Raw genomic sequence first — 66003 nt, 5'->3', positions numbered from 1 at the left:
TAAGGAAAAAAAAGTTTTTGTTTTGTTTGCCACTCCTTCTGACAGTAAATGAGAGGCAACCACAATTCATTGATGTCTTAAACTGGATGCAGGCATTACCAGTTCTTATGCTTACAGCATCTGAAGGCGCAGAAAGAAGGGGAAGAAATGGGCTTTTAAAATTTTTAATTTAACATCCTTGCACATTTCTTAACTGAGTGGATTCAGCACACTGAGAACATACACAGAAACTCTTCATAATAATGAGTTTCTTTTAATGATGAACTTGAAATTTAGTATTCCTACAGTTACTAAAGCAGTCATTCATTTACAAAAAATTTAATGTTGTTCTCTTTGTGCGATTCCTGCAGTAAAGGATTGCTGTAATTTAATGGGAATATAGATTATTAGAACAAGGCAGATCACATAATTTGCTGCACTTGAGAAGTGTTTGAAGTCCAGCACTACTTGCTAATTGGTAACTGCAACCAGAGTAACAAACAGTAAGTTTCGGATTTTTTAAATCTTTCTGTAATGAATATGAAATGAAATGAAACATCCAGAGAGGAGAGGGGAAGGAAAAAAAAAGAAAAGAAAACCCAGGCACGAGTGATATAAATTAAAGGAGTTTTTTAGAGCTGGACTGGAACACTGCATTACAAAAGTTTTTTCTAGGAGAATTCTTTAGTTGCTTATGAACAGTGGTATTTCACTCTAACATCAAACACAGACTTTTGTCATTGAAATATGCAGTTAAAGTTAGGTCTGAATAAAAGGCAATTGCATACTTTTTTCACTATGGTCTTGTATTTTTTAATGTATTCTTACCCAGTAGGCATACGAGACCAACTGGATACTTCTTGTAGTAGAACCCTAATTTTTGCTTTTGAGAATGAATCCTACTTTGTTTAGAGAAGATGCTGTACAGGCAATTTCTAGTGAGGGAAGGATTTGTTTGAAAAATAGATCTATTTTCCTTTCTGACTTCCTGGTATATTCACAAAGAACTCATTCACTCCATCTAATAATACCATATCAAAATTTAGCTGTCTGTGAGTTAAGGATGCTGCCTTCCCATGCACCAGGGCAATACCCCCAACTGTGGAAAATCATTCACCAGACACAGTTTACAATAGACCTGAAGAGGCCATGGCCTCATTTCATGAGCTAATTGTGCAGCTGAATGGCCACAATAACAGAATGCTGGATAAACTGAGTGACAATGATAATAGAGGAGACACTGTTAAGTGGTCAGGGAGTCAATCTGCGAAAGGATGACCATCATTAAGTGCACGGCATAATGTTTAGGTTTCTGTCATTCAAAAATTTCCTCCTCATGCTTATGCTTTGCTCACTGAAGCCAAAGTAGACACTTCTATTCAATGATTGTGTAAATGAACAATTATTCACAAAGTGAAGAACATCCCTCTGAATCAGAAATGAGTCTATGAATGCACATTGGATCATTTTTAGAAGGAGGCCACTGTGGAAAGTTCAGTGCAGCTTTCAGTGCCAGGTCCCTGGGGATGTGAGGATGAGGAAGGACAGGATGTGTGCCCTTTATGACCATGTTACAGAGTTTAAGTGTCATAATTTTGATAAAAGATTCTAATGAATCATCATCTTGTTCTGTTCCTGCTCTTTGTCCCTTTGACCCGGTAGACTGGTTTTAGACTCAGAGTGAATTTTTAATCTGTTGTCCTGCAGTTTTTCTTTCCTCTGGCTCTTATACTACTGGAAGCAGTAATTTAATTGGATCATGTGTCTTTTGCTATCTTAGGATTTAGTAATTTCCTACAATGTGATTTTATTGTGATTCATTAACTGCATGGTAATTCATAAATTATTCCCTCTGTTTTATAAAGTTGGGATGTATGTGTTCATAAGGAACTACAACAAACAAGGAGTAGTTAAATCTAAAATAAGAAATCACCAAAATCTTCCGAAATAAGTAATTCATGCAAACCTGCAGTAGCCCTGCATCTGTAATTCATTATGTTTCTAAATTATCACAAGCCAAGTTCTTAAAAAGTTGGCTGACAAAATATATTATTCTACATCAATAGCTATGACCTGAATATCAAGGAGCAATAGGGAATGCACTTCTGTCCCTGCTCACCCCCACCAAAATACAGAATAAAATTTGCAGGAAAGATAATTGCAGATTTAAACACACTTTTTTTTTCCTCTAAGAATAATTTGAGATGGTCTATGGTTGCCCTATTTTAAATACTAATGTAAAGCCATCTCTGAGTTCATGAAGCATTTGCTGAAGGCAGCTGATGATTTATGCATGTCTAGTTTGCTTCATTAAGCATTTTTTATGCATGTTTCTGAAGACAAAATGCTGAACTAGATGCACCACTGATGTGCTATATTAAGGCAGTCGCAGTCTCCATTTTCCTTCCTATATATTGCAGTTTTTGACACAATTTCCACTTATACCAAAAATACCTACCCATTTGATAAAAGCTGTTAAGTTTTATTCTTTTACTTTACTAGTGTACTAATTTGTACTCTTTCTTACAGCAGACAAAATTTTTCCTGGAGAGTAGGATTAAATTCTGAAAAGAAAACCTCTCACATTCTTTGCTTATTACCTATAGATGATTTTCTGTATTAAATTTAGCCAGCTTGGTAACAAGCTTGACAGACAAACAAACAAATCTGTTATTGTTTGCTGGGTCATGGTTATTTGTGCAAATACCAGCTCCTAATTGCTACTAGTTCTTAGTTTCATGGGGTCGAATAACTTTTTTGAATGTCTAATTAATTTCCTTTAATGATTGTTATTTCCTCTAGTTAATTATTATAATAGAACAAATAGTAATATTTTTAATTTTTTTAATCTCTTGGACATTTTTATATTTTTACTTGCTTGAGGTTTGTGCAGTTGTTACATTAAACATTTGTAATGGTAGCCAGCTCATTATAAAAATATATAGTTCATTAGAGTAGATAATATGGGTAGATTTGGCAGTTTTCCTTTGCTGTATTTTTTGTTTATAAAATTTTTATCATCAGTTTCAGGAGAATGATGTGTGTTTTAAATTCAAGCAAATACTTAAAGTACTCAAGCAAATTCTTAGGGAAGGATAGTAATCAAATTCAAGTTTGTCTCTGTCAGAGTTTTGTGTGTTTTTTTAAACTTTCCTTCAACTTCCACAGGTAGATTTGGTGTCTAATTACCATGATTGTTTGGTTTTATCATCTTTAGGTGTTATGATACTTCTGCTCATTGCTCAGAGGAATCCTTTGTAGAATTATTATGTTCATGGGGCAGCTTGACGCACAGGTCACAATTTTACCTGAAGAATACAAATTGGTGAAGAGGATGGTGTTTTATGATAGCCTCCCCTTGGCTGTGCTTGGCTAGTATTTAATCCAGCTGAGAAAATGCACTTTACTATTCACCAAATATTTGCCAAATTACTAAACTTTTTGAGCAATGGCATCATTTAAAGTTCTTAAAAATTAGCACAACCTTTGAAGAGAGTATGAATCTATATTTCAGTCCTTTCACTGGTCCTCCCAAAATATTTCTCTGACATAGAAAACTTATTGTGACTTGGCATATTGGAATACATAAATTACATAGTGGCATTTATGATGTACTGATGAAGGTGAGGCTGATGACTTAGGCACTGCACTATGCTTTCCATGGGATTTTGGCAAAACAATTAGACTTCTTAACAACCTATAATTCTTTTACCTCTGTAAGTAGGCACTGGCTTCTATGGAGATTTATGATGTCATAAATATTAATGGGTTTTTTCAGGATTATAAATAACAGTTTTCTTCTTAAAAGCTAGTCATATAGATTTTAGTGGAATTGTAGCTCCTATAAAATAATGCTGTCATGCCTTCAATTTACCATATGCCTAATGATTTCTCCAATATCAGAATTGGTAATTAGCTTCATGTAAATGGCAAATAGGGAGTGACATGTGAATCTCCCAGAGGTTCTGAGCATCCCCGTGCCATTGTGCACATCCACGTGCAGAGAAGTGTGTGTTCTTCATCTGTTCTTGGCTGCCAGCAGACTTAGATGCAGCACAAAACTGTCTTGATAATGTGACAGAAACTTTTTATTTTAATGCCTCCTAATTGGTAACAGACATTCTTTTTCAGACTATTTTGGTATTTTATAGAGACTCCTGAAATTTGTTATACAACAGAGAAATGTAGTGAACACGCAAGTTACATTCATTGTGTGCTGGCCCACACATTTATATAAGTATAAGCCTGTACATTATGTATGGGCCTAAACATTTCTGAAGATGTTTTGTACTGCACTCTGTTCCACAGCTGTAGGTATTGGTAATTCTCAGCTAAGTTTTGGGTATTATAGGGAAAAGGAAAATATTTCAGGGACGAAATTAAAGTAGCTATCTATGTTATTTAATTTAAAAAACATATAGGCCAGTGGGAGCATTTTCTATTCTGAATAGAGTATTGTGTATTTGTAGTCTAAAGGTGTTTAAATATTTTCCTGTATATTCTTGTGTTCTTGAATCAAAAGCTGGGGGATTTTTTTGCAAAGTAAAGAATCTAATGTTTTTATCTGAATCTTTGGCGTTTCTCCAAATAATTTTTTTAAAATAAATTCAAACACAAGTCTTTTATGAACAAGTCTTTTATGGGAAATCCTTTCTCGTAGGTTTGGCAACACTTTGATACCAGAAGATACATTTTATTTTACATCTATTCAGGGGATTAAGTTACAACTTTCGTCTTATATAACCATTAATATTTTGTTAGGAAAAACTCCATAAGACTACCTAGACCTCTTGAAATGCTATGGAATAAAACCTGTTCTGATTTAAAATAAAGTGTAAACAATTGCTAGTAGAAATGGTGTTTTAAAGTGACATTTCTGAGAAGCATACTTACATAAGAATTTAAAATGAATGAACTTTACTATTATGAAAGGAACCAAATGAAGTGTTTCAAGTCACTAAAAGCTTAATTAAACTCTGTTATGAAAGTCTACATGGAAGTATGTGAATTTTATTCATTACTATTTTACACTGCTTGATTAACTATTGAAATAGTCTCTCTAATTGGCATGTCCAGTACTGAGAAAATGTGTTAATGATCTTAGAAAAGATTCCCCCAAAAAACTCCTTCAAAAATAATTAGGACTTGAGTAACTTCATCTCTTTCTTTTAATCAACGGTAGGATAATCATAGCAGACCTCACATACATCTCAGAGCCGCTGAATGACTGAGGTATCTAAAGACAGCCTGTCTGAAAAGAAAACAGCTAATATCATAATTGCAGTCCTGCATAATCTTTGCTCAGGGTCACTGCTCAACTTGGAATATTTCTAAATTCACGCTGAGCTTCTTCCCCCTGTGGGTGGCAATTTTATAAGTACTGTGCCTTTTCCATGTGCCCTGAGCTGCTCGTGCTGTGAAGCCCAGCGCTCAGCACAGCCTGTCTGCTGTCACGGGTTTGTCACTTGTCCATCCTGACCTCCAGAAAGTGACCCAGTTATAGGCACGCAGGGCTTAGGGATTACCCTCTGCTATGCAGGAGTTGTAATTCTTGTGTATGAGCACATGACACCTGTGATCAAAGGCATCTTCAGCATAACAAGGAGGCCTAGAAAACATTAACTATGTGGGGTCTTCTGGAAGAGCTTGACTATGTGGTGTTGCATCGCACGTCTTGGACAAACCCTCGTTGCCAGTGGTGAGTGCAACCCTGGGACCAGATTGGCTGGGAGTGTGGTAGCAAATGAAATAGAGATGGGTATGACAAGAGTGCTCAAAAATCAGAGTTTAATAAACCAAAATAAAAGGCACACTAACAGTAAATGTGCAACAAAAACATAAGCTGTACACTGTAGGGAGCTGCTCCAGAAAACCAAGGAGTAAGGGAAGCACAAACTTATACAGAGGGCAGGGAACCAATGAACAAAGAGAAACAGAAATCATATCTTACATGGAAAACAAGACTAACCAATCAGAAAGCAGGGTTCATAACATAACCTTATATAGAATAACTTAATCTGCATAACTGCTCCCATCATTCCTTTCTTCTCACCATAACTTTGGAATGCCCAGAGCCTATGGTGTACCCTTCCTCAGCATGGCCCTGGTAGACTTACAGGCTTCCACAATGTGGTAATTAACAGCTACATTTGGCATGTAAAGTGGCAGGTAACTTTCATTTCATTTACAATTTTTAGAGGTTGCTTTCCTCTAAAAGAAAAAAAACATTCCTCTCCTTGACAAATATTAAATAGGAAAAATTGTTCAGGATGATCATCTATGTGTTTGTTTTCATCTGGTTTTCAGAATCTCTTGGAATGCAATTACATTAAATATTTAAAATTTCCCATATTTCAAATGCATACTCAAGTTGTGTTTTCCATGCTTGGTCACAAACCACCATTTTTTGTGACTTAGAGAAGTAATGTTCATGGGTATTTTCCTGAACAGGAAGGGTGATATTTTGGTCCCAAAGATGTAATTTGCATCTCTGTTGAATTTTAATTAGTTTCATGGTTTCTATTAGCAGTAAACACACATCAATTAATGCCTGTCACTGTACATGTATTCAGGTGCATGACAAAAAAAAAAGTGGGTGTATATGTCCTCAGGTTCTTGCAAGTGACTTCAATATTTGGTGTTTCATTTGTATATACAGATACTTGTTTTGTGTTTTGCATAGTAATCACATATCTGTAACTTATTCAGTCATGTGATGGTATTTCATATCTGAAATCATAAATAGGTTGATTGGAACACAGGTTTTTTTGTTACTTCTTAAGCATACAGGTGAACTATAACCTACAGCTAGGAAGCTATTTTGCAGTTCTCTACGTGCCTGTTTATGCATCTTTGAATTTATCTTCATTTTGAATGTATTTTCTACTCTAAAGAAACTCTAGCTTTTATATAAACTGATACTTCACACAGAGCTGGAAAAGGCGCCTTTATAATCAAGAATATGCAAAGATAAAAGTAAGAAAAGCTGAACTTAAATGTAGAAGTATACTCTGAGTATTCTGGAACCTTTGTTTAGCAATTTTTGTTTCAATTTATTCCATCTATTGGGCTATAATGATAAAGGTTGTTATCAGAGATCAGTAAAGCCCAAAGTAGCTGTGCAAGCTGCTCTGCAAAATCAAATGAATTTTGAGTGTCTAAAATTACTCATTTTATTTGCTTTAAAGTATAAGCTACTGGACCTAGTGCAGAAGGTAAACTACTGATGCCTTGGGAAATTTTAGTACCATACAAAAAATGCCACTAATTATACTTTTAAGACTCAGGATTCTGAAGTTTGGGCCAGATTGCTGTGGGCACCCTGTGCTTAGGAATGGGTACAGGTAGAAGTGGATGGTCACAAACACACAGGCAGATTGCCAAATCTGAGCTCTTTCAGTGGTTGCCTCAATTGCAGTTATACCACAGTCAGACCTAAATATTTGGTTCCTGTGGTGGCACATCAGCTAGAGGGAGGTATGTGCTGAGATTATGAGTCTTGCAATTGCTTCATATATCCATAAAAATAAGAAGCCAGTACTATGATTTATTATTTTAAATATTATATAAACCTCAATGTATTTGAAATAAATAGTGCATCACGCTTGTCCCTTAGTCCAAATGATGTCCTTTGTTTCTCTGGCCACTTTCAGATTTGTTTCAAGTTAAATCAAGGCTTTGGAATGTGAAACCTGAAAGATGTATTTAAAAAAAACCAAATTACATAGAGTTGCTTTTTCTAAAGATATAGTTAATTTGTTCAACTGCTTTTAGACATAAGGCAAAACTTTTTTATCTACCTGAAGTTTTCTTCCTCATTTTCTAATGTGAAAAATTATCTGTTGCTGTAGCTACTGTTCTGAACATGAAACTTGCATGGGATCAACAATGAATCAAATATGAGGACTGAGATAACATTTTCTTCCTTGTAGGTATGGGGTAAAATTTGGATAGGGGAGGACTGTGGCAGAAAATCTGTCTATACAACTTGGATTTCCACAGTGATAAAATGATTTGCTCTTGCCAGAAACCTGAAGCAAATACTCCCCTATTCTCAAATCCTGCTGAGGTGTATTTTAGTACAATGATCATATGGAAAGGTGGAGATATGTGAATTTTATTAACTAAAACCTGAGACTGTATCCAGCACAGCCATTTTCAAAGTTATTTTTGTTATTTTATTAGCTTTTGGTGCCAGAAACTGTTTTTGTGTATGTGTTAGCTGAGAAAGGGGAGAGTCTTGGGGACCATTCCAGTTATTCTGTATCACAGCAACGCCCATCTGCAGCAAGAAAATACTGTGGGGAAGACCAGGTTGCTGTGGCACTTGCTTTGCACTCTTCCAGAGTAAAATAAAAATCTAGGGGAGTGGCAGAAAACGTTGCAGTCCCTGGTGTGGATTGCTCACCTGAAACACACAGTGTTATTTAAGTTTCTGTTATGAACCATCTGTTGTTTGTTATTAGAACTGCAGCAACTGATCTTTCCTCATTATTGTTTTTGCATATGAAATGAGCTCTATTTGCTTGTTTCTCCAAGGCCATTGCTTCAGTCATTCCATTTATTTTTCTCTGGACTTATGAAATCTTTATGAAAGAGGAATGCATTAGGCATTGTAAAAATGTCTTCCTCCTGCAAAGAAGATTTCCAGACAGACAAAGTATTGCTCAAGGTTCTTGTGTTTACTTTATACAAAGAAACCTCTGAAGTACATCCTTTTCTTGTTTTTTTTACTGGGGATTCTTTACTAGTGGCTTTAGATTTTCCTAGTAGTTTGTATTGATTTAGATTTATTCTTGTGAAATAAAGGATTACTAGAAATGGAGAGAACCATTCCTTATACTGTCTTATGTCTAATTTTAGATTAGATCCTGATAGATAGATTTTTATGTCAAAGGTTTATGTTCTGTGATGTCAGAATTCATAATTTGAAAATTAAAAAACATGTTTATCTGTTTATAGTTCATAAATCTTAGCCTTCACTAGTCTGGAGCCCAGTACACATCTTGGCTGCTATGAAGATTAATGATGTGCTATAGAAAAAAGCCCATTACAATACCGCTCCTAAATTGCATTAAAAAGAAATTGCTATTTTTGAAAGAGAGAACACTCTACAAAAGAATTTATAGTAACTCCAGAAGTGATACATCTGAATCTTTCTTAAATATGTAGGGTTGAAAGTCTTTTTTATTCATGTGGAAGAAGTTGCACCATGTAGTAACACTTTTTACATTAGATTTTCTAAAGGAGTTTTCCACATTATCCACCGCTATGCATTGTCATTTATTACATCTAAACATGTTTGAAAAAGCTCACTATAGAAGTAAGGTATTTGAGGTTATCTGTTCCCTAACATTGCACTCTTAGGTCATAATCTACAGCATAAAATGCATATGTAAATCTTTAATAGCTGTTTGTATATTTGTTTATTCACATCTGACATGCTGGAATTACTTTCTGTGTTTAACTGAACACAATGTGTGTAGTTTCTAGCGATGCTTCTGTTCATTTTGATGTATTGCAGTGGTGTATAATCCAAAGATTTTTGTTTAATTTTGGATTGTCTAACTTGAAGTCATTCACTTGAACTTGGATATAACATCTGTATTTCTGATGGATTTCCTTGTCTTCTTCCTGATCTAAAAAAAAACCAAAAAACAAAACATATTAGCATGACAGTTTATAGCTACCTTTCCCCCACAAATTGGATATGTTTTAACTTAAATCATCATATTAAAGGGATCCATGTTAAGAAAGTAGTTAATTCTTTTCTTCTGTGTGTTGTACAGAGCTATACATAATTTTACTTTTATATCCTTTTCTTATACAGAAGGAAGTTGTTCCAATTTCTAAATAAACTGGTGCAATTAAGTAACTTTAAGATCTCCTTCAATTGTGACTCTTGAGAAAGCAATTTAATTTGGGGTAACCGAGTGTTGTCTTGTTTTGGGTACTTGTTTTTCACTTGTCGTGAAAATACACTTTCTTTCCGAAGGAGCTTTGATTTTTTTTTTTTGGTGGAGCAACTATTGAGTTGCTATTGATGTACATAAACATAATTAATAACTCTGTATTATATGAGTCTTTGTCATCACAGCGTGATGTCATCTGAAGAATTTTATTTTAAATACTTTCAATGATGTTGGAAAGAGTACTTCGCAGGCTTTTACTTCTGCTGGCTTAGTTCTGGGAACAGTAGGGCTGTGAAAAGAGTATGTTTATGATATTCAGTTGTTAAATGTCTTGAAAGAAGCTTTGTTTATAGGCCTACTGACAGGATTATAAGTTGGTTATTGCACAGAAGTTAAGAAAGCATGTTCAGTGAGTGAAGAGCCAGAATCAAATTGTTCTCTATGAAGTTAGTTTACATTTAAACCTAAAATTTCGTTACGCTGTAGAAAGAGCAGAGGAAATATTTTCCCACCAAAAAACCCTCCTGGGATTTTTTTTTCAAGAAATTTCTTATTTATTGAGTATTATATATTTATTATTTATTTTCAAATGTTCTTGCCTGGGAAGAAAAAAATTATTAATGATGTCAAATCAGCTTTGTATTTATGATAACAGTGAAAAACTTGAGACATATGAAGAACCATATATCATACTGGCAAGCTGGAAACTGGAATTTCTGAATAAGAGCAACAGAAATACAGGTCTAGCTTGCTTTTGAAATATATTAGTACTTTTTGGGAAATTAATCATGCTAAGGAACTTCCTACTTTTAAAGATTTTCTGTTATTTTAATTTTTTTTCCCTAGTAGAATGAGAATTGTGCTATTTTGCTGAAAATAACCTGTCACTAAATTGAGTATTTATGAAAAACAGATTGCAGAAAGATATGATTGAAAATCAGCAGACTTTTAAATATTTATGAATCAGTTAAAATATCACCCATATTCTTGTTGCTCATTTCAGATTTTAAAATAAACTGCAATGATTTAAAATGTATCTTTGGTTAAATATAGAAATAGTTTATGATTGTAGACAATTAACATCCAAATGTTGATATCCTTAATCAGCTCTTGTTCTTGCAAAACACTGATTTAGCTTTAGGCACAGTGATTTTAAAATTTATTTTCCTAAAAGATTTAACTCCTTAGGTGCTATCGTGGTCATAATACAAGTATCAAATATGAGTTTAAGGAAGGGTATTTCTTGACCTGACATTTGCAGATGGAGATGTGAAGGAAATAACAGTCTGTTTAAGCTGATTTTGGCAGGAAAGGAGGAGTTTCAACAACATAAAATAAACCTTGTGAAAAGGTAATTCTACCTTTCACAAAACTCCCAGTACCCTTGAGTAGCTTCAAATGTATTGAATGGCCTTTAGAAGGTTTTTTTTTGAGTTTGTTTCACATGGTTGTACATTTCTTTTCACACGTCTACGAAAAGATCTACCAAAATTTTATGAGGCCATGTCTCTCTAAGAATAGCGATTTCATCATCTTAGGTGTGATATTTAAGTGTTCAGTAAAGCCTTGAGGATCCCAAGGATACCAGTGCAGCCTCGAGCCAGAGGCTCGTGTTTGCTCAGAGCAATCCCATCTGTTGCACAACATCACAAAGAGGCTTCCGAGGAATTACTCTATAGAGCACTTCAGTCCACAGACCATGAGGCAATGAATTGCCAAATAATGATGGTCCCTGGTTGCAAGTGAAAGAAGGACAGCTGAGAACTTTTGATATTAAAGTACTTGATCTACTGAACCAGTTTGTGAAACGATACACGTGGGAGATGAAAGAGTGGTTTTTAGATGGAAGGAGGAGGTAATGTTCAGCGTTCTTAATTTGTGTTTCAGAGTAATGCTTATCTTAGGAAAAATAAACCTGATTGAGAAAGAATACAGTAAAATGATTTGTAATGGTAAAGACCTCTTTCCCAAATAATGTTCCATGATCTCACTAATTTACTTTAGGCCACATCTGTGGTAATTGAAGAAATCTAGAAATGCATTTTGTTCCAAGTTTCAAAGGTTCTAAACACAGACTCAGGTTTCATTGCCACCATCTGCTGCCTCCTGCTTTGCAAATTTGCATCATGTTACAAAGCACTAATGAGATTTTAACATTTTCTCTATGAAAGAACAGAAGTGAGCCAACTGAGTACTTTTTACCCTGATTATCTTAACCTCTTTTTGCTGAAATGGAATTGTTTGATAGCACCAGCCATCATTTTCACATAATTGCCTTTTTCATTCACGCTTGTTTTCTCTAACACTGTACATAGCAGACAGTCCTTGCCTCAATGTTTTTGTAGTTCCTTAATTACGAGCTGTCAGTGTTGAATGAATGCTTTAAGAGTGTATGAGTATCTACATACAGTTTTGTCACCTTTCTTAACTTTGCGTGTCACATCGAAGACTCCTGGTAATTACTGTAATAGTACTTCAGAGAAGTTATGTCAGCCTGCACTTACCATTAATGCATTAACGTGTCAAAGCAGCAGTGAATGGCAGCTCCAGGCAGTCTTAAAAGCTGCTAATGGTGGCCCAACTCAGAGGAATTGATTTGTAAGCAACGCTAAAGCCATAAAAACGTTCATCCTGAAATATGGCTTCACAAAGTCTTTTCCTCTCATCCACCTTCTATTTAGTGCAGGAGGAACAGCTGTTTGAATAAAGCAGCAATCTGTAAGGACAAGTGTTTCGTGCCATCCGTGCTGGGGTGTTACTGCCAGAAGAAAGGCGGCAAAATGACAGAGTAGTTAAAAGGGTTCTGTTGGTAACATTGTAAAAGAAAATTCCAAAGACTGCGCTGTTTCACTAGCAGGTACCTAGAGTAGCTCAAATGATGAGAGAAGTATGTCTTTACTTAAATTTTAATGAGTGAGATTGGACTCTAATGTGAAATGTATTTATACACTTGTAAAGAAAAGCATTTAGAAACTAAAATGATAAATATCTGGTAGCTAACTATAAAAAGGCTAAGAAAATACCGACAAAAATACCTGGGGCTGTGGGATGCTGGTACAGGTCTAGAGAAAACAGTTTTCTAATGGCTCTTGGGTTATAACCTCTCTGTATAACATCAACTTCACCAGCCTGGAATTAGAGCTCAAGTTTGTTGTTTCCAAACTGGATGCAGGGGAAGGAAGAGAGCCCATGAGAGAGGAGGTCCCTTTCAGAGAAGGCCAAAAGCAGTTACAGCTCTAAAACTTGGAAGAATGTAATTTCTAAAGCATAGTGTGTTCAGAGATGTGTCATGTGTGGATATCAGATAATTTTTACCATTGTGAATAGGACATGTAGTTTAACTTTTCTGAAGTAATTTATTTATCAAAAATCCATGTGAAAAACAAGGGGGAAAACTATTTGGAAGAGTCATATCAAATATCAGTATACAACTAAAATCCTGTCTTTGCTGATGTCAGTGAGAGCTGTGCTATCAACTTCAATAAAACCAAAATTTTTCTCTATATATTCATATATATCTTATCTCCCTGCAGAACTGAGGGCTGGAAGGAAGGAAGATGAATTACTAGAGACAAAAAATAATCAAAAAGCAGAAAATGGCAGACGGTGAGAGACCAGGTTATTATAAATGAAAAGGCAGAGAAATAAGAAAAAGGTGGAAATAAGATTAGGCAGAGGAAGGCTGTGGGGAGAAGAAGGATTGAAAAAGAAAACTATGAAAGGGTTCTATAAAATTCCTAATAGTTAAAAAGTTTAGGATTTTTGACAAAATGGGCAAATATTCTTTTTCTTCAGTTGACAGCTGTGAAATCACACTGGGGAACCAGGAGTATTTTCTAGTACTTCACTCAAGTACCAGCTGCCAAGTGAAAAACCTGTAATTTTTAATTAGTGAAAAGAAGGGGAAAGAACTAGTTGCTGAAAGTTTGAAAATATATTTTTCAGTCTGTGTCTTTCCCCTGAAAAAATATTTGTGTTGTAGTTGTGGTGGCCTGAGGGTGTAGGAGGGTTTGTAGGCACCATTAGAGTGATTAGTGCTCAGGAGAGAAGAGGCAAATTTTGAGGTACCCTAGGGAAAAAGTCCTTATGTATGTGAAAACTTGTCTAAATTTTTTGTCTTAGAAATGTCCATTCTATGTTTAGAATCTTGATATCCAGTTTTCCTTGCCTCCTTTTAATGGCAATTTATAGGGAGGGATTTTGTATTATAAATAATAAAACTCCAGACTTTCCATCTTTCCTACCTGGGCAATTATTCACTGTGTTTTTTTGGCGCCAGAATGAATCTGCATCTCAGCAAAGGTTGATAATGACCAGCAAGATACCCACATTGTGTTTTAAAGCCAAAAAAGTTTATTTGTTATTATTCTTTAAATTCTTGAAAGAACTCACCATAAAGGCAGGTTTGTCTTATGTTTTGTTTATACCTAGACTTTTAAAGTAAGATTGAGCCAGGAAAAGTTTGTGGAAAGTAAAATAGAAGTAAACTTGATTAAATGTTGTCTTTTAAAGCACAACTTATTTTAAGAGTAATCCATGCTATGTTTAGAAAATTGCTGTCATATTACTTTTACTGGTAACCACTGAACATCAAAACCAAAATTATTTATAATTAATAGGTTCAAGTTTAAGGTCTTCTACATGTTACATGCACCCTGTAGATTTGGGATTTTAGGGATATTTTCTATTAAGTGTATAATATAGTAGTGTTAAATGTTACATTTCTAAAAAATCACAAAGTTTGTCTTTGAATTCAGGGTAGCTTTATTTAGATATTGATTTTTTTGAGAGAGATGAAAAATCCAAAAAGATGATTTGTGTTTCTCTTACAAGCATAATGGGAAAATTGTCAGTCTAAGATCTAACAAATTTCTTTGTCAGCTTTTGAAGACTCATACTTTTTTTCTAAATTATTTTGCATGTCTTAAAACTTTCTTACATGGGGTAATGCTATTTTATAGGATTAATTTTTAAAAAATGCATTAAGTGCCATGTTAGAGCAGGAACGCACAATGGATGTGTTTAAAAATGGCAGAAAGAAACCTTAAATAATCTTTTGGATTTGCAAGGATAAAGCGACTGAAATGACTGAAATTGGGAGGATTATTGAGTAATGCTAAGTATCTTAACAGAAATAACTCTCTTTTTTATTATGTGTAGAGTTTTAATGATTTTCGGTCAATTGATGTGGATTATTTTGTGGTTTAGGTGGGTGCCAGAATTATCAGTGTATAGGAACTTAACATGTAACATGAATCAAGCTTGTAATATGAATCAAGAATATTTTGTCATATGGAGCTTTAACAGAGAAGTGCTGGGTAGCTATCCCAAAGGTACCAATTGCTTTTATTAATGAATTGCACTTGTCTTAAATCACTGTTTCCTTGCTTAATAATTGAGATTTTTTTTTTCATATTCCTTTATCACAAAAAGTTATTCTGTTCTTTCCACTCTGTCCTTGGTATGCTTGTTAATGTTTGTCATCGTAACAGGCAAATGGAGAAAATTTAGCTTTGCACTGAAATGCATTCCTTCACAGTGGGAAATATATTTTGTTCAATACTTCCTGCCACCAGAACTAGTGTAGACACTGATGTACCGGTACTTAGGCTTTTTTCCCTTTTTCTGGCCAAATGTCAGGACACAATATATAGCCTGAAAATGGTTTTGGTTTTAAAGAGAATTTAAAGAATTAAAGGTTTTAATTGAACAACCATAAATTTGGGGACGATTTAGATCCTGATAGTTGAAGGCCTTTTCCGTCAGAAAGGTTTGAGGAAGGTAGGCACCAAAGGTCAAAAACCTAGATCTAAACTTTATGACCAGCTATAGACATGAAAATGTGATATGATTTACAGAGTTTACCAAGGCAATTTGTTTATCAAAAATTCATAACAGCATGCTTCTAGCTGTCAAATGGTGTTCTGAACCTACGACAGCCATACATTTGCTGGGGGTCAAAAGTGCATCCAGATCAGCTCCAAGGAGTAGAATCATACCCTCATGGTACAGCTAGCTACGAATTCTGCATCAGCTCCTGACCAGGGCCACCCTGGGGAATGTCTTCCACACCCTGATCAAGATTAGACTTTTTTCTTCTTCTTGCCTCATTTTCATATTCTGACTTCATTTTGATAGTGAATATTTTCATCTAAAGAACTGTAAGGAGATGCTGTTACAAAAAATAGCTAGAACAAAGGCTCCATTTCTTATTGCCATTAAACCAAATGTTAATGGCAAAAAGGTACTTTGGGAAGTACAAATCCAAGGTTTGAAACTTTTATTGCATTTATGTAAATTTGCCTATGAAACACTTAAAATTTTCCTTGCAAGGTTAGAGAGACCTAGAGACAGCAAATTATTTTAAACGACCATTCATGTAGATGAGGTAGGCTTTTTGCCAGAAAACTGTTTTTTATCCCTTTCCAGAAAAATGTCCTGCTAACCTTAATCTGTTGAAATGAGGCATTGCTTAGATGTTGAATTATTAGAACAATATTGTAAAAGAGTGAAAGTTGATGTGGAAAATAAACCTGCACTGAGCAGACTATAAAATGTTTAATAGCGTTACTGTCACAATTGTACTTAATGGTTCTTAAATAATAGTGCAAATATTACAGTAGCTCTGAGTCTTCAAAAATATGCATTTCATTAAATAGGCTTTTGTAATCAGTTGGGACATGATGTTTTCTTCTACGCAGTTTTTATTATGAATGAAATGAGTTGTAGTTTACTGCTTTAATCCTTCCTTTTCAGACAGGCAGGCAAAGCACCAACTACACACCACATGTAGTACACATATCCTTCCATTTGCTTAAATTCTATCCTTGTGTAAAACATGTCACTCAAAGAAGCAGCATAAGATTATAGAAATACTGCAGTGCCATAAATGTAATACACAGGGAGCAAGTGCATTAAAGTACTCCAGTATTTTAAAGTACAATCTGAGATAATTAAAAATTAGTTTAACTGCAATAGCTTAAAATGCTGTAGTCATCACCCAAAATACTTTCATACTTGTAAGAATTCTTTCAACGTCTAGAATGATAATGTGCAGCTATATAATCTTAAAATTATATTTTCTGTATGTAATTTGTGAATTTTCTGAAAGTTTTTGGAAGAAGTGCTGCACATATAGGCTGATGTGTCTGATGTAGAGACTAATAATCTTTTTTACTTCATCTTTTCCTTCCCTTTTATTTACTAAATCATGGAATGGGTAAGGTTGGACCCAGTGTCTGCTCCTACCTCTCTGATCAGGTAGGGTCGTTCTAGAGCACATGGCACAGGATTGCATTCTCATGGTTCTTGACTCTCTCCAGTGAGGGAGACTCCAAATGCTCTCTGGCCAGTTCCAGGCACCCTAAAGAAGTTCTTCCTCATGTTTAGGCGGAACTTCCTTTGCATCAGTTTTTGCCTGTTACCTCCTGCTTCGCACCACTGAGACAAAGCCTGGCTCCATTCACTTGGCATCCTCGCTCCAGACAGTGCTAAGAAATGCATGGTCCTGTTCTGTAACTCCCCATGTTCTTTAACTTCTGTGCAAGCACAGTGGTGCCACAATTTACCAAAATCCAAGGTGATGTGTGCAGTGCCTTGACACTGGGTTGGCCTAATCTGATCTAGGATAGTCCTATCTGTGCAAGTAATGCTTGATGTCTCAGGTTTTAGCTTTCATGTTTTTCAGGTTCTGTACTGCTTTAGTATGTAGTTCTGAGCTTCATATTAGGGGATGGTGAGCTGTCTTGACAGAGTAGGTAGACAAACAATTCCTTCTCTAGCTGGGGACCAAGGACATCTGACCCAAATCTCTGGCCCAAGAACATAAACAACATGGTCTGAAAAGAGGAAAACAAGAAGGATGGGACTTCATAACCTAAAGCTGTAATTGGACAATTAACTCCAATATGCAAATGGACCAGAACTTATAAAAGCGTGAGACCTTGTGACTGGTTGTGTATTTTGTGACCATTTTGGTTTCATCTTGGGTGTAGCCCTGGCTGGGCTCTTGTGCTGCCCAAGATTTATCCATTGAGGCCTTTTAATAAATACCTACTTTATTCTTTAACTCTGTCTAGCCTCTGTTCTAGGTCAGCCTTCACAAGGCATCATGCTAGTGCCACGAAGGTGCTGGTAAATAAATGTATGCTTTTTCCCTCAGCTGAATCTCAGATCAGGCTACTCGGCTTCACCCAGACATTATTTGAGAGATAGTTTCTGCTGCAGAGCGTGCAGGGTCTTCTGCTGGCATATGGAATATGGTGAACTGCTTGTTCTTAGAGATCATTCAGTGTCTTCTTACCTTTGCAGAAGTTTTGCCCGACCTCTGAGCATACCAGTTGTGATTGCTTCTGGGGGAAATGAAGCACCCCCATGAAACACTCTTTACACCATTAAGACTAAACTTTTTTAAACTGATTTTTAAAGAAAGCATTTTTTTACTGCTTAGGCTTCTAGTTTGGCTGATTACCAACATCCAGGAGTGCTGTTTTCCCTCACAGGATCTTGTATTGAATATATATATAAAGAGGACAAAAGCTATACTGTACTTACGATGGATTTGGATTTCTGCATATGAAACCAGTTTGTCTTTGCTTTCCAAGTGCTGGCTAATTAAAGACATCTTAAAATGATACTGTACACTGAATTCCATGTTGTGTGCTAACCTGCTTTGAAGCCATGTTATCATATATTCCTAAATTATTTGTATTGTCAAGAATACAGGAACTTTTACTCTGCATAAAACCTTAATCTGTTGTATCAGTCAGTATATAAATGTGTAAAAAATTGTATTCAGCTATAAAGAATGTCAGAAACCTTCTATAATGTTCTTCAGTCTTAGAAAGACAATGATAAAATCTCTATTGTCTAATCAGTTAATAGAATTTTTCTCTGAAACTGTTGCAACCATCAATTTTTTATCAAGAAACGAGAATATGGTTGTTTTTCTGATTATAACCCTAGAGTTTAAATTTTCCTCTGAAGAGAAGGATTCTTTGAAAAACATTTCAAAGTTCATTGTAATTTCTTAACATTTTAAAAATTCTTAGCATTCATAATACAGTATGAGTTCATTAGTCTGTTTCCTAAATCCATAAGAAATTTAAATTGCATATTCAAATATTTTATCTGTGTTATAACTTCTGCAAATATGAGAAAACATCATAGAAAAAGGAAAAAAAAATCTGAATCTATATACTCTTCAGTCCTTTTAAGAAGAGTCTCACAGTCATCAGTAGGTTAAAAACCACTCTACTACATTTTGCCTTGCCTGATATTTTGCCTCGCCTGATATTTTGCCTCAATCTTTTGAACTACTCAATCTATACTTTAAATAAAAAAGTAAGGGGATATAAATAGACAAAATAAAAAAGTGTATTCCAGCAGGAACAGGCTTGGCTAAAACAGTAAATGACTGATGTTCATAACAGTTCTGGAAAAGGGCATAAAAATTTGAGATCTGGTAGAAGAGATGAATAAGTGTACTTGCAGAATGTCAACAGAGAATTGTTCGGGAGGACCATTCAGAAAGGGAACTAGACAAGCAAAGTGTGTCTATCACTGCTGTCTACAGCACAATACCTGAAGACTGAATGAAAGCTATATATTAAATACATTACGGTAATTTTCTGTGACAATGTGTGTACATGCATAAGAAAAAGTTATTAGACATTCTGTACCATATAAAAATATATTTTGGATTGGGATAGCCTGAAAAAAATCTTGTTAATTTCTATCAGAAATGTTAGATTCCCTTATGTGTAACTGAAGCCTCCTGGACAAGAGTGACTGCGAGCTATGGATTGTCTCCTCCAGGAATAGCTTTCTGTCTCAGTTTTCATTTCAACAACAATTTTCTGACTGTTATGTTTGTAGGCATTGGATAAAGACTGTATGTTTGCTCTTTTGGATACTCAATCCCATGCATTCTTATTGCTGAGGATATTGCTTGATATTCTGAGTATTTCCTTCCAGAGTTAGGGCAACTGGCTCTAAGCTGTTGAATGATAGCAATCCCAAGTTGTACTTACCCATTCAGGGAGGGGATGGGTGATGTCTGCATTAATAATTTGTATCCTGTTTGTCCCTCCTCAAGTAACCTTAGCATATTCCTAGAAATGCCACAATGGACCTGGCCCTGCCACGTGTAGCATGTACATTATTATACAGTACAGGAGTGGAGAGCTTTCTCTTCTCTCATCAGAAAGAACACCTTGGTTTCCATTCAAAAGTTACCTCTTTATCCTTGTGTGCCTGCATTTGAAGAAAATCCAGGTGGTGGCTTGATTCAGTTCTAGATTTTAAAATAGTTCTCAGGTCTTCTGTTGTATTGGAGGCATTGACAGTGTCTCAGGAGCCTGTTAATGGCATGTAATTGAGAGAGTTACAATGAGTGAAAGTTTTCTGTTAGACATTCACATTTCTCCTGAGAAAACCACAACTTTTTTTTCTTTTTTTGTTAGAAAAAGAGTTCCTTTACTAATGAATTGATGTCTGGAAAAAATCTTGTAATGCCTTTGGTAGATAACACAAAGGGGTTGCAAACTGCTGGACCACATTCAGTGCTCTGCAGATGAATTAAGTCTCTATCATGGTGTTTATGAGATGCTCAGTTAAAATTTGGGGATATGTAGCATGCAAAAGTACAAAAGGTCTCATATATATATGTATACATAATTCCAAATGGAGAGGTCATTTTTCTTCTCTTTTCACCTGAACCCTCTGAGCCTACCATATATTTCACCTTGCAGCCATGGCAGTGTAATAATTCTCAAGCTGAACACTTTCAGGGAATGCAGCTTAAGTTTCACCAGCAGCAGGATGCATCTGACTGAAAGGCAAATCATGATATTCTGGAGATGGGATTCATGCTGGGTATTCATGCTGCCTAATTTTGAGATCACTGTGGGTCTCTGAGGGGGCAGAGAAGTTTAATAAATTTCTTCCCAGAGGCAGCTTATTTTCTGCTGCCTGGAGTTACAGCAGGCGATTTGTTCAACTCCTAAACTTCAGTCTTTAGAAAATGCATGGAACTTATCTGTTAAAATCAAACTTAAAAAGCTAGTAATTTTTCTGTTGTTCTCCTGTTAGCCCATACTGATTTAAAAGTTTGTATCATTGTAATCAAAAAGGTGATGTTACTTCAAAGTTTTTACTAACTTTTAAAAACAGTGATATGCAAACAGAAAATTAGGATAATAATGAGTGAAAGAGAAATGTTATCTTTCTATTTAAAACATATTTGGATGGGTTGTAGATCCATATTGCTGCAGCTCACCCTGCCCCTCCTGACTGTTGTACTCCATTCATCTATTCAGTAGGAACTGTAGAGGGATGACATGATAACCCTTGTGACTTGTACTATTCTATGCACTCTGCATCTATTCATTTTGTCTATTCAACACTTAGAATATCACAGAGGGTTTTTTTATAATGCTTCAGCTACTTTGTCTCAGAACACTGAAAGACCATACAGGCATACAGAGGAGCTCTTGTGTACAAGAGGCAATTACTCTTCTTTACTGGGACTGTTCCAATACAGTGAGTTACAGAGCTGTGCACACATCAGCTGCTCTTCCATGGAGGTAGCTCTTATTTAAAATGCAGCAAGAGCAAACCACCTCAAAATACATGCCATTCTTTCATTCTGCTATGCATTTGGCCTTGATCCAGCTTACATATAAATTAAATTGGTTGTTTTCAAGTAATTTATTTTTGATCATATTTGTGTGTTTGACTGACAATAAGTTTTCCTGCCTGATAATAACAGTAACTTGCTTGTGCTCACTGCTGTCTTAGAAGATAAAGTTGTGGCTGGACTTGATTTATACATGAGAAAGTCTACCTTCCTGAACTATGGGAAAACTAATACTTGGCTCATATATTACTGGTGTATTAATGCTAAAAATCTATAAATAAATAAATAAATATATATATATTGCTTAGAGCAGGGACCTTTTAAAATATTTAACAGCAAAATAGGAGGGCATCCATCACTGTCATGATTCCTGTGGGAATAAATATTTTGTGATACCATGACTTTGAGATTGTAGCCTTGTAGATTTTGCATGTCTTAAGAGTTTTTATGTATTGGAGTAATGTTCTACAGCTGGGTTTCAACACAGATGTTAGAGCACTGTTGGCAACAAAGATCTTGTTTTTCCAAGGAAAGTGAAAAATGCTTTTTGCATTTTTATTTTTGACTTTATTTGTAGGGAATATTTGCAGTGAAGCTTTACGGCAGGTAGAATGATGAGTTTCATGTTTGCTTTTTCCCTCCCTTTCTTTGGATGTAGTAGACATAGCTGTTAAAGAATTCTTTTATTACCAAATTATTACATTATTATCAGATGGAAACACTAGACAAGTTTCTAAAAAATAATACAAGCACAGAAATTGACCATTAAAACTGCTTGTTGTTCTAGAGAACAAAATAAATCCTAAAATTTTATGGGCTTACAAGAAAATACTAGTAAGGATTCGCTTCCTAGCTTTTTTGTTGTGGTGTTACTCATCAGTTATGGTCAGCAATTACTGTATGAAAATGTTTGATGATTTGCAAATTGTATGGCAAGGCAAGAATACTTCTCTTTAAACTCTTTCCATCCTATTTGCATTGAAGTGCTGTATTTCCAGTCTCAGATGTCTCTAAGGCTAGCATAATTTTTTTCATGAATGTAAGTATTTTGAGATTAAATATGAGGAGACACATTTTCAGCTGAAATTTCTAGAAATTTGAGATACTTATTTTTCAAAGTGGAACATTTGGTACAATTCCATTTCTTTTTTTTTTTTTTGTTGAGGCAGTTTCCTAGGATGGATTATTGCCTTAGAGCACCAGATTTTCACAAATTAAGAATTTAAAAAAATGTTTTCCTTAATATACATAGTAAGTAACGCATCATTTAAAAGTATTATAACTTTAATTGTTTTCCCTACTTAATAATGGCTTGTTTGAATCTAGAGGAAACACAAGATGTGGATAATGTGCTTTAATTGCACTGTAGCATCATTAACTTATTTGGGAACACTGCTGGGAAATTAATCATGCAATGGGGGTCACTGTTCTTGCATTGATTACTTGTGGTTCCTCAGGGGTTGTGCTGTCAGTTCTCTTCCTACTATCTTTGCTCAACTTTTCCTGAGACCCTGCTGTGTTTAGGTTTAAATTGTTGCTGGTGAAAAGAAATTGTCTTCCTGTTGTAATAAATACTGAAAGTTTTGGTTTGTTTGCTACTCAAAAGGCATTTCCAGTTCCAGTTTATAAGACAGCTCAACCCTGTTATGAAATGAAAATTTGACTGCACCCTGGTAGTCAGGACACAATTCAGGCTGTACCTTCTCTCCCTTCTTATCTTGCAAACAGGGTAAAGTCAGTAGTGAAAATAGTATTTCCAGTGCAGTAGTCACTTTGAAGTCCTAAAAGAGAATAAATTAGTGCCCACACCAGATATGATGATTGTTCTGAAATCCTGGATATTTTTAAAATTTCTAGTTTTATAGATGTGCAACATGGATATCATTAAACTTATTCTAGAAGGGGGAGATATGAAATGAAGGTTCTCAATGTGTTTTGTGAAACTGGCATGGCTGGAATCCCACATGAAAAAAGTTCAGAAACATCCTGTATTCCCATTGGAATAGAGTAGGTTTTGTGGGTCAGCATGTTTAATACTGTATATGCCAGTCTCTTATAATTTCTCTAGAGAATTAAATACTTAATGTGATTTTTCTTTTCTGCATACATATGTTAAAGAAAGCAATTTCAAGAAGCATATCCAGGCAGTTCTTCAGTTGGGAAGTAGTGAACTTTACAACTTTTCTTCAATTGTACATAGCTTTTTTTCATATTTTTGGATCAGAGCAGCACCTTTTTGTTCCCCCAGAGGACTTTTGCCTTGGAGAAAATGGCATGCTGAGACTTAAGAGTTGTGTCATTTCAAGTGGCATTTCATGCAAAACCCAGGCTCTGACTGTTCTGGAGTTAAAAACTGAGTATTTATTAAAAGTTGTGGTCTTTGAAGGGTCCTAAAAAAGTATTGTCTTCATCTGTGGAGATGTCACTTTACTCATAGAGCTCTGTTTTTTAAAGTATATGGCCCAGTCTTTCCAGAAGTAGTGCTGGGATGTGATTTTTGCTCTGAAGAGAGCAAAGTCTGTTTATATGAAATTTATAAAACCACATGTTTATAATGCACATGTTTATAAACACACCTGCGCCCTTGGTTAGAAAGTAGAATTTCCTGGTTCCCCAAAATTGTTGTGTATGTGCTGGAAAGATATTTGGTATCTCAGAAGTGCAGTATTATTTGAAAGTAAACAGTAGAGTTTTGGGATGTACTAGTTCTATATGACTGTTTCCAAAGAAGTCATTCTGCTGCTCTACCTTTTCTTCTGAGGTGTTGGATTTTTGTTGTGTTTCTGAATAGCTGCCTTGTACTTGGAATTATTGTGGATTGGGAAATGCATCTGCTTATGCCTTATCTATAGAGAGTTCTTGAGCAAAATGACCGGTGTGAGATCATCTGCTTCCAGCATATTTTCAGAAAAGCAAAACTGATATCTGTGTTCTCCCAAATGATGATGCTAAGAATTGAAAAAGACGAGCTTTACTCTTCCTCTGAAAATAAATGACTGGCTGAAATGTGTTGAGATATGGATATGCTTATAAAGCATTCATTTTCTTTTATATGATGAAGAAAGGCAAGTTGTGGATGAGGGTAGGGAACAGCTTTCAAGGTACCTTCATGTGAAATTTGATAGACTTAAATAAATTTCAGTTTGCACTCTTTCAGGACAGTAATCCTCTCACGACTAAATCCAGACCAGATGTTCATTTCAGGAGACTGGAGTTTCTGTTTCTTTTAATTAATGCTTTTCAGCTTCTCCTTTTGAAGCCTGGAATCTTGCTATTCTTCTCTAGAGAATCTTCTAAGCTTGTACCATGAAGGAGAGATATGGTTCTTTTCTGGCTCTTGTTTTGTGAATGTGTTGCAACTGCAGAGTTCTGTCTCTTCATATCTTCAATTTTTATGGGCATCCCTCCAATCTTTCCTATCTCCTATTTAAGAGGCAAGTTCCTTTACATTTAGTTTCAGAAAGTTGTAACTGAGAAGCATATTTACATACCCTGCAAAAGATTAATGTTTTCCAGCAGTGCAACAGAATGTGGTCATTGAGGGAAAACTGAAACTGATAATGCAGAACCAAGTGGCAATAGTTCCTCCTGTAAGTAAAAATCCCACATATTTGCAATAAAACTGCAATATATGTGGTCAATATTGGTTAGATATTTCCATCTTCAGCTAAACATTTTCTTGAAAAGATGTGTCCATTTTCAAGATAAAACATAGTACCTAAGTAATCTAGAGGTATTTATAGGTGGTCATTTATTGAACAGAAGGGGAAAGCAGTTAAGAAAAACCTACTGTGTTGAGTTCAAAACACACTGGCTCAGATTTAACTTTCTGTTTATATAGATGAAGACTGATGAGGAATACACTCACCTTTCCCTGGAGGTCAGATTCAGATTGGTTTTAACTGCAAAAGGAGTGGGGTAATAAATATTAACTAAATGCAGCCTTTGCTTGCATTGTTAAAAATTTCACAGAGGAAAATGTTTTACATGGTTAAAATGTCAACTATCAAAGCATTGCACTTTTTTGGTCCCTTTAAAGAATGCAAACCTTAGGGTTTAATTTCAGAGAGGTGACTGGTTACATATTTCTACATTTTCATGCTGTGATTTTTCATTTGGCTCATTTTAACAAGAATGTAGAAAGAAAACCTAGAGGACAAAAGAAAGATCTTATTGTAGATTTACAGTTCACAGACAGCCTGGAAAATTAACTTCTTGAACTTATGGTAGCTTAGGTTAGATTAAGTACTTTCCTGTATATATTCTCTTCAGATATTTTAAAAAATGCATTAAACTGCTGCCTCTGATTAATATTAAAACATTTTAATAAACTCCTATCAGTAATTTTCTGTTGCATGTTGCTATTTGCTGTTCTTTCCACATTGGATCAATATTTATGACCAAATATCAAAATTAGGCTTTGATCAGAGAGAGAAATTATAATTGCTTCTCCTTGTAAGCTTTTCGTGCTTTCCTAAAGTCTGTCCCATATTTCTCAGCCAGATTCTGAATTAATAAAATTTGTTGTCTGAATTTAATTATACTCCAAACTGATTTTATGCAGGAAATTGTAAAGGACAGTTTGTAAAGAGCAGCTTTCAAGGTCTGAAGTGACACATTTGAGTGTCAGGAGATAAAAAGTATGTGAGTGTTTGTACACAGTAATTATATACTGGTTGAATATGATTGAAAATAACAAAAAATAGTAATATAAAGAAGCAAGCAAGATCTTTATCAAGATATACTTAATGCATAATAAATGCCATTTCAGTAAAGTGTAATTTCTTTTGCACATAAAAGCAGTTAGCCTCTATTTTTACTAAAACTTCTAGAAAATACTCAAAATGAGAATACCTCCATGAATTTTCACTGGGCTATGTTTTTTCTCTGGAGTTTTAAGTAAAGTGCATTGTTTGCTAAACCATGGTTGTCTACAGAAGCACTGCCATTTCTTTTGATTTTGTATTCACAAACTGTGCCCTTTGCACATAATTCCAGTGCAAATCAACATCAAAAAAATCTTGTATTTGATGCAATTGTAGTTGAGAAGTGATCAACATGCAGTCACACAGCCCAAATTCAGCAACATGGCTGTGAATGAAACTTGGTGTAAAATATTGCTGATAGGCAGGTTACAGGAGTTCAAAACTTAAAGCTGTTCCAATGAGCAAGTTGAAATCACAGGTGTTTCCAGACCAGGTTTGCGAGCTATTTTAACTTTCTCCAGAACTTAAAAAATTGTAAGTGATCTGTAAGGATGTGTCTACCAGTTTCAAATTCCTGTCTGTGTTCTGGAGGGTTTCCAAAGGGCTTTATTCTGCTGAATTAATGTAAAGTGGTTTAAAATAAAATACAGAGTTAAAGCATATAAAAGCAAAAAAAGACTCAAGATTTCTTTTCTGCATCCTCTGAATATCTTATGTAAAGAGTGTAGTATTGCCATTTGATTTACCTGTAGTATGTATTTATATTTTTTAGTGCACCTCTTACCTGGCTGTAGAACCATTGTTTAAGTGACACTCATTAGCACAAATTAGCACTCATTAGGGCTAATTTGCCCTAATGGTCTCCATAATGTCCCACTGTACCCCCTAAAACTTACAACCAGCTCCATTTTCACTCAAAATCCTCTATTTATTTATTTTTTTAAGAACGTGACAGTAATTCCCAATGTCAAATTTGGAACATATATTGAACCTATTGTAACAGTGGCTTTTACCCTTTAGGAGTCTTTCCCTGGAATCACAGTCAGCAAATGGGTCAGGCTGGAAGGGACCACAGTGGCTCGTCTGGTCCAACCTCCCTGCTCAAGCAGGGTCAGCCTAGAGCACATGGCACAGGATTGCATCCAGATAACTGCTGGATATCCCTAGAGAAGGAGACTCCACAATTTCTCTGGGCAACCTGTTCCAGTGCGCTGTCACCCTCACAGTAAATTTCTTCCTCACGTTCAGGCAGAACTTTGTGTTTCTGTTTGTGCCTGGTGCCTCTTATCCTATTGCCTGGTAATCACCAAGAGTCTGGCTCTATCCTCTTGGCACCCTCCCTTCAGATACTTATGTACACTGATAATTGCTTCATAATTTTTTATAAGTTGTGATGCCTTTGTGATGAAAAATATAAATAACACCTTAGCAGCAGAGATAGACCTTTGAAATATTTATAGACATTTTAATTTAACTTCACAAAAATGAGAGCTCCTAATGTAAATGTGTGTTGGCAGAAGTATTCATTATACATTGTTTCTTTAGGCACTTGTGGAAATAAAAGGTATACACTTAGGAATAAAATCTGAAAAACTGAACCCTTAAGTAGTTTCGTATATAAAGCCATTGTCAATTCTATATTAATATAATGTGTGTAATCCTTTTATTGTATGCACTCAGGAAATAATCTCAGCTGATGAAGATGCTGGCTAAGTAGTTGATTAGAGTACATGTGCTTATAAAAATGGGAGAATTTACACTTGGCTCAGAAATATTAAAATAAACTATATTTTGAGCAGTGTTTTCAATGTCCATAGGTGCAGTATTTTATAGTACAAATAAATATTGAATGATGGAGTCAGTATCTGCTTACAGGGCTTTGTGTATTTAGTAACTCCATGTATGCCTGTATTTATTTATCCATAAAGATGTGAGTATGTGTTAAGTTTGTATGTGTCCATGTATTATATGTTTCTATTAGCAGACTGATAATTTAGCGGATGTACGCTTTGGAATATTGTCTCTTTCCTTGGTTTACAGCTGTGTTACCTCCAATTAAAGATGAGATTTCATGTTTTCACCAATTCTTTCATCAAAAGGACCTTCAGAGACTGCCAGTAGAAAATACTGGAGGACCAGCAGCATCCTGTGAGGATAACCAGTTAGAGTGGCTAGAGGGAAAGAGAATAGAGAGTGTCATAGGTGGTTGCTGGTACTGAGCTGTACTATGCTATCAGCAACAGGTAGAGAAAAAGCTCTGTTTTCTGTTGTGTTTTCAAGAGGCCCAGTCAAAAAAATGGAAGTTTAATTACAGAAAGACTCTTCAATGTGAAGAAATTATATGTATAAAACTGATTGCTAGAAACTAGGCTTGAAAATGGCAAAATGAAATATCTTTAAAGGGAGTACTATTAAGGAAAATATCTTTAAATAAATTAAAATCCCTCAGACACTGCTATATATTTGTGGCTGAGAAATACAAGAAAAAATACTGTTTTCGTTTGTTCAGAAAAAAATAATGTTTTTTTTAAACAGAAGTCTGAAGAAAAATATTAACTAAATCTTTTCCTCATACTCCTGAGATATTTTTCATCTCTTTTCTTTGGAGATTCAAAGATGTAGTCAAGATTGTTCTCTCTTTCATGCTGTTTTCCCCTTTTTATTTAATATAAATGTTTTTCTTTATTATAAATTCCTTTTTTTTATAACCATTTTGCCTGCAGACAAATTGCTATATAGCAGGAAATAAAAAATTCTAATAATGCTTTAGTGTGCAAGGGGGTTCAATTTCTTCAGAGAATTATTGCATTTAATATAATCAATGGCAAGAGCTAAGTAAGCCTGACCCAAATACATGGCGATTGCCCATTGAATGCTATTTCATGCTGTGTGTCTGCAGTGGTTGATCTATGTTATGGAAATTATGCAGGGTTTGACTGTTTTCTGCTGAATCTATAAAGAGAGATTATTCTGTCAAGTCCTTTTTGCTAATAGTGCCACAGCTCAAGCTGGGACCTTGACCAAAGAATTCCCTGGGCAGTTATACCTTTGCAATCTGAATTCCCCACCCCTCAAGCAGGAGTTCTCACCAGTAGTAGTATAAGGCTTGGGCTCTTCCTCTTCCTCATTGGGTTCTTTCATTTTCTCTAGGTGGGCTGTTCCTTTTCTTAACCCTAAGGCTGCAGCTTCTGTTGATGAGTGCAGCTTCCATGGCTGCAAGTTTTTCTTTACTCGGTGAAAGCTTAACAGATCTAGGCGAACATTCCCAGCTTGTGGACTAGGGTTTGGCAAATTGAACTGCTAGCACTAAGTTATGCTAAACAAAATGTATGTAGGTAGCACACCAAATTGCATAACATGTAAATGTAGGAATGGAAGTAGATATTCAAGGGACAGGGGGGATCAGAGGACTGGTAATCCAGGCCTTTTTTCCCTCCAGGTCACTGGGTCATGTCTGTCTCAAGTTGGTAGTGACTAAAATTCATTGCTCTCTAAAGCTTGGTTACTGACCTATGTAAAATGAGTTGCTGCTCTTAGTCAGCTTTCTATTGGAAAGGTGTTTGTATCACAAGAAACTCTCTAACTGGCATCTTTCCTGATTGATAACTCCTTTAATGGGGCCAAGTACTCAATTGTCAGAGAGATGAGGCTTTGTTCCTAGCGTGCTGTAAAGGTTTGTTGTTTCTCCTTAACAGTGCAAGAATTTCCATTTTACAGCAATTAAAGAAATCCCTGTATTTAATGTTTTAGTGTTGTGTGTGACCTCTGGGCCAGGCTGTTACTGTTTTGGCTGCTTCAAGATTAGAGGAAAACGTGTGTGTTTAGAGTTTACAGCCTTTAATCCCTTAGGAAGGAAACACCTTATGGAGGTAGGAAGATACTTAGGACCAAATCCTACAGTTCTTTGCTACTTCATATTATCCAGATCCTTTGTGCTCCTACACAGTCCTGCAATGACTACACAAATCTTCTTTTCAGTTTCTTCAAGTTTCCTTCAGAAACATTTACCATTTTGAGTATTCTCCTAAAGCATTTTTACTGGAAGCTCTCTCCTTTTCTTCTCCCCCTTTCCCTTCCCAACTGTAAAATTTTAGGGTGATTTACTGAAGCCATTTGTAGCTGAATTACATATTCCCACTTTCTATTACAGCAATGCAAATAGAGAAATACAGCCGTGGTAGAGAAAAAGCTGAGAAACTACAGAGACAGCAAGGCAGCACACTGCTGTACTCAGGTCTGAGGTCATTTCATGGGAAAATCTGAATATAGGAGGACTGTGGGGGGCTTTAGGGATACTGCAAAAGCTGTGGCTTTTCCTCTGTTGTGTAGGAAAATATCACACAGCATTTTTCACTATTCCTTAGAATTTTGCTGGCAAATTATAGTTTGCAACCCCTTCTTAGGGAGAAAGTCACCACGAGGCCTACATCTTTCTGGAAGGTGGGTTACAGTGTTTGTAGTAAAGTACTGTTTTATCTGCCTCTTTCTTTATACTTTTCCTTTGAGAAAACCATCATTCTTCCTTAATCATTCACTCATATGTCCACTAACTCATGCTTGAAGCATCACCTCTGGGGTTCAGGGTCTTCAGAGATATGTGATAGGGTCCTGAGTACTTATTTAGGTACAAAATTAAATGGTATCTGAATTTCAGAAATAAAAAGCTTCTGGATTTTCCGGCACTATTTAAAAATTTGGCTACTTAAAATCTAGAGCAGCACTGTACAGTAAGTAGTAACAACAACAGTAAGAAATTTTTAACATTTCTCCTCACAGAAGCATTGGGAATGTGTGTGAGCAATGGATATATGTGTTCTCTTCTGCACAGCAGTTTGTCAAGGAATGATAAAATCAAGATTATTGTAGTTTTCTATTGTGTGTGCCACATCCTGATCCATCTACTGTATTTAGAATATGGTACTTTTGTATATTGACAGCTCATTGCTCAATGATGCCAGACTCATGAGAATGTTTAATGTTAATTTACAGAATCCTGATGCCACTCAGAGGAAGAATATTTTTTGCAAAAAAATGAGGCAGTCTGTCATGATCCTCTCTCTGCCACCTGTGAGTACTACTATATTGCTAGAAACTGTAGAATTTCAAAATAAATTACAATATTTGCTAGCATGCTGTCTAAAAGTAGAAATATGGTCACTCTGATTTCAATTGTCTGACTAGGCAGTGAATGACTATTCTGTATGGTGCAGATTCAAGTAATGTGCTCATAGTTCCCGACCTCTGTGTATTCATATCTGAACACAGAAGGGATGATATTTGGTTAAATACATTTTAGAATTGTTTTTAAATTAGAATTCTTGGCTTTTACCTAAAAAATCCCTATAGTTGTTGCAGAGATGGGTAAGATAAACATCTGTTTAAGATGTTTATCTGTTTCAGATAGATGTCTTCTTTCTGTGGATGCATGTTAGAGGAACTGAAAAGTTATATGTAAATAATAGTGAAGACAGGCTTTTCCATGTTGACTTTAATACTTGTTTCACAAACAAGAAATGTTTCTCTTGGAACTGCCTGTTATGCAGCATACTGCTAAGTTTCTTGAACTGTTTTAGACTTCTGTTCTATTAGGATCCCATGGGAAATTTTTCTACTTTTCTTTCTGTGAAAGGTTTGGATACATTGATACTGGCTATGTCTCCTGTCCACCCATATTAATTAGAAATTTTTCCCAATTTGCACACTCTTTTCTTTTTTTTTTTTTAAGGTAGCGTGATTATGCCATCTTGTCTTTATTATTGGTAAAAATCCACATTGCATTTTTAGGAAGAGAATTTCTTGAATTGTTGAATTTTTCCTGTAATTTTTCAACTAATGTTTTTAAATTTCAGTGGCTGTGAGATGCATTCGGCCTCATTGGCCTGTCAGCTGAACCTCAGATTGATATCACTTATTTTCCTGGCACCAAACATGCCACTCTGCATGTTGAGGAATCACAGGGAAAGACAGTGAGCACTTGAGGTTTGTTGAAGGATGTAAATGAGGTATGAAGTGGAAAGGATGACCAAGAGCTCATCCTTTGATGAACTGAATATAAAGATGAAGATTTTGAATATAGAGGTTGTGAAAACATGCAAATGGACAAGTGTGGTGGTGCATTCCCCCTTAACTCCTTTCCAGGCTGCAGTGTGATCTGAGAAAATGCTTGTTAGGCCTCGTCTTCAAAAATATCACCTGGGCTCAGCTCTTTCTGAGCTTATAAAACAGCCCTGTCTGCTCTCAGAAACTCAAAACGAGCTTGTTTTTCTCATGACCAGCCTTGGTAAATATTTCTCTGGTCCTAATGCCACAACATTCCTATTCTCACACTTGCAAAGAAAGTGCCCACCCAAACCATGGCCAGGATGAAATGCTGTTGTGAGTGAAGGCCACTCTCTTGCAACCCTATCAACAGTGGTCCATGATGGGGCCCTTTGAGCTCTCCTGGACCACAGCAGGTGTGAGACCTCTGTGAGACCTCTGAGGGGATGCCTCTCAGAGCCAGCAAAACCCCAGGGTTGCTATACCTGTTTAAGTGGTATTTATAACCTGTTAAGTGTTATTTCTCTGTTATGTTGTTAAGGTTAAGCTATAAATGAAGGTATGAGTTAAGTTACTGTTAAGTTTAGGTGTTGTTAAGCTTTAGGCCATGTTCCTTTCCATTCTTGTTTATATTGTCTTTACACAGACACACACATGCACTCCCGGGTAGTTTCAATTCGTTTCTGTTTTGATTGCCTGGATTTTTTTGGTGGTGTTGTTTCTTGCTTTCCCTGTTGTGCCTTAGTTGCCCCTTGTAAGTAGAGGGAATATTGCCAGTGGATCTGTTGTGCTTTGTGGTTTAATATGAAATCTGGTTTTTGCTCATAGCCTTGCTGGTGATTTTTTGAGCAATCTCAAGCACACTCATTTGGGACAACCAATTGCCCTTTAACATTTTAAACCACAATAAAGATTTTGTTATGAATTTGTTTGAATTCTCAAAATTGTTTCAGCAGTAGTAGGTCTTCTCAAAACTGTTGACTACACACCTGTTCAAGTTAACATCTCTGTTTTGTGGTCCACTGGATATATTCTAGTAATTTTGAGATGGCTAGTAATTGCAAAGAAAGATGTACAGCAAAACCTAATACATGAAGATCTTGATGCAGTTCACTAATTACCTAGAGTAGCTAGATTAATCTCTTCAATGCAACATGACATTAAAAGAATTTTCTCTTTAATCAGCTAGAGGGGATTTGAAATAATTTCTCCAATTCAGGTTAAGTTATACTTAGTGAATAATTTTCTTTTTTCACACAGAATTTAATCCAGCATTAGTATATTACTGACAGAGACAGGCTGAAAGCTCCTTCCAAAGGAAAAATTCATTTCATGGTGATCTTCCCCAGTTGCTCAAAATAGTTTTTCTTATAGTTTCCTCTTGCAAGAATTTTTCTCTGTTCTGAACTTTTTCATTCCTAGCAGATATCTGTTCTTCCGTGTTGGGTACCATGCTCCTCTATAGTCTCACAATACAAATAAAATTACAAGCATTAGATTTTTCTTCTGATTCCTTGCTATGTAACCAAGAAATTGTCACACATAGCTTTATAATTCTGCACAATGTGGAAGCATTTGCTCTCAGTCTTCAGTATGGGGGATTAATTTACAGCAAGACTGACCCAACAGAGCTGAAAAGTCTGTCATGACAGAAAAAAAACCAGGATAAAACTGTATTGTTCTTTCTGTGTTGAAATCTGCAGAACCTCTAAGCAGAGGAAATACTTTCTTTCTCTCTTTCTTTGGGGGTATGTCTTTTGAGGCATTCTCATCTTGGAGAGCAGAATCACAGAACTGTGGAATGGGTTGGAAGAGACCTTTAACCACCATTTAGTTCCAACCTCCCAGCCATGGGCAGGGATGCAATTCACCAGATCAGTTTGCTCACAGCTCCATCTAACCTGGTCTTGCACAGCTCCAGGGAATGAATGGAGCAGAATGAGGTGCAGAGTTTTCCATACCTGGCTTGTACTTCTGGAATTTATTCAGCTGCTCACCTTTCATTGGAATGATGTTGATAACCACACTCATAAGCAGATTTTACTCTGATAAACAATGACATTTCCCATCCCCCTGGTGAACCCAACAACTCCCACACATTCAGTTCCCCCACACCTCCAGGGAGAGCTCCCAGCAAACTGAGGGAGCTCCTGCTGTTGTGGGAACCAGGGGTCTAAAGCACCGTGGTTGGAAGGTGTGACCTACAAGCACCATTCCTTGGCCACAGGCAAAGACTTCCTTGCCGTTAAAAAGGTTCATCCCTGGTGGCAAAAACAGTCCTGGTGAAGAGAAGGATATTTCCAAAGAGATCTGTAGGTGTCATCTTTCTAAACCAGGCAAACTGGGTAAAACTGGACAAAAGGGAGCATAGTGGACTCATTATTTACCAATACTAATTTTTTTATTGTGTTTCTTATAGAGAGTGCTGAAAAAGTAAAAAAAAAAAAATTCATTTTGTTGGTGGATAATGACCCAGACAGCCTGTGCTATTGTGGAATGCCAAATAATGGTGTGTTATTGCTCTCCACTTTACTTTCATCGGTTTTCCTTGTGTTTTCCAAATACTAAACTTAAAATATGGCATTGTGATACTCTACCAAGGAAAAAAAAAGCATCAGGCTTTAGATGGGTTGTGTTTATGCAATCCTCAGGATACCAGCGGTTCAAATATTGAAATTTAAATAATTTAAAAATAAAATAAACCACAATAATTTGGAAATCCAGGCACTATCTTTTCGGAATTTGTTATCTCACAAATTTCCAGTATTGGAAAAAATCTCAAAATGGGATTGCTGGAATAAGAGACATTTCAGACTGCCAAAGCTATAATACACATATCTCTGACTCTTATCATACTAATTATTTACACTGAAAACAATATCCCACACCCTGTAAAAGTAAGAGAGAATATTTTTCATGAAATATGCTGAGGAGTTGAGCTACATAATGTAGTTTAAAGCAGTGGACCTTGAGTAGCTTTTCTCCATCTTTATTGTCACCAGTACCATTCCTTGGAAGGACTTGAGACATTTGGATGAAAAACTGAAAAGAAGAACAAAAAAACTTAGCCACTTAACCATGGAAAAATACTGACTACCTAATCGTGAGTCTTCTGGAATGGGGCACCCACAAGATGATGGTAAGTTCTTAAATGTTGTTTCATAACTTTTCATATTGATATTTGATGTGGGATAGAGCTAAGAAAAAAGAAACCTCTAATAAATAAGAACTTTGGAAAATGGATAAAATGTTTGTTAATTCTACCTACTGATTTTGAGAGCCGATATAAAACTTATTTTCTGTGTGTGCTGAATAGATGCAAGCTGCAGGTCTTAGCAAAACACTGAAAGCTAACTACCAATTAAAAAGAATTCTGCAAGTTATCATTGCATTTTCCAGCAATAAAGTGTCTTAAATTCACAGTTGTCAGTGTTAGCTTCTTTTTATTGCAACCTAATAAGGTCAGTGCTTAGCTACTATGACTCTTCCTGCTACAAAATCATTCTCAACAATCATAGCACAAAATTATTTGTGAAGTCCCTTCATTTAATCAGCACACTCAAATAGGGTACAAAGCTCTGCAGCTATGAAAACAAGTTTTGAAACATTGTTGAAAGCAGAACACTGATGAAAACCATTGATCCTCTGTTAATAGAAAAAAAAAATCTTTATAAAGACAAGTGCAGGTAATTTATAAGGTAACTAAATAACATCCAGTACAGCACTTCTCTCAGGTGAAAAGTATTCTAATCAGGCATTGGTTTAGAATAACTCATTTTGGGTTTGTCCTGTTTCACTAATCTGGAATATGCTTCTTTGAAGTTCTGGGCATGCCTGAGTTGATTGTGAAAACTTTTGTTATATTAAGCACCACCAAGAAAACAAAACAAACAAACAAAAAAAAACCAACACAAAAAACCGCAAACAAACAAACCCCTCCAAAACAAACAAACAAACAAAAAAACCCAACAACCCCCCCCCCCCCCCCCCCAAAAAAAAAAAAAATGCAGCACACAAATTTATTGGTGCAACAGCTTCCAAAGGTGTAAATGACAGTTCTGGTTGTGAGGATGGAAAAGAAGATATTTTGTCATAAAATTGATGCTTGAGGATTTTAGCTTTAGTATTTTCCATATATTTGTATTCCTGCAATTCATTAGTGTATAACTAACTCCATATAGAGTGTTAGCTACTGCTTTCCCATTTTAGATGGACAAAACAATTCCTGTCCAGGCCTGGGAATCAAGGACATCTCACTGTCTCAGGCCCCAAGAAATGTAAACAAAAGTGAGTTGAGGAGTAGCAAACCTGGGGTAGATGACTTCATTACCTGAAGATGTAATTGGAAGATTAACCCCCAGTCTGTAAATGGACCAAACTACATGACTGGTGTAGATCCTGGGTGGGCTTTGTCTGCCCCAAATGTATACCTGAAGGCCCTTCAATAAATATAACTGCTTTTTATTTTTTTGGCCTCTGTTTTCAGATTGCCCAAAAAGGTGTCAAAATCTGTGCTAACACTTAAGGGGCTGGTGCTATCATCCCTTTTATTTTGATAAGAGCTGGTATAATTATATAAGATACTAGAATAAGTAACTGCCATGCAGAATTAATAACTCATTGTAAAATTTAAATATCTGAGATTTCTTCCTTTTTTATTTCTTGAAAAGCATCTTGACTGACAATACTCAAGAAGAAGCTGTTGGTGCATCCTCTCAGTGACAGTCTTTGCTGTTGCTCTTGTGACTAGGTTTGAAAATTGAGAATGGTGGAGTTCAGGAGACACATTGCAAAAGATCAGGTAAAAAAAAAAATATATATATATATATAACATTTATATATAATATTTGCAATTGCTCATTTGCTCATTTGCTTGCACATTTGTATTTTGTGGCTAAAGTGTCATAACTTTATGCCAGTGTTGATGGTGTATGTGCAGTGGTGGCAGGAGAAAGAACAGCCTGCGAAATGTTCATACACACATTGCAAAAGATCAGGTAAAAAATAACTATTATGTTAGTAATTGCCCATTTGCTTGCACATTTGTCTTTTGTGGCTGAAGTTTTAGAACCCCCAATGCTGGTGCTGAAGGTGTATGTGCAGTGGTGGAAGGAAAGAGAACAGCTTGTGACATTTTCATACATGCATGGCAGATGCAGCCATTAAACGTGTAAGAATCAGTGAGCACAGTGATCACAAACTTGATCCCCAGTGTTCTCCAAACCTGTTCCCCACTTCCCAGTTTAGAGATAACATTTGGGGTGGGCCTGTATTTACTCCTTAACCAGGAGAGCTCTTCCAGTGTAAGAGATACAACAGGGGATTCAGGAGGCCTTGCAGTCTTTCAAGATGATAAATGAAGGTTTGATTTTCTCTGCAGATCTGGTGCATGGTCCCTCTGTGCCTTCTCCCTGCAATTTTGAGTCTGCAGGGCAAATATGTGCAAGCCAAAGTTGTACATATGAAAGACAGCATATACAAAGCATGCTGCAGGCAGAGCTTTGAATTGAAAATCTGTGAGCTCAAGGTTGAAGCCCAGGTGTGCTGGTTGTTGTCTCAGCAGATGTAGCTCTTTTTGGTTAGGTTTATAAGTGACTATAAGTTGCTACTTCTTTAAAGGTTCCTAAGGAGTTTCTCACTCCATGGTGGCATGCTAAATACTGTGTGTTTGACTGGATAATACCCTTTTAATTCCTCTGTGGTTGCCTTTTCTTGTTTGTTTTTTGGGCTTTTTAGTTGGATTTTTTTTTTTTTTTGTTCGCACATCCTCTTTGGTGTTTCAAGAACACAGCTGGGTTCCTAGAATGAATGTGCTAGAGGATTATTCAGATAATGCAACAGAAGAAGGGAAAAAATTTTATTCTATGTTTCTTTCATCTGGCCTTAACACAGCAGCATTTTTTTCTTTGTTTTATTTTTTTTTTAAGTTTTAAAATGAAAAGCAAGTGCAAATTACAGCTAATAATTGTTTATTCTTTGGAATAAATTGCAAGGTAAAACAATAATTTGGCTGACCAAGCATTGCAACAGGCTGTCCAGAGAAGTGGTGGAGTCACCATCAGTGGATGTATTTAAAAGATGTGTAGATGTGGTGCTTATGGATGGTTTAGTGGTGAGCTTGGCAGTGCTGGGTTAATCATTGGACTATATGATCTTAGAGGTCTTTTCCAACCTTAGTGAGTCTTTGATTTCATTATTCTACTTGCACATGATGGCAACACTGAGGATTGAAGGTTTGTAATGGATTTCTTTCTTTAAGCAAACAAACTCTTATAGTCTGAACTGGACTAAAGTAGCCAAAAAGGTTATTTGAGGGGGAGGGGAGGGAGTTGAACTAGACTTCTGACCTTGTAAGAGCCACACCACTTTGGCTGAGCTTTGATACTGATTTTCAAGGGCTTTTTCCTGAATCTTCAATTTCTAAAAATTGGTCAGTCCACAAAAACAAGGATTACAGTTCTATTTTTCCCAACTTTCTGCTCTTAGTGACAAAATAACGGGGTGGATTGTTTTAAATGTAATCCCTGAGCACTTATCTTTGGCCTCCAGATAGCACAGGCTGCTGCTGAGCAAGCACCCAGCTAGGATGTGTAAACCATATTCCTTAGGAGTTCTGACAGGCTGCAGTTCAGCTCTGACCTCGTGATTAACAGGAGAATGGAAAGGGTTTGTGTGCAGGGTAAAGTTTTAATCTCCACCCAGGAGTTGCCTAAGTAAATCCTATTAGAAAGAAAAGGATCTGAGCACATGGGTTTCACATGTGATTTTGACCACATCCCTATTAAATTCTTTGTGTGAATTACGTCAAACCCCAAGGCTGGAACATTTAAAACAAAATACTGTGTCACTCTACATTTCAGAAAAAAAATTGGGTTCAGAGATTTCATTTTACTTTGAAATTGCTAAGATATAATTTTAGAAGGATCTAGGGATATTGAGGATTAATAATTCAAATCCATCTCTACTATATTTAACCTTCTTTACCACTGAATTAAAAAAAATAGTAAAATGCACTGTCACAAATTGTGGGGCAAATGAAATTGCTACCATTGGTGTGTATTTAGCCTCTAGCTAAAAGGGACTTTTTTTCTTTATTTTTTTTGGAAGGGAACAGTTAAGATGACACAAGAAATTGTACTAGTGAAAAGTCAATAAACTATCAGAGCAGTGCAGGATGCTTTCGCCTTTGTCCCAAGAGATGACTAAACTTCAAGAGTGTTTCAATTCCATAGCTAAGACCAAAAGCCTGAGTCCTCTTCTGATATCTACATATTTGCCAGATATTTTTCCCATTAGTAACAGCAGCAGTTTAATACTAGGAAACCTGCTGCATAATTACCCCATGACCTTAATTTTGAACAGTTAATTATGAAATATGGGCTTTTTTTGTTTGTTTATTTTGGGTTTTTCCCTGTATGTAGTAAAGTGTTGTTATAATGAGTTTAATTAAGCGAAAATGCATGTTGGCCTGCAATGTTACAAGAGGTTTCTGTGTGCCAATAAATCATAATTAAATGTATTTAGTGTAATTGAAGGTGTCATTCCCAATCTTGTTGCTTGTAAAAATGTTAATTGTTTCCTTAACAGGCAAGCCCTTCCGATTATAAAGAAAATGAACCAAAAGCTCAGTTTTGGTAAAAACAATGTAATGTTTACTTTACCAAGAATATCAGTGTTTTATTCAGAGCAGTTATTTAATATGGCAAAGTAAGTGGTAATATCTGGGGCATCTGGAGAGCTTTGAATGTGCTTTTTTTTTTTTGTAAAATGTTCACTGATTTGCTGGTTGCTTTTGTGAAGTGTAGTTGTGGTGAGGGCAGTGCCATCTGCTGAAACATGGAGAAGAATCCCCAAAGAAAGCTTTGTGGCTTAACTGGACAGGACAAAGCAGTTTTAATACACTAGACTACATGATAGACTTTAATAGACTACAGGAACTTTGCTCATTATGAGTTGAGAACTAGGACTCTTAGGGCTCAAATGTGTAATTTAGAAATACACAGTGAGCACCCGAGCATACGACTCTGGGATTATTCAGGTGAATAGGTGCCACACTGTTGCAGCTTCCTTCATTGAACCATTATTTGAAAAAGGAATATTTTGTTGTTGGCCGTTTGTGTGACAGTCTGTGCTCACTCCTCTGTGTTTAAATAAGGTTTTTGTATATAAAAAATGTGTGCCTGTCCTACCTGTAAATATGAAGAAGTTTTTAGGGAGAGAATCAACTTTTCTGTGTGTTTGGAGAACATGTAGCATGTTAGTGCAATGAAGGACAATAGCCCCTTCGTACCAGATTTTCATTTTCTGTGGAACTCACTATGCCATAGTTCCTTCCCCCTCACCACCACTCCTATGCACTTTTCTGAATCCCAAATGGCTTTTTGTTAAAGCCAAAAGGAGGGGCTCAGTTCTGCCTTCCTGGCAGTGTCAGCATGTCTGATGGCATTGATTTAAATTTAAACTTTGCAGACCTGTATTAACAGAGGAGAAATGCTGCATGTGCAAGTGTGCAGGGGAAAGAAAGATATGAAAGTTTGATGCTTTAACTTTTGGATTCTTTTGAGTCCTATTTACATACAAAGTAGAAGAAAGTTTTCCATGTAGAACACTGTCATTATTGAATTAAACTTGTAAAAGTAGAATTATTTTATTTATGTCTCCATTTGTGGGTCTCAGTTCCTCCAGTCTTCACAATAGACAATTCTGGGAGACAGGGATTAGAAGCAGCTGCAGGCCTTTGTGTGATCTGAAGGGCACAGTAGGAATATAAAGAATTTAAATATAATTAATTTTCTTTTCCTTTGCTCCTTTTCTCCCTGCCTTCCCCATGCCATTCCACATGGGAATCAATCGGTCATTCAGAGCCATGGACAATGACCCCCTACCTTTCACAGCTCATATCCAAAAATCCTTTGGCAAAGCAGACCTGGACTCCAGCTATCTCAGCACTGCTGGAAGTCACATTCTGCACTGCTGGACATTGGGATTCATGAATCGCAGCCTTGCACTGTACACCGAGTACCTTCAGTCATTTGTCAGAAACATTGGCTGATCACTGTCTGAGCACTGTGTACTTTCACTTTTGTTTTAATGCCTTTTCAGTTTTCACAATGAGTCTGGGGAACCTCACTGGAATGGAGTTCTTTTCTGATTAAAATGTCTTGTCTTTAGATCCAGCTTTGCAGCAGGGATGCCAGCCTGAATGGCACAGCATGGCCCGGGTACACTTCTGGTGATTGATACAACCTCACTTCCTTGATGATCATCCCGAATAAATCTCCTCAGTATTTTCAGACATGATGTAGATGTCCTTTACATCCATATAAATCTTGAGCCAGGAGAAAATTAGCCAAGTCCAGACATTGATCTTGTGAGGTAAATTGTACCTAGGCAGCAGGGGATCCATTGATAAACAATGAAGCAATGCAGATAACTTACCAGCTTACTTTTAATCAATGCAGCTTCTCACAATGTATTATTCCAGCAATGGGTCTAAATCACTGTGCACTGTAAGAGTTGTTTTCAAAACCTTTTAATCTAATTGGAAAATCTCCCTTTCTACTGGTAATAAACACTCACTAAACTGTCTGCACCTAATTGAGCTGTAGTAATTTATGTGAGCTCCCCACTGCTTTTTCTCCCTTTAATCAGACAGACTGCTTTACATCTTTAACTAATGAAACCTAAGACTTCGCCAAGAAGATTTGATCAAATGTCACTACTGAATAAATCTTCATTAACACTGACATGTCCCACAGCCTCTCCATGTCCCTTTTCATCATTAACTCAGAGCAACATCATCATAGAAAGGTGATGGCCACTACTTTATTTACATATATAATTAAGCTGTAGTCAACAATGTCACACCAAATAAGAACTTAAAAAGAAAATTTATTGTAGCTTTTTGTCAGGACATAATGATAGTAACTGCACTGAAGCATTTTTCCTAGAAAGGAGATTTCAGTCCTAGACATGTGCTAGAAATGCCACCAGCTGCCATGTACGTTCCCAAAAGCCTTTCCTGTAGTAAAGCTGTTCAGATCCGTCCTTATCCTTGATAAATAAGAATTCCTGCCCACCTAGCAGTGCTTTGCAGAGATTCTCAAGTCAGCTCAGGCAGTGAGACAGTACAACTGCTTCCCACAGGAGTAGCAGGTGGTACCTGGCACAAAACCTATGATGGTATTGCTGGATATAACATAAGCAGCACCTGTCCCCACTAAACAGAACAGTAAAAGGTGCTACTCCTATGCCTGTGTGGGAGAGAATGAGAAAATTTTCCAGAATAGGCCAGTATTGACCAGAATTAAAGCTACAGGTGAAAGAGAAGCAAACCAGTACTCCATGAGGCAAAACAAAACTGCTTTTTGGATTTTCCCTCATGGCATACATTAATTTTTTATGCATAAACAAATCAGAGGTTCCAAAGGAAATATTCAGAATACCAGCTTTAGGTATGTCAGTGTGCTCAGCATTAATTCCATATACAGAGTTGATTCTGTACTGTCTTTCACTGTAAAGTCAGGTGAATGAATGCTTTGGTAAGTCCTTGTGTTGCTCATCAAACATTTAGTAAGTGGTAAAAGACAAAAAGAAGAGTTAGGAATTGTGTGTGGGAATTGGGATGAGTGTTGGAGCATGAATTGGGAAATACATGTTGAAATGGAGTTGGGTACAGGGACCATGATGGCAAATACAGTAATTGCTAAACTGGACAAAAAAGAGCAGCTCATAGTGGTCAGTGCTAAGGTCAGATAGGCTGAAAAAGAAGAGGAATTTGACAGCAAGGTTTGTCAAAAGTCTTGTGTCTGGCAGGTAATGCAGGCAGGACAGACTGAACAGAGCCACATCTGACCTGGCTTGGCATTTTCCTTGGAAAGCTTCCTGAGCTATGGTTTTGCAAGTGCATGCATTGATTGAATTGGACCTGCTAAGCTCAGTGGGCACTTTATGTCTGCAACACCTACTGGTAATATATGTGTGTGTATATATATATGTGTGTGTGTGTGTGTATGTGCATGTGGGAGCATGTAGTGCATCTAAATCTTTCACAAACACCACGTGTGAGTATTCTGGTTCCTTCTATAATCAGCATCTTTTTAATGGCATGGAGTGACAACAATTTTGTCAAGGTGAGGAAATAGGCAGGACTAGGATGTATAAAATAAAACTTTTCTACTTATTTTTTGCACCATGTTGTGTAGACCAAAGAAAAACTTGATATTTATGACAGAGTGCATTTGGATTTTCTTTAGGCCTTAGTTTGCTGTTAACAACTTTTAAAACTATTAATCCATAAATATTTTTTTGTGAAGGTTAGTAATACTTTCCAGTATGTGTTTAACAATCATTTTCTGGCCTTCCATCTTAGACAAACCACTTAAAATAAATGTCAGTCATAGATGATTTTGGAGCATAGCTGGAGCCTCAACAAAATTTTGTTTTTCAAGGGCAGACTTTAGCTAAAGATAGCTCTGTTCCCTTGTGTTTCTGAAGGATTTATATTGGGATGCTGTAGTACTTGAAGATAAGAGGAAAATTCGTAGTAGATGATTCATATTATGTCAATTCATTAGATTCTGTATTTCTTTAATGAGACACAATATCAGTTCTGTTGCACAAAAATACTCTGACTGTGGAAGGAATGTTTTTTGAATAGTGAAGCTGAAAGTACAGTTGCTGAGTACAGTTGGAAAGATAGAAACAGGTGGGGATTTTAGGAATATCTGCTAGCCTGTGGTTACACTGTATATGACACGTGTGTCATGGATATTTCAGAAGGGCTTGGTATCTATAATACAAATTCTAAAACCGTATGATTTTAATAAGGAAATAATTTTGTTGCCGATATGCAGTGTCTTGGTGTTATATTTTAGCCTAATATGCAGGATCTCTCATTGGTTAATGTTTCATGTTGGCAGTAAAGGCTATGGGTGAATCTCATCATCAGTACTCAGAAGGAATAGTTACATGATCTGTCAAAGAAAAAAAAAGTTGCTTCCAGAACTGCTGAGCTCTTCTGTAGCATCTGTAGAAATCCTAAAGCCTTGGAAGGCCCATGAGTGAAAAAATCCATGGTATAGATACACACATGCTTCTTGTATGCAAGTGTCTATCAGAGAGGACACACATCTTGGGGGAATAACTCATGTTTTAGCCCTGTGTTACACCTGTTCTGCTTTAAGAAATGATATGTTGTTGCCTTAGGATACCTCATATACATAGGTCATACATCCATAAAAAACATGTTTATGTATTTTCTGAGAAACAGACATCACTGGATTTTATTCATACATAATTTATTTTTCTGGGCTATCAGCATATCCAGCACATCCAATAAAAGTGTATGTGATCCATTTGGACCAATTGCCCGCCAGGCTCTGCACTCTCTGTTTTTTTACTGCTTTAGCCTAGTGTATGTGAAAACCTGCTCAACTTGGGTATGCACACAAACAGAAACTGCAGATAGGAGCATGTCTTATAGCTTTTCTTGTGCTACTGGAAACCTGAAACTTGTAGGTCAATGACACTGTTTTATTTCTTTTCCAATGATGGAAGAGGGAAAAAGATGAACTACAAGATGATCAAAAAGCATTTTTCCACTGCTGCTCCTTGATATAGTATTCTCTGTAATATAAATGCTGTAATAAATCATACTTTCTGTTTGTTCCATGTCTTCGGGTCAGTGTTCAGCACACTCAGTGGAACCGACAGTTTTTTTCTTGTTCCAATGAAAGCCTGTGAATATGCTCCAGCCAGCTTATCTGATTGTTTGTTCTGCTCAGCTAAGCAAACCATGCAAGTGTGCCTAAACTAAATTACCTGCTTCAAGTCTATACTGGTGTCATTCCAGTAAAGACTCTTCCTTGTGTTTCCTTTTATTCCTTTTCTTGTGTCTTTTTCCCAGTCATTGTTCATTAAAAGCCATTGAAAACAAAAATAGTCATAAAAAGACATACAGCTGCTTCTAGAAAGCATCTCTGATCAAAATTCCCAAATATTTTAAATTCGAGGAATTATGTTTCCTTGCCTAAAGTGAATTTATTTAAACAGGCATCAAATTAATAGAATGAAAGGATTACTAATTTCCGACATAGAAATCTGTCAGATTTTTTTCTAGTTTTATGTAGCTGGGCATGAGATGTTAACAAAGTTACAGTTTTCTACAAGACCAATTGTGGCAAAAAGTTGACTACCTTAATTAGGCTTAAACCTCTATCGCCAGAAATAAAGTGTGGGCACATTTCTTGGAAATAAGAGCTGAATGATAGGACTGGGCAAGTTGGAAAGAAGAAGCAGCAAATTTCAAAAAGCATTATATGGCTTGTAAGGACTTAAAATACATTTTTCTTTGGAGTTTTTGAACCTAGGCTATATCTTTTTGGGGAGTGAATATGTGAAGGGATTCCTAACATGACTGTGAGATTGAGGGCTCAAAGAGCTTCAGCTGAGCTGTCATCAGAGAGCCCTCTTGAACACCAGGGCTTAGAAAGAAGTATTCTGAAAAGTATGAATGAACAATTCTCTTTGATAAGGCATACCATCCACCCAACAACGTACAGGTAGCTGAACAAAAATTGGAAGAATGTTTTTGCCACTTTTTATACACATTCATTTTTCCTATTGTTACATCATGCTCTCAGCTCAACATTTTTTACTTTGCTTTCCATGATGGTCTGAAAAAAAAGGAAACTCAGTTTAAAAGAATTCAAGATTGTGAGATTGCTGTTTCCCCAGGCAAAACAGTGTCATTTGGTTAAGAGACTTCCTTGCTAGTGAATATCTAAAACAAATTTTGCTGAATTAGGGATCAGTGTTATTTAATAACTTCTCTGAATTGCAAAAAATGCTAGTGAAATCTGTAGATGAGGTGGTGCCTGCCTGGAGTCATTGATGTGTCGGTCTAATTAGAAAGAAATATTAATCCCATTTCATGAAATTGTCATTTCTCAAGAAAAAATACAGGTACATGTGCATAGTCTGCATCTAAACAACTTGTGGTTTAACCCCAGCAGGCAACTGAGTATCAAACACTCACTCACTACCCCTCAACCACCCTCCTGCCTCCCTCCCCCTTCTCTGGGGAGGAGAATTAGGAAAAGGTAAAACCCATGGGTTGAGGTAAGAACAGTTTAATAATTGAAATAAATTAAAATAAAGCAATAATAATATAAAACAGAGATTAATAAAACACAAGAAAAACAAGTGATGCACAATGCAATTACTCACCCCACTCTGAATGATGCCCAGCCTGTCCCTGAGCAGCCATCAGCAACTCCCAGCCAGCTCCCCACAGTTTACATACTGAGCATGATTTCCTATGATATGGAATATCCCTTGGGCCAGTTTGGCTCTGCTGTCCTGGCCATGCTCTCTCCCAGCTCCCTGTGCACCTCCTCACTGCCAGAGCAACAGAAACTGAAAAATCCTCGATTTAGAGTAAACACTACTAAAGCAACAGCTAAAATATTTCTGTGATCATTATTATGCTCATGCTAAACCTAAACCACAACACTGTACCAGGTACTAGGAATAAAATGAGCTCTATCCCAGCTGAAACCAGGACACAACTGCATGAAGGTAATTTGTTTCTTCATTTTTTTAATGAAAAATGTCACAATTTCTAGAATTGCAGGATTACTTCTTTTACATGGGAGTAGAATGAAAGATGAACTCAGTAACGTTATCATGTCTCAAATTTGAAGCCAAATTCACAACCTTAATATCTATCAAAAATACTTCCCTGTCCAAAGTAAATTTTTAGTAGGACTTCAGAAAAAATGTAACGCTTGTATTAAACAATGTTATGCTGGTCTGTTTTACAAAAACAGTGATAATATTCAAAATTTTTCGTACTCATAAGCTCTCATGGACAATGTTTGCTTTGTTATAAGGCAGAGAGAGTAATTAACTGGTAATCTTGGATCCAAGTCTGAACTGATTTGAAGAGGTTGGTCATACCAGCTGGGGAAATGGTTTGGTATAATATTGAGACAGATATTTCTTGTGAACATCTAAACCTGGATAACAAATTATTTGTATTGTGCTTTGAGATCCATTTGAAGTAAGACAAACGCATCGTAATCAGTAGAACATTCAACATAAATTTTTATATAGTACAATTTGCATGGTTGAGTGACCTCTGAAAAAGTTAGGAAGTTGGTCTTAGTTCAAAGGTATCAAAGCCTAACCACATTTTATAAGCTTTTTCCTAAATAAGCTCTATCTTTTAATAATGTCAAATGTTCTCAGATAATAGGCTTTTTCAGAATATTTTTGGTAACTGTAGTTCATAGTTGGACAGATGATTAACTGGTTTCCTTTCCCACTGTTTTGGCATTTCTTTTTTATTACCTAATCCAATGTCTACTGTAATTTATGGATTCCTGCCCTTCAGAATAATAAGTTTTGTTCTGAGATTCTCATGAAGGATGAAATCATGAAGTCTTTTCTTTTAAGGACTTTTAAAAATTTTGAATAAAAAATTTCAACAGCTAGAACCACTAATGTCTTAGAGCTTTGTATTATTTTAGGATGCTGTGATTTATACTTACTGTCTTATCCCTTGTTGTTAAACTTCTGCAAGGAAGACACTTGTCATAGTGAATTTAATATTTTTTATTAGAATAAGAAGAAATCTCTTTTCATGTTGCTTTCCTTAGTAAAGTGTATATTATGCCCAAAACAAAGTCATTAAGCTCAGAGTGAAAAATATGAGTAACTGTTTCACATGTTTCACACGAATGTAATTACAGAGGGTAATAGGACATCTCCGTGCAAAATCTAACTTTTTAAAATCAATCTTTCTTTTTTTCTCTTGAATCAATTAACTGGGAAAAAAATATTTATTGTACCATTTTACAACAAAACTTATAAATATTATTTGACATCCAAAATGAATTTTTGTTTCTATTTTGAAGCTGATTGATTTGCTTGTAATGTGGTTTTGTCCCTACTGTATCATGCTCATACACTTCTGCTGCTGAAAACTCACCTGTAAATAACTAAGCATTAGCAATATCTTTCAGCAGGAGAAAGAAACCCAGCTTCCAGCTTTTCTGTGGGATAACAACACTTCAGAACATGTCGGTCCATAGCCGAGGTTTGTTTTCTAAGGAAACTTCATCTGCATAGGTAAATATGAAATCAAAATTTAAATGGAGGGAAAGATTGAACGAAAGATAGAGTGGTGCTATGATTGACAGATATAAAGGCATTTTCATTTGGAAAATCATTGATGTTCCATTTGCCAGAAAAAAAAAAAAAAAATCATAATAAGCTGGAAATTGGCAGGTGAGCCAGTGTGAGAGGTAGCACCTCTCTCTTGCAGTGAGAGTGGCACAGTCCATGAAAAGGGTGAGATACTGACTGCATAAATAAGGCATTTTCTGTCCTCGGTTTTTAGGTGAAGGCTCAAGGTGCAATATGTCTCAAATACCTTTATATATCTAAATAATAAACATCCTCCCCCTAGTTAATTGCCTTTGTGGTCAATGAGCAGAAATGGGCGCTTCCAGCCAAGGGTTTACTGGACAGATTATCCTTGAATGAGACTAATCATGCCTCAGATGTGCCTCTCCAAGTGTCAAAATTTTCCTGAGATGAATCTTGCCCAAAGGCCTTCTGTGAAATATAATTCAGTCATGTTCAAGTCAGAGCTGGGCTGATAGAAAAGTTCTCCAGCCTAAGTGAGCCTCTAAGGCTACTACTGAATGAAGACCATTGGGCCTGCATGATCATAACCTCTGCGAGGTGCCAGAGCTTGAGATTCTGTGCCAAAAATTCCTGTCTGCTTTTTTATAAAGTGTGGAAGAAAATCAGTGTCTTTTGTATCTACAAGTCAAGACTGGCCATACTTGTGGATATTGATATCCTCTGTATATAGGTATACGTTAAAAGAAGAAAACTTAGTATGAAAGTGAATCATATGTATCATAAAATTATATATGAGAACATAAATATAAAAATGAAAAATTTTACTAGGTAAGTGCAAGGCTTCAATTTTTATGCTCCCACATTATATATCATTCCAATTCTATCCAATTGTTCGTTCCTGAAACTTGGTTAAAGTGTTATATTTAAACATTTGTGGACTAGTTTTCATACAAATATATAATTATATGTGACTTAAGGGCAGATTGTGGGAAAACTTAATTATTGCCCTGGAAGTAAAAGGTCATACAATATATATATTTGCTGGCATCATCAACACATGAATTTGATAAAAAGTGGTGCAATAATATTTTGTGAAAATCACAGAATCCCCTAAAGCTAAATGTCAGTGATCTGCTCTTTGTCAATTGCAAGAATTTGCAATCAGTTATAATATTTTCCCCCAGGTCTCTGTGTGTCAATTTTGTTTCAGTTCCTGGGGATACCTAGGTGTCACAAAGGGATAGATCTGTATTAGTATTTGCAAACTTCCCAAAGTATGGTAGTGCTTGGGAATTCTTTTCCCCTACATAACAGGTAACTGAGTTGTAAAACAAGGAGTGAAGGTGACATTTTTGTTCCATATGAATTCCCACAGCAAGTAAGCATAATGGATTCCGATCCACAGCTCAGATTAATAAAATGACAGCATGGGAAATGTACTGGCTGATCCTCCCAGCCTTCTGACTTGTTTTCTTTTTCCTCAGGGTTTTATATTTCTTCATAATGATTGCTTTCTCTTTAGTTACTCAGGCCATCAACGCTTACCTAGATATCTTACCTACATGTTAATGCAGTAACAACAGTTCTACATATTCTTACAGTAAATGTGAGTTCGGCAGTGGATCTTAACAGAACTGGGCCCTGGATATGGAGTAGCTAAACAGAACAAGATTGAGCAAATCCCACATTACAGCCAATGCTGAAGAAGATGCCATAATGCAGAAAAGAGCACGGCAGTCATATAAGGAAGTCTTCTGTGGGGGCTCAGATTATTATGATTTGGTTGAGTGGTCTCTTCTGGACAAACTGGCAAAGAGGAAACCATACGTTGGACATGGACATGATCATATAATATTTTGAAATGTTGAACAATTTTCAGCTGATCAATTTTTATCTCTAACTGAATTAATGTCATAAAGTACATCCAGACAGTTATCATTCCCTTGCTACATTTTTCCCCCAACTTCAGCCTCAAGATATCCTCAACTGCTGATCCTGTTTTTGCATTAGGGCCTGAAATACTGAACTGTATCTCTCAGATAAAATAGCAATCCTCTGTCATTTACCAGCTTGGGAGGTCTCCTGGCCAGACTTGCACAGATTGCTCTTCATGCCTGGGCTTTGAGTGTGTCTCCTGCAGGAAAGGCAGCAGGGCACCCTTGGCACAGCTTCACTTGGCTACTCTGAAGAAATGCTCTTACTGACAGTGTGTGATGTGAATCAGAAACACACTGTCCTACACAAGGACTGGCATGGATGGCCACCATTTCACTGATCCTGTGCTCTAATCATCCCACTGCATCCTTTCTTTTTACTCTACCATGGTTTCTTGTTCCTTAGTGCCAGAGGATGGGCCAGCCACCCCCAATCATAGGTTTGCCTCCTTGCCAGGAATCTGTAGGCACATGAGCATGGCAGTCTTCTGGCATCTTAAGACACAGCGGCACACATGCAGTCATCATCTTCTTTATCATTATCTTCCTTATCTTTATCAAAGTGTTCACTGCCATTATCACAACCTCCCTGAAATTTGCCCTCTCTTGGCATTTCCCCTCTCTGTTCATGACTCCCTGCCACCAGTCATTTGTGCTGTCACAGCATGAGCCTAAACCTTGACATCTTTGTTATTACAGATGATAACTAGCAACAGCACCAGCTGCAGAAAGCTATAGCTCCTTCACTGCTTTTGGATTCACTGCTCTGGAATCAACAGGAAACAAGTTTTCCTCTTCAGGAAAAATGTGCAGCTGCATTCTTACTTGTGGGGCTATTGCCAGGCTCCAGTCTGTGCTGCCTCTAAGTGCACTTTGCTCACAAGTGGCTCAGGAGGTTGGTGCACACAAGCACAGAGATGAGAGGCACATGATCCTTGCAGTACAAATACACAAATGCCATTCCAGTGGTAGTGTGGAGAGGCTTCTGAAGTTTCATCCAAGCTGCTGCTGACCACAGAAGGCTGGTCCATAAACATTGCTGCCAAGGAGCTGCCTAGAAATACCATTGCAGCCCGATGTCACATCGTGCTGGGTAAGTGGATGGCGAGATGCAGTGCACTACAGCATGTGGCTTAAACATCATGTCCCATGTGAGTATGTAAACTTGCTTCATTTGCAACTAAATGGTAACCTAGCATTGCTCATGTCCTGTGTTAATCACAGAATAATAGAAACATATAATTATCAGGGTTGGACAAGGCCTCCAAGGTCATCAAGTCCAACCTTTGAGTGAACACCACCATGTCAACTAAAGCATGGCACTAAGTGCCGCATCCAAGTCTTTCTTAAACACATCCAGGGATGGTAACTCCACTACCTCCCTGGGCAGCCTTTTCCAGTGCTTAACTACCCTTTCAGTGAAAAAAATTCTTCCTGATGTCAAACCTGAATTTTCTCTTGGTGCAGCTTTAGATTATGTCTGCTTGTCATGTCTTTAACTACCTGGAAAAAGAGGCCGATCCCCATCTTGCTACAATGCACCTTCCTTTTTTTACTTTGCTATCAAATCTGTGTGATACTTTTGATTATCTAAAGGGGATCTTATTGAACTTTATAGAATTAATGGGTGGAATCCTGAGCTACTGTAAATTTGGATCATTCAGCTGAAGTGAAAAATCTACTTTGCTTATCTGCATCTGATCTAAACCATTTTAAGACACTGTATTTCCTTTGGAGGAGAACACATAGCACTTACCAGACTTATGAATGACCTCTTCATGTAAGGATACTTTAAAGAGATATTATAAGAAAGCAAGGCACTGTTCTTATTCCTTGTAATTATATTTTTTTTAAGTGTGGAATCTCAGGAATGGTGAAATTTTGCTATGACAGATACATACATGAAAGCGTGATTGCTTAATGCACACTGCCACGAAGGAATTCCTCCTGTTACAGCAGATTATGGTGGTGTGAGTGTAATGAGGGGATGACTGATGTAGAAGAGGAATGGATATTTCTTGGCCAGTAAGCTTTGGTTCTTTTAAAAATTTGTCAGCTGGGTTGACTTTTTGGTGAGTAATGGCTTCAGTGCCTTGGCTGTCTTCCTAAAACCATTCAGCAGGCATCCCTGGGAAGTGCCTCTTTAATCCAAGTCTTTTCTTTTCATCTACAAACTGCCTCGGGATAAGTCTCAGTTGGTTGTGGTTTGGGGGCCCTGGTAAAAGTGTTCAGTGTAGGGAGGCATTGTGCAAGACAGATGGCTCTTATTACAGATCTTTGCATTACAAATCGAGGGTAACCAATCACCTGACAGGGGGTCTTGCTCTTGCTTTCTCCTTCCACGCAGGTGTCCTTCATATGAAGGTGGGATTTTGGGCTCTTTCCACAGCCAAAAGCACAGAAAAGTTACAGGAAATGAGTTGCCCATTTGAAGTGTCTGTGATACTGTCTGACTCTGGTTATGAGCACAGGATAGTAGCTTATCCTGAAGGAGTTTAAAGGAAAGTGAAGCAGAGAAAGCCTCTAAGAGAACAAAAAATCCACATCTCTCCATCCATGCTGAGTTTGATCAATTCTTGACAGTAATTTAACCAAGAGAAGAGATGTTACCTGTACTTTCTAACAAAGAGAGAGGTTTTATCACACTATACTGTATTTTTGGGCAATTACATTTTATCCCAATTCCACAAGAGGGGTTTTATGTGAAGATATGTGGAATGCTGTTTAGCAAACACCATTCCTATGGATAGCAGTACTTAGCAAACAATTAATCATCTTTTAGAGTCTGTTTTACTCCATTTTATTGCATCTCCTTTTTTTTTTTTATGACTGGATATTTGGTTAAAGAGACAAGATTCAGGTTTGGAGTCAATGTGTCATGGTTCAGCTCATGACTGTGGAACTGCAACATGAAATGTTGCTGATATCCTCAAAATCAGTATATCCCTCGGATAAAACAGCTTTCCAGATTTTGATCTAGTTGGACACAGTCTCAGTATCTCTCCGTCTCTTCTAGCTGGTACTGATCACGGCACATTTAGCCCCAGCAGATGGGAAATATGCTCACCACTTGTGGTTGATGCATGGTTATAAAACATTATGGAGAAAAGCTAGGAGGCATAATGATAAAAGACCAAATTGGCTTTCGGTCCTGTTTTCCTTTTTTCTGCATGAACAAAGCGCATGGAATGACTTTTGAAGCAACATGTGGCTGTTGCCAGGTATGTCTTACGGCTCAGGTGACACATTGGGAGCTGCCATAATGCATATATACTCTATATTATGTAGCTTTTGGTTTTTTTGTGAACATTTTTGACACTCGTTTGTATGCAAGTTCAAACCAGGACACCAGCTCTGGCCCTTACACCTTTAAAATATCTCAGAGCTGCATTGAAGTGTTACTTATTGGGCATGTCTGTATGTGGTAATTGTGCCTGCATCAGAAGATATCAAGTTCTCTCCTTTACACTATTAATTTTAAACCCTAGGCAATATATGCAAAAGTGTAAGCTTTAGAAAGTCATTCTCCTGTTTTGCCAGTCCCCTAATTACTTCAACCTGCAGTAAAATGTCAGTCTACCTAATTATGTGGTTACTCCTCTCCTGGGTCCAATGCAGCCTGCAGGTGTGCACAGTAACGTGGATAGCAGGACCGACTGACCTAGCACCTTCCAGTTATTACACTGGCCTTTTGCAAAGCTGGCCAAAGCTCTCGTGTCTTCAAGACACTGCTATTAATTTGAGCTTCATCAGACAAGGCTAGATCTGAAACTTTAGCAGAGCACAGGGAATTGTGAGAGTAAGGCTGAAGAATCTTACCTAGACCTAGAATGTGTCCAATTAACTAGGTAAATCTTAAGCTTTTTGGGCTTTTCCAAAATATCCTGGCAATCTGCCTCTGAATTATCTCTTTTAATTAATTCTGTGGATCCAATGCATGACAGAGAACATACTGCTTTGTTACTTCTGTAAGGAGTCTTGTAGTATAATTGGCTATTATTCTCTTGTTCTTTTAGACTTTTCTTTAAGAAACAAACTAACAACAAAAAGTGCTGCTAGAACAACAGCATTACACTGCCACTATTTACTGCCTCTCAGTGATAGAGAAGCTGTATTTAAACCACCTAAAACTGCTAAAAATGCATCAGCCTAAGCCTGTCCAGATTAGGTTTGAGATGCAGCCCTCTCCACTGAATCAAATGAATAGGGAAGTGATGTTTCCAAATATCTCTCCAGTTTTATATTTGGCCAGTGAATTCCTTGGTGGCCCTATTCTGTATGGGAGGAGGTGTACTGTGTAGGTCCAATACCTGATACATACCTCCTGTACTAACAAAAATCAGTTTGCATGCTGAAGAGCCTAGGGGGAGTGAACACAGCTCGAGCCCATTGAGTTGTTGAGGATTCAAAAGTTAAACTTGAAAGGATGGGAAAAATATCCATGCACTTCCTGATTTTGACCAGAAGAGGAAGTACCATCATGTGAAATACCATTCCTAAAACAGTTTTCAGCTGACTGAGAGTACAATACAGATTATTGTGCAACTCTACATCCCCAAAATTTAGCGAAGCTTTGTGTAGAAAGCTTTTCTAGCCTCCAAAGTGGTGATAATTTATTATGTAAATTATTACATAGATACAAACTGAAAAAGAAAAGACCACAAACTAATAGTTGAAGGAGATGATGAAAGCTAATAATTTTGTGTTCTTTGCAAAATCTTTTGTTGTGGGAGCCTGATCAGTTCAAGTAAGCATGCTTAATATTTAATATTTCAATTTAAAGAATCAGGGAATCGGGTGTCCAGAACACAGAGAACGTCTGTATGATTTTTTGATCCCTATAGAGACTTCTGAAATTCTCAGTCCCAATCAGATAATTGATCTATAACACATTACTCTTCCAGACTGCATCCAAAATATTTTGTTTTGTCTAAAAAATGCTACAATCCCTAGATTTTTAAACATAACATCATAACACTCAGATTTTTTTTTAATTGAAGAAATGATAATTTAAAGGATTTTTTTTATTACCAAGTCAACATTTGATCAAATGGAGATTTTAGGGGTCTTTTTCACATATTTTGTTGTAGTCTCCCATCCAATTTTCTGATCAGCCCTACTTATTTTGGAAAGGAAAAGAATATGGGAAAACTATGAACATAAAATCAGAGCCTTTCTGGGTATTAGTATTTCTTGTCTTGTATTGATAGTGCATCATGCAGCAGCATAATACTAGAAATTTTATAATAGGGTAATGTTTTGGGCAACTCTGGGCAGAGATGTTTTATAAGAGGTGAATCCCATATGACAAGGGTAACCATTTCACTTTAAGCATTTTTGGTGCATTTGAAATGAATAGCTACTTACTTAGGGAAAGGAGCAATACATTATTTATTCTCTAACATGATACCAGTGCCTGTGCAGTGAAAACCTCCAACCAAAGTGACAAGGGGAGTAGGAACTGTGGGCTGGGCATAGGCTAAGAGCATCATATTCATTACAAATTTAGATGGTAAGATAACACCTTCCCAATGAGAAAAGCTGCTGGAAAACCCTGGCCTTTATTAATGGGCCTCATGAGTCAATCTGCAGCAATGATGTATCATCCTCATTTAAGGAAATGATGTGCTGTGAAAATGCATAATTTTAAAGAGCAAGAGAGGGATTGAAGCAAGTACACACCATAAGGGAGCTCAAATCTCTCATGATGTATGCTGATTTTTGGGTGGTCCCCATTTGCACGGCTGTTTAAGCAAGCACTCTAAATGGAAATGCACTTGACATTTTTGTGACTAGCTGTAATCAAACAGCATTAGAATTCAGCTGATCTCACAGAAGACGATTAAACAAATTTCTTGTTTGTTCCCAGTTTTTTCTAATGGGAAAATGGAGGGAAAAGACAAGCTGATGAAAATTATCCCAGATAGAAAATGGTGTCTTAAAAGGAGCTTGGAGAGAAATGAAGACTTCCTGCCCCTTTTCCTAAAGCAAGAATCCCATCACTCCATTATGCCCATAACCAGGGGAGCCAGCATTCCCTTATGACTGTCAGGCACTGACAGAATGAACATTCAGTGAAAGGCCTCAGGATTTAGCCTTACACTGACACTGTTGGGTGCTAAAGGAGGGAAAAGTAACCCCTCTGGTTTTCAGAGCAGTTTTGTGCACACTTTTCACATAGAATAAACTCTGCTACCTGGTAGCCCAGCTGCTTGCTCTCTCAGACTAGAATATTTGAAGCAGTGTGTCTTTCAGCATCTGTGAAACTTGTTACTGCAACATGAATAAATTTTATATCAAGTTCAGCATCCAGTATAAAACACCAACTGGTCTTCATAAGCCTCTGGACTTTCTTAAAAACCTGGTCTTGGGCTAGAGCAGTGTTTGGGTGTCTTGTACAGTACTTTGGGAGATCAGTTTAGTTTTCTGGGCATTCATTTACTTCAGTGAGTGTTTTTTTGCTGTGGCTGATACCACTGGGATACCAGAAGATGAATGTCATCCTTGTTACACTGGGAAAGCAGTTTGACAGAAGGAGGTTTTGCAGGGTTTTCTGAAGGCAGAGTTGATGTGCAGCAGGTCTCCTCTGGGGCTGTGGCTGTAGCATTCCTGCAGCTGGCAACGCTTGGCTCCCTGCTCCACTGTCACTGCAGCATGGCCATGGGCCTTGTCCCAGAGGGTGGCAGCTATGCTGGCAGCTCATAGGGCAAAATTCGGTCCACAGCTTATAGAGACAGGCCTGGTCACTCTCATGATGTATAGGATCAAAACTTATTTCCAAATGGGTTGATGCTGGGATCTGCATTTGTGTGTGTGTGTGTCTGGGGAGTTGGAGCAGGACTTTGACATGTGCACAGACCTCAAACTCCAGAGAAGCTGCCCACGGGCAATGGAAAATATCAGTGGTAGTGGGGCAGCAGTGCTGCCCATGTGGGCCTCTGTCAGCATCTCCCTTGCTCTGTTTCAGCTAGAAATGCCTGAAAAATCACTTTTCTCTGGCTGAACACCTAAGGTGGTTAATCACAAAGACCATGGTGATTAATCACAAAGACCATTCAAGAGTGAGAAATGAGTCTTTTACCTGCTGTCTCCAGAGCAGGACTCTTACAGACCTCTAGGAGATCTTTGAGGTAAGTAAATAAATCCCTGCCCCTGCCAAACACTCACACAGAAAGACAAGGGCTCTGTGACCAGGTAGATGGGTAGTTGGCACAGCTGATTTCAGTGATTGCAGTGAGGGGAAGTGTTTTGGGAGCATAGCACTATGAGCTACAGCCAGGAAGCTTCTTCTCACAAATATGGTGAAGCAACTTTTTAGCTGGTCAGAGATCTGCCAAGACTAGTATTTGTCAAGATTAATTCTAGTAAGTGCTAGACAAAACCAGTTTCCTCTTACAAACCAGATACCTTCATAGGAGACAGGCTCTCTGCCCCTCAGGCACAGAGTCAGGTTGCTGCCTTGGCTGGGGGACTGTGCCTGGGGAGGTGAGGCATTGTGGGGTTGGAACTGGAAGCTGAAGGTGAGGAGCAGCAGTCCTACAAAGCACAAGCTCCTGCTTAGATCTGTGCCAGGCTGTTCCAGCTCAAGGAAAGCTCAGAGGCAGGAGATCGTGCCTTCCTCAAAGGCAAGTAAGTCACTGTCAGTCAGATGCCCTGCGGTGGTTTGCTGGGGTTACTGCTCTGAGGAACCACAGAGTTCCTTGAAGGACTGAGTGAAAGCTATTTATTCCTGCCATAGATTCAGTTATACCTTTCTGAAGAACATTTGTATAACTATCCTAAATTCTTCTTTTAAATTATATTTCTGCCTACTATCCTATTACCAGCACTGATTACTCCATCAAATCCTGCTATTCAGTTGCCACCTCCAGTTGTTGGGACTAGTTTGGTTTCTAACAGTTTTGTCCAGTTCACAGAAAAATATGGTGTACTTTTATTTCCTTTTTTCAGCCAGCATTGCATTTTCTTTTTGCTGTTCTTCAAAGATAAATGAATATCTTATGGTAAATTATGAAAAGTCTATTATTCACCTCAGCTCCCAGAACAGCTCCAGGAATGTCACTCTGTTCTCTCAGGATAGATATTATGTAGCAGTAATTGTTTGTATTTATATTTATATAGCACTTGTCATCCCCAAAACTCTAAGCATTCAGCAAGCTTCCAATAATTTTGTATGTATTCATTGCAGCTCTAGAATTTATTTGGGAAGATCTTTGTCAGAAGTTCCACTGAAATTAACTGAGTGTTGCATGATCACAAGAGTCAGTTCAGATTACAGTTTTGGGGCCCTGACATCCAAATGTATATATGTCCCATGTGAAGACAGTGCTGAATATCTCATCACAATTCATGTTACTTTTGGGGAAACTGAATTCTAAATGTTCATGGAGTGAATCTCCACTTACACAGTATCTTTACAGGTACCAGGACCAGAATTTTTCATCTTTACTCTTCAGACAGTTGCTTCAGCTACTTAACTCCTTTGTGCTTTATTTGGGTAAGGCATTTAGAAAAACATGCATTTACTTAATCTGATGTCTGTATGTTGTCCATGTTTGAAGGATCAAATCCTAGTGTCCTTCTTCACTATTCTTCTGATGGGACTGCACAGGTCTTCTGAAATTTGTTTGGACTGAATGAAGGTCTGTGATGGCAGATGGTGGTTCTTTGTGGCTGTTAGTAAAAAAAAAAACTTTCCTTCTCAAAAATTAGAAGTTCATCAGGCAATTACATGGCTGGGCAAGTTTGTGTTATATCCTCAGCAGAAAACAATCCTTCCATTGAAGCTGTTCAAGTCCAGACTGTGTGAACTCTGTGTTGATTAAAGCAGATCTGATGGAGAAGCTTGCAGTGTATGCAATACAGATTTTGACTTGTCTGACTTCATTTTGTAAAGGAACCAACTGCTAAATGAAGTTGACATGAAAGAAAATGAGTGTGTGTCTTATATGAAAAGTTTTAGCATAGACAGATATCATTTCCATATTTCCAGATCCTCAGTAATCATATTTTTGTTGAGTATGATTGGTTTGAAGTTGATGTATTGGAAAAATGCATTTAAGATAATATTTGGAAAAATTACACGTCAATTTTGACTGATCCATATTTCTCTGGTCTATTTAGTCCTATTACTGCCCTGAGAAGAGGTGAGAAGGTTTCTTTATTTTGTCTTCTATTTTTTTATACTTCCTGTGTTTAATCATATTATTTGTCCTTACCTGCTCTGCACTTCTCTCTTTTTCATTACAAAACTATTGTTTCTAAAGTTTTTTTTAATGAAAAATCTAGTTTCCTGTTGAAGAAGTGCCATTTGATATAACATCCAACATAGAACAGAACAACTTCCTCAGTAACAGTCCCTTTTTGGTTATGATAGAGGTGGGTAACTAGGCTGTACACTGTAATGTGCAGTCTCTATTCTGCATTTCAGTATCTGCTCTTTGCAATCTCTGTGAAGAAACCAGTAGTGAACATATCTTCTTCATCGATGAAGAAGTTGATAGTTGAAGTTCTTAGTTCAATCTGTGACCTGTCCTGGTTTACTCTTTTCCTTTTCTTTTTTTTTTCTGTGATTTTATGCAGAAGAATACATGAACTCTTACCAATAAAACTTTTGTTCCAAGATAGGTGGTTGTCCCTCAAAGTGGTGCAGTTACTACAGCACCGTGTACTTCCTTTGCTTTTGAGGTTCAGGGTATGCATTACTATCAGAAGACCTGAGTTGCTTTGGCAAACAGTCACGGAGGCTAGAGATTTTGAGAGATAAATGTTACCATGCCTTGCAGAAGCTGTGTTTGTATTGCTTAGTGTGCCATGGAAGATTTGAGTTCCCTTGATGAGAGAGGGCTGAGCTCCCTTTGACAGGAGGCAGCGGGATGGTAACATCCATTTGGGAAGTTACCACAAAGAAACTGAGGCAAAGCAAATTCTTTCCATGTAGTGCTATTTTGCATATCAAAGCTTTCTAAAATACTGCAAAAAGAACAGTCCTAGGCAATTATGACAGCTGTTAGAGCAGCCTCCCCTATGAAACATCTTTAGAACTGAAAATAGATTAAAACTTTTCTTCCAAAATTCATTGTTCAGTTCTTCTCCAAAGTGAATGACTACTTTTCCTAATTAAACCCCTGTTCTTCTATGTAGACATGCAAAATTTTTCCTCCCTTGTGGGTTGGAAATTTCAAGGAAGTATGGCTTTGTTTAAGTGTGGAACAAAACCCCAGTTTACATGCTTCATTGCAAAATGCATTTTCACGGCATTTGCATCCTAAATTAATCTGCATATCTGAAAACACACTTGACAGAGTTCTCCATAACTCCTTTGTGTTGTTTTTCACTGAGTCTCAACTAAGGCTAGATACAACAGTAGTAAAATCTTTTGGTGTGAGCATTTTCTGGCCTCTTTACTCAAAGCTCACTGCAGCACTCTCCCTTTTGGTAGCCCTGGTAATTTTGCCTCCAGTGCTTTACTGAAGATGCAACTGCAATTTTTTTTCAGCAAGGTTTCTTGAACTTGAATGGCACCTATCAGAGTTTTGAGAAATTTAATGATGATAAAAGTAAACAATAAATATGCTGCCTTTGAAGTTCCTCTGAAGAGAGAAGGATGTACTTGGCTGCCTACTGGGGATACCTGAGGGGAGAAGAAGAAGCAAATAAAATGGTTTTCAAAACCCGTGTGCTACACCTGTACACACATAGAATCCTGAAGGGATTGGTAATCCTCATGGATGAGTAGTTGTGCTGCATTATGCCTTTCATTTAGTGCGTTGTGAAAAACATGAGCTGATAATTTTCAGGTGGGAACTCCATGGCTGTGCAAAGTCACTGCACAGGATAAGGTACACATGACCAGAGGGTGCTGGAAAACTCAGCAGTCCGTCCAGTTGTTTAAATTGCTGATGCTCTAAAAAAGCTGGTGGCATTAGCCTACTTGCCACACGCTGGAAAAATGACTATAAAACCTTTGTCCTTGAGATTTCTTCTTGACACCTGGCATAATTATGTACTAACTGGAAGCTGATGTTATTCAATTGTTTAGACACAAGGAATAGTGAAACACTGTACTGAAGATTTGTTTCTCTAGTGGCTGAGGATTTTGGTGAGGATGATAGGAAAATACGTCCTGCTTTTGATCCTGTGGAACCCACTATGAAAGGGTGGGTGTTGAACACCCAGGTGTCCTTTCTGAACCTCTTCTGTATGCTAGAGTTCTTTCCATGAAAAAGGGGGTTGCAAGGGGTCAAGATGAATGCAATTACCTTCCCTGTATGAGGAGCAGCAAATGTTACAAAGGTCATAAGCCTCCTGTGAAGCAGTTTTTGTGGTGTCATCACACTCCATTGAAGGACCCCAAAAAGGGACTCTCTTCAGAAGTGTTGAACTTGCAAAAAAGTTTCCCAGATTGTTAGTGTTTGCCAACAAATCTGTCTTGTTTTTGTAATTTAGTAACAGCTGCTGTCTTCATTATCACTTCCCTTATTGCAGGCCTTTATCTGGGTGATACTGCATAACAATTTGCTCTACAGCTCTGAAAAATATCTGTGCAAAGCAGAGCTCTGGATGGTAGTAGTTCATGTCAATTTTAATACAGAAATAGAATGTTTAATTAAAGCAGACTTACAAAGATTGCAGTACATATTAAATATCTACTGAAGGCATATTTTCTATTCAGGATAAATCACGGTTCTGTTGCCAGTGTTTAAATATCCTGATAGAGGGTGCTGGTGCTTTATTTTAACATCCAAAAATGGGTCAGCTTCGCTTGCCTTTGTTTTTAAATCTCACCGTGTTTTTTGTGTTGATAATAAACCCTTAGGAAAAGGTTGGATTTTGTCCTTGTTTTGTAAGGAAATGTGTTAGGATCAATGCCTTAAAAAATAAAGATCTATTCTGGAGAGTTTGGCTAATTTATATTTGCTGAGCATAGCCAAATGCTGAAGTTAGTAGGAAGATAATAATCATTTCTCATTCCAGTTCTCTCTTGCCTGTTCCTCTCCATATTTTCCTGTGGTAACATAACACCAGAGGCAATCCATCCCTTTACTACAAGAAAAGAAAGAGTTTGATCAGAGACCTGCAGGTGGCTCCGGTGACCAGTCACTCCAGCAAGGTATGAAGCACCATAAAGACTTTCTTGGATGTGATTTGAGACTGTGGATTGAACTCCCACAAGGACAAGTACAAACCAAAGCAACTTCCGTGCTGAGTAATAAAGTGCGTGTTTCAACTTGTTTTTCCTAGCGCAACATATACAAGTCTGTGTATATGTCTAATTAAAAAAAAAAGAAAAGAAAGGCAAAAAACCCCAAAACTATGCTGCACACACTGCTACACTTGAGGAGTGTATGACCTCATGGATGGACTAGAAAATTGAAAGCCAGTCCCATCACTCCTAGGCTTAAAAAATATACACAAGCCATGAAAGTACACTGCTGAGGAAATGCACAAACTATCTACCAACAGCATGACAAAACAGCTTTTCCCCCTCTCTTCCTAGGACTGAACATTTGCTTGTCATTGTCCCTGTTGCAATGAGTTTTGGCATAGATGCATCCACTGGGAAGTGTGATTACGAGGGTAACATGCCTCCTATCAGCTTGTATAATGTTGTTGATGTGCCCCACCAGAATGCATGTGAAGCTAGTTCATTTTCACACCTGAATCCCCTAAGGTCATAACAGCCTGCATTTGGACTGCAATATGAGGAAGGGTATTAAGACTTGGGACTTGTAAGTGCAGGAATGCAAAGGCCTCTGCTGCTAGAGAGGATTTTTCATTAGTTGTCAGAAGCACTGGCTTGTGTCTTTGTTGTAGGAGTCTGAGGACAAAGAGACAAATTGAACATAGAAGCAGTTGTGTTGCCCTGTGGCACAGGTGATCAGCATTATTAAGAAATTACTCTGTAACATTATCTTGGAGCTGGTCATAAGTGAATAAAAATGTAAAACTAAAAGTGTTTTTCTCAAAGTGAAACCTTTGAGAAATGTAGTTTCTGGCTGATCCAAAATTACTTGTTTGTTCCTGGATCAGTGACGGATTCCTGCTCATCTTAGCAGGGAACTACAGAACATTTTGCTCCTTAGGCTACAATCAGAAGATCAGTTTCTTCCCCCCTATCTGTAATGTCAAAGATCTGGAATGGGTACTTTGGCTTATCACTGGTGGTTAGGCAGTTCTAAACAGAACTCAATTTCCTCTGCCAAATGAAGTGGTGTAAGTAATAGCAGGTTTGGATGCAGAGGCTAGTTCTGGGATAATTCATAATTTATATGAGCTGTTACAAATACACCTGAACTGCAGAATCTAAGTGCAAGCTCCTTGCCTGCATTGATAGGGTATTTGCTCATGCTTGATACTTTTGGAGAAATGTTTTTAATGTGTTATTGTTTGGATTTACTTTACTTGGATTAATTTAAGTTACTTGGAGTGTTAATTGTTTGGATTTACTTGCACTTCTCTTATCACATTTCAGCTAAGATATCTCTTGTGCAGTTTTAGCATCTAAGCTGTTCAATGCAACATTCTGACTGTATTTTTAATAGGTACTTTTAAAAGCAAGAGATTATACTAGTCTCTACCTGCTCCAAAATACCCTTTGTTGTAAATGAACACCTCTTGCTGCTACTGATTAATGACAGCTACAGCTTCAACTAAATAAAAGTAATCCTGAAATTAGAAAGATAAATCCTAGCTTTAGAGAGTCTTAACGAGTGCAGCAAGACATAGAAACCATGGCCACAAGCTTTACAAAGAAAATCCCTAATAGCATTTTTTTCTATATCTAAATAGGATGAGGAACTTCAGAAAATGTAAGACATGTAGCTCTGTAAAATTCAGATGTGCTTCCAAAAACTGAATAAATCACTTGAGTAAGAATGGTTTTTAGATCATCAAAAGTGCAGAGTTTTCTGTATGTAATATATATATATAAACACTTTATCAGCAACACTTCTGTTTTGGGAAATGGATATTTTTCATGGACTTGGAACTGTTGTTACCTCTTCAAATGCTTAGTGTTCCAAAAAGGTCATTTCAATAATTGCAAATGGTGACTAGTGGCTATTATTGTCTTAATCCTTTTAGAAATGGCTAGGATGTGCTTTTGTGTGTGCTATTTGCAATTCATCTGATCTGATTATAGTGTGATAACTGCTCCTCCAAAATGCATTGTGCAAACTTGTGAACTCCAGGAAAACCTTTTATGTAGGCACAGACCATCTAACAAATGGTGCTGAGGCACTTCATATGCCAAATTCTTTTGCCAGTGCATAAGGAAGGGATAGAGATTAGCTCCTGTTTTTAATGTAGGTTTTAGATACAGGGAAGGATGTGGATTAATATACTGAAAGCACATCTTGACATACAGAATAGATGAAAATGAAATCACAAAAAGCATTTTTTCCCTTCTCCTAGTGGGTCCTGGCTTGGATTCAGGCAGCTGGACAACAAAAGAGGAAACAGACTGCACATCTTGACTTTCCTCCAGCACTCAGGTACTGAGTCAACAAAAATCTCCAACTGTAATATTGTGGACAATATTTATGCAAATGCTTGTGTGTTTGTTTTGGGAATTAAGAGTAATCCAAAATACGCTTTTCAGTGACTTCACAGGGAGCTTGTATTAAAGCACTTTGGTGCTTTGTTGGATAGCACTAGGACACATTGAAATATCACCACCCAGCCTGTCCAAACCAAAGACTTTATCTTCAGCAAAGCCAAAGGAAGGGATGGCATTCCCTGAGGTAGCCAATATACCTCAGCTGGCTCAACAATATTTATTTGTGGTTGGAGCAGGGGGATTCACTGTCCTTGGATGGAAATCTTTGTTGTGTAGAGCCCTGCCAGATACACTGAGCACTTTAAATATCTGAACAGATGCTTCCTGGAAGGAAGCACTGCCACCAGTGTCAGTAAGCAACCTTATTCCTTACTGTATGAAATCTAGATTAAGCTACTGAGCTGTTGAATTTCCTGAAGCTTTGATTTGTATCTTCATCAGTTTAACTTCAGGGTAATGCCATTTCACCCAGTATTGATACAGCTCTGCCTTCCTTATCCTTCTGCTCTTTTCTCTGTCAAATATCTCCATTCTCTCTTTTAAGACTCTTTTCAGGTCCCAGCTTTTTCCATATTTCTGGAAATATTGCCCTTTGTCATTATGTATCACTCACCCTTTGCATTTTTCAGGCCATCATTACTCACTTCAAAGACATTACTGAGTCCTGAGAAATGTATAATTTTCAGAAATTTATAGAGAAGGAGAGGGAAATAGGGCCTTTGTCTGGTGCTCTGCTTTTTATTAACAAATACCCATTGGTAATGAAGACTTCAAGAGAGCTTCATTAGGGTTTAAGAAGAGAACAGTGTGCAACTTAATTACCTGGAGCCAAGATTCTGCATTTTCCTTTCAGCAGTCCAGTACTATGCTTTAAAAGCAATCAATGGAGAGTTGTCTGGCAAACATTCAATCTTTCCTTGAAATGTTCAGTGTAATTAGACCCTCTCCTCTCTGTCACGAGAAGACAAATTGTTTGTGGACTGCTAACAGTTGAGTATTGTAGTATGTCTTCAACCTTTATCATAATTATATTACCAATATTCATGGAAATTTCCCCAAGTGAGAAACGGGAACTTATTAC

The 66003-nt window shown here is 37.1% G+C and overlaps 1 long non-coding RNA gene across 1 annotated transcript; it reads left to right on the top strand.

Annotated features, from left to right (window-relative positions):
* Positions 1-6017: 6017 nt before the first annotated feature.
* Positions 6018-50833, top strand: LOC135298890 (uncharacterized). The gene is made up of 8 exons (XR_010360956.1): positions 6018-6147; positions 30385-30475; positions 31224-31301; positions 32084-32236; positions 35276-35412; positions 36944-37074; positions 48305-48407; positions 50030-50833. It is a non-coding gene; the product is annotated as an uncharacterized LOC135298890 (long non-coding RNA).
* Positions 50834-66003: the final 15170 nt, after the last annotated feature.

Source organism: Passer domesticus, chromosome 4, assembly GCF_036417665.1.
Source record: "Passer domesticus isolate bPasDom1 chromosome 4, bPasDom1.hap1, whole genome shotgun sequence".
In the NCBI taxonomy this organism is placed as follows: domain Eukaryota; kingdom Metazoa; phylum Chordata; class Aves; order Passeriformes; family Passeridae; genus Passer; species Passer domesticus.
The sequence above is the reverse complement of the archived record's forward strand: the minus strand, read 5'-3'. Positions and strand labels throughout refer to the sequence as shown.